This window comes from Corylus avellana, chromosome 5 (assembly GCF_965113065.1).
Source record: "Corylus avellana chromosome 5, dhCorAvel1.hap1.2, whole genome shotgun sequence".
NCBI classification, from domain to species: Eukaryota; Viridiplantae; Streptophyta; class Magnoliopsida; order Fagales; family Betulaceae; genus Corylus; species Corylus avellana.
In genome coordinates this window covers 7,158,414-7,230,502 of record NC_142494.1, presented here as the reverse complement: position 1 = coordinate 7,230,502, position 72,089 = coordinate 7,158,414, and the positions used below count along the sequence as shown (strand labels likewise).

The window sequence follows — 72,089 nt, the reverse complement described above, 5'->3', positions numbered from 1 at the left end:
TCGGGTTTAAGTTGTGCCAAAGCGTAGATATAAGATTATATAGGTCAATCTTAATCTGACCCATTTAATTAAATAGGTCAAACACACCAATCTTAACTCTCTAATTTTGTATTGAGTTCATGTCTGGTTCGCAGATTATGTGAAAAAATTTCAGCTATTATGTCGAGTGTCAAGTTTGGGTCGTGTCAAGGCATATGTATAAGACTATATAAATCAATCATAACCCAACCTATTTAACTAAACGGGTCAGAATCCTCAATCCTAACTCTTTAATTTCGTATCGGATTTGTGAGTTGTGTCAAAAATTAACAACTCTAGTCTCAACTAACTTTAAACCAGTCATTGTTAAAAAAAATCAAAAAAGTTAAAGGTTAATTAAGATTGTTATGCCAATATTATGGAATAATTGTAAAATAAAAATATGGTTTCTAGCATTCTTCTAAGATTACCTTAACAAGACCCCAAAAAGTAACATAATTGGCTAAAAATTATGACTCTTGAAACAAAAATCACTAGTTCAAATCTCGTTTCTCCTTTCCTTAGTTGGTCATATAAAAAAAGATTGCCTACTAAGATTGCTAGGACTAGGAGGGCCATTTATATAAATACATCATACCACGAGCACATTTCACATGTACTTGCATAAACTATCTATGCATACAAAGCCTTAAAAATGTGGTATACTTTTTTATGTAGTGCTTTGAATAAGACACCAATTCATGCGGGTTAAGGAATGATTCATGGTAAGCACATGGGGGTTTCTTGCTATTTTGAATAATACACCAAATCATCCTTTTCTTTGAGTCAACGTGGCAGGAAGATCTATTTGGGTTTCAGTGTAATCAACAAAGATCATTGTTTCTCATAAAGGCAAGATATCAATTTGTTTTTTTTTGTTTTTCATAGTTGGTTTTTATTTTTTGGATTCTATCTATGACTTGGCACTAGTTGGCGTGGCTTTGGATCATTGTTTCTCATAAATGAAAATCAATTTGTTTTCTATTTTTCGTAGTTGGTTTTTATTTTTTGGATTCTATCAATGACTTGGCACTAGTTGGCGTGACACTGCATCAGGGTGCTAACATGGATGCTAATGTGTCAAATGAGATACATGTGATATATGACAAACTATTAAGGTTGATGTTAAAGTGGCCAAACTTAAATAAAACCTAAGGATTTTATTATTCAAATTAGAAACCTATGGATTGAATCCAAAGAAGAAAACTTAATAGTTAAATATGATTTTTCTTTGTATAGGAAAAATATTTCCAGAACCTTCTTGTGTTTTGTTGAATTTTGTATTTTGGATCTCAATTTTCAATTTAGTCAATTTAATATTCTGAGTTTACAAAAAAAATTTATCTTAGCTCTCTGGCCATATTTTTCCTATTTTTCTATCTAATAAATAACAAAAATTGAATGAAAAAAAAAATATATTTTTTCTATCTAAAATATCACTACATTGCTTCCCTAGTGACATTGTTTTAGTAAATAAGACAAAGCAAGAACTAAGCATAAAGTAGATAAGAAACCATAAATGGGTTTTAATTTAAGAATAAAGTTAGAAAATCTTGAAATGCTATATAGTTTTTTTTTATTACAACTCATTTTATGAAAATAAGTTTCACTATTACGTAATAATCTACATTTCAATGGCTGGTGTAGTACGTACGTGTCAATTTGTAAACCCAATAAATATACCATGTGAAACACCACATAAATTTGTAAATAACTTATAATAAAAACTATAGTACCCGTAACCACACTCCAAATTTAAGAATAGGGACAAGCTACAACATAGGTTACCATCTCTACCAAGACAGACAAGTAGGCTTTTTTGATGCAATTTTTCACAGACATGTACTATTAGAATCACGCTCAAATAAAATAGTCATTTTGATCGCCACGCTCTTTCTTTTTTAATAGGAAAAGGAAAAAAAAAAAAGAAAAAAGTAAAGTTGAATGAGTAGGCGTCTAGAACCATATTCTCATCCTTTTAATATGCCGCAAAAGTTGAACAAAAAACCATTCTATTTTTTTTTTTTTTTCGTAAGATAGCTTCACAGGTAAGTATGGGGCCCCTTCATTTGAATTTGTTGATCTATGCAAGCAAGCAATACCCCGCCGGCGACCCCGTGTTAAGTGCGTGTAGACTCATGAGTTTGATTTTCAACTTTATCCTTTTCGATCTGCTTTTCTCTCTCATTCTCTCTCTCTCTCTCTCCATCTATTTTTTTTAAAAAAATATTTTCCTTTTTAATTCATAATAAATTACGAATGAGGTGTCAGTTGATAAATAAATATCTTTTTTTCTCAAATATCTTATAATATCCAGAGAATTTCCTTTTGTAATGAAATTTCCAAATTAATATCAATCTCTTTTGGAATTGTCTTATAACTTTTGTTTGTTATGTGGAAAGTTGCAAATACTTTCAAGTTTTTCAAAAAAATTCTTCAAATATTATTATTTTTAAATGCTAAGAGTTAATAAGCTCTTTATATTTGGTCATATTCTCTTATAAATTTAATAAATTAATCATTAGATTTGTAGGGTTTACCATTAACTTACTTAGAGTCCACATAATTCCACAAATCTAATGTTGATTTGTAAAATGAGATAGACAAAATATGAAGAAAATATTGTCCCCTAGCATTACTTTTTTTTTTTTTTTGGACGTGTCCACACAATGGGAGAGAAAATGGGGAGAAAGATTTCAAATTAGTGACCTCCGTTTCATGAGAAGTGATCCCTGACCAATTGAGTTATCTATTAGGAACATATTTCTCTACCCTCATAAATGAATCTTAAAACAATAATTAAATTAAAATCTAATACCGAGCTATCATAAATTTAATGGTGATTCTAAAAGTCACAAATGGGTGCCGAAAAATAGGTTCGAAGAAGTCAGAGTGTGTAGTATTATTCTTCTTAAATAAGAGTTTTTTTTTTTTTTTTTTCCCTGAGCAATTATTTTGTACCTAAGATATTTCATGTGATATTCTTTTTTAAAAAAAAAACAAAAAAGATATTTAATGTCTAATTTTTGGTGAAACCCAAGGAGTCACAAAAATCTCAATAGGCCCATGAAGTTCAAAAGACGCAAAAACCCAACCCAATAGAATTATAGAATCCAAAAATCACCTGAAAGACCATTTCCCAAAAATTCCCAAAATTACCGGTAAAACCCGCCAAACTCAACGGCTATAATACACAGCTGTTACAGTAGCTACAGGTTGCGTTTTCCTCTCTCTCCTATCCCAATTCCAGATTGGATTCTATCTATGGATCTCAAGCATTGAAATTCTTAGTCACATCATGTGGGGGCATTTCTCAATTCTCATTTTCCTATAAATTATTCGATTTATAGGGTTTTGAGTGTGAGAGGAAGCTGGAGCTGTGCACCTAGGGTTAAGGATTGTTATTGATCAATTGGTTCGTAAAGGATCTTGCATTAGAATTAATAATTTTTTACACGACTTGCAAAACTAACAATCAGATTAAATTATTGGACAATGTCAAGACAACCCCCATAATCCATATAAATTTTAATTTTGTGAGCCCACATAACCTCAAGAAACCTTGTACAAAGCCTACCACATTCTTCCTCATAATAGGCTAGTAGAACAAGCTTGGCTTCCAATCCAAGCCTGGGCCTTTGTGGAGAGCAGATACACGGTTTGAGAGTTTTCACCAAAACAACATTAATATACATATTTGAACGCCACTCTAACCCAAAAATCTTGTGTCCACTTTTATATATATATATATATATATATATATATATATATATATATATTACGCTTTTCTTTATACTTTTTTAATGTGGGACTTACGAGTGCACTCATAATAATCTCTCAATCAATTGTGAATCTCTTCTACATTAACCAAACTTTCTCTCGCTTACAAGTCTTTTTTATATTTTCAAAAGTATCCCGTGTCAAGAGTTGCGAAAACGAACTTAACTCTAAACCAGACACGTCCATACACTCATCCCAAGAAGCTAACCATAGCTCTGCTACCACTTGTTAAGGAAATTGATGCCTTGGAGAGTTTTTTTTTTTTTTTTTTTTTTTTAAGTGAGCGCATAATATAGCATGTTGAGATGCTACAAAACTCAAAAGCTTTAGCTTTTGGGTTTGGGCCCAACAATGCTATATTAATCACTCACGCTTATTACATATTTTTAATGTAAAATTCTATCATTTTACACTCATACATATATTCTCAACACTTTGTAGGCCCCATTGAGATTGAGACGGAGCCTGAAAGATTTCCTACTCAATTGGGATGGCACAAAGTATTGAATTTTCTCCTTGGGTGATGCTTGGAGCCAGCAGATTATCCAAGGTCAGAATCAAATAAAGGATTAGTACTAGTGTAGATGTTAGAGAAATGAGAGACAAGATAAGAGGCAATGTCAATTGTATTATTAAGCTTGAAACCATCATTAGTAACAAGGAAATTAATAGAATTGCTCCAAGACGAACCCCTATAGTCATGAAAAGACTTAACCCAAAGTTTTCTGCTTCCTCATCTCTTTTTCTCTATGAAGTTTTTCATCTTTTCAATACTAAAGAAGCTAGAGACCAAAGCATCACGGAAGTAGTGTGAACTTGGTCGGTGATGAGTTGTATTTATTCTCTTCTTTTATACTTCCTTTTTCTTTTCTTTATTTGAGGACACATTCTTTCCATGAGTAATTCCATGCATTAATTATCTCCCTCTCATCCTTATAGCTTATGTGGCATGATCCCAGTAGCATTTGACGCATGAGGATTAATTTTTTTGATTAGACGGACCACGAGAATGAGAGTGGGATAATGGGGTAATGCATGACATTACTTGTCTTTAATAGATACGTTTATGAGTAATGACATCCATCTATTTCTTGCACAATTTTCTTTTACAAATATTATTACAAAGCCCCCCACCCTTTTTTCTATCACTGTTCATGCACAAGCACATGAATATGAAAATTGCCATGCTATTTAGTAGTCTGCTATATAATTATCAAATAATTTGCTAATGTGAGAGTGAAACTCAATCCTTGGATCAGTAATTGTAAAAATAATATTGAATTAATAGTTTACTTTTATTGTCACATCATCTCAATTGTATGACAGTCGTACACTAATTTACTAAACAAGCGAATACAAATCAAATAAATATAGTCTACTATGTAATTACTCATATGAAAATACCCACAAAAAATGAAATACAAGAGTTGGCGTGCCAGGAAAATTTGAAGAGAATCTGGAAGGTGTAAAGTGAGAGTTTAGCAACCCCAATAAGAAAGCAATCAAAAGAATCTACAAAAGGAGTAAAGAAAGAGTCCCCAAATGGGACTTTTGGTCCAAAGGCCGAAGTGGGGTGCTTTGCTATTTCCTCACTCCAAACCAAATCTGAAAAGCCCAAAACAAAAGCTTAAGAGGGAAAGAAGAGCCCAACTGTCTTTTCTTCCCAAGGGGACATGCATTTTGCTTTACTTGGTTCAACTTTTTTATAATTCTCCTACGAAATCGATCGATATAAGGTCAATCTATATAATTTTAAACATATGTTTCGACATATAATATTTAAGTCTCATAATTTTTGACACGATGAATAAACTTAACACAAACTTATTACCAAACTAACAGATTAGAGTTAAAAAATTTGAATCATTTAGTTAAATGAATCGAAGTAAAATTAACATATAATCTTACTTCTTAGCGGCTCGGATCGATCGATGTGCGAATACGAAATATTAAACACTTATCTCAAAACCAAGACAAGACTGGTAATATCCAACGGTGTCCGGTTAGCTAAACAGAGGCCGGGTTCAAAACAGTAACACTCCACCACTTTACTATAAGGAGCGTGAATGCACGCCCACCAAAAATGAGATCATTGAACGGCGAGCTTGACCCACGAGGAATTGGCCGCGCGTGGAAATCTTTTATAATATCTACTTTCATCATCTATTCCCAGATACCGACACAGAACGGTACTAAAAACCAATGAAGTAATAAAATAGAAGAGAGAGAGAGAGAGAGAGAGCTTTTTTCCGAAGAAAAAATTGGGAGAAAATCAAGCTGTTTCAATGGCGGACAACATAAAAGATGAGCAAGAAACCACACCCACTTCACCATCACAAGCAGCATCATCATCATCATCATCATCGTACATGTTACTTCTTATGATTATGAGCAAAAGGAGAACATGGGTATGTATTTTCGTTACAGTGTACGCCATACTTTTAACATCTTCATGGAATTTCCTTAAATCCATACTTTCTTGGTACAAATTACAATCCCAGCCATCTTCGTCGGCTTCTGGGTGGCCGGCGATTTACGCCTCTGTGCTTCTAGGGGCAGTTTTCGGGCTGCTTTCAATGGTTGCAGCCCTTGCAGTGCTGGTTCCAGCCACTCTGGTGACGTGGATCACTGTTGTGGTTCTGCTTGCCTTCTTTGGGAAGCCCAGGAAGGCTTTGGTTGTGGAAGGGAGGAAGATTACGAGGGAGATTGTTGGATTTGTGCTCAAGATTTTGTTGAAGGAAGGGAATGTTGTGGCGGCTGTTTGTGCTGTTTTGGGTTACTTTGCACTTGTTAAGAGGAACAGCAGTGAGGGTGATAATTCATAGGATAAATTACAAGTGTTTGGTGTTTGATTCCGACGAGGTTGTTTGTGCTTCTGCGGATCGATTTGGGGCGGTGGGATTTTGGTCAAGTTTCTATTTTGGGCTTTCGCTTAGGAACTGGACATGGAAACCTCTTCTTGATGAGATGGTACTATATTTGGCAATTCTGATGTATGTTTTTTTTTTTTTTTTTTACTGACTAAGTAATTTCATGAGCTCTTCTTCTTCTTCTTCTTGCTTTGGTTGGTCTTGTAGGGCAAATTGTGCCTTTTTTTCCTTTTTTTTTTTTTACTGAATTAGGAGTTTTAGCTAGGGTGAAGAGTATTCTCATGAAAACTCTGTTATATGAAGATGTATTTTGTGGGAGAATGAGATGTTGTGTGAAAACCTACTCGTATGTCATAGCCAGTAGCTTCATCTACTTGATTGTGGCAGAAATGTTCTCCTAGACTCGTACATGAAGGAATATCATGCCTCACCAAAAATGGACATGATTAAACATGTTGGAGGATTGCTCCATATAAGAAAGCTTTCTTCATGTATTATTGTCCTTCTTCCAGTACTTAAAAAAGGTAAACTTCAAACTCCAAATGCTATATATTCACATGAGGACAGCAAGAAGAGCACTCTTGCCTCATTGAAATTTGGTTGGTGGCTTAAAAACTCTGAAGCGGGAAATTAAAATGATATATGCTCTACGTAACAGCTTTTAAAATCAACATTAAATTTTAAATGTATTAATAGTGAATTATGATTTATTTGTAATTTTGTAAGCTATGACAAGGAGTGTGAAAGTGACTGTAAGAGTTATAATGCATAGAGCATTACTCGGGGGCAATATGCATAACAAGAATGACCAAACCTGAGCGATGAAACGAAGGAGGTCCTTTCCACTACGGATCATTTTGAAAGTGCCTAAAGAGTATCATGAACATTCTTAAGATGGCCAAAAGATTTAACAATTTTTGTTTATTTACTTTTTCTGCAAAAAGTAAAACGAAAATTTTATACAAACCATGTTAATCGTTGAGGAGTGAATTCTTGGCGGATGATAAAGTTTTTTATTTTTTAAAATGAGTAGGAATAAGTTCAAACAAATAGCATTGTTAGAAATGTAGGACAAGAAAGTCATACTGTTGGGCCAATTGTTGACTCGTGATTGAGAGTGGAAGAGAATCCCTACTGTCGAAAAAATTGACGAAGAGACTTGCCAATGGAGCTATGGAAAGATGATAAACTTTTCCTCAGCGCTATGCCACCATACTCAAGCTTGCCCCTTAAACTTCATCTTCACAAACTGCACTTGTCGCTCATTCGTCATTCCAAACCAATCAAAGTAATCATCAAGTGCCATGAGCCATTCTTGAAGATGAAGTCAAAGCACGATTCTTGCTACCGGACTTTGAGCAGCGGATGTTTCAACAATACCAAGAGTGCCGAGAAGGGAGTCGAACAATCCAGGCATATGTAGACGATTTCTATTGACTGTCTATCGGCAATGATCTCATGGAGACAAAGGGACAACAGGTGGTGCGATTTGTCAGAGGATTGCGTGTAGCCATTCAAGACAGGGTATATGCATCTAGTCTTCACTTTGACAGAAGTTGTCATCTTGGCCATTCAGACAAAAAAGTAGTTGGAGCGGCTTAGGGCGCCAATAATGGAGCAAAACCCATTTGATCAAGTGCGAGCTGCACTGAATCAGGGAAAATAACCTGTAGTGTCGCCAGTTGCTCCAACACAGCCTGTATCTCCCACTGGTAGGGGAGCCAATAGTTGTAACAATACTGGGAGACCTTACTAGCAATACCCTCGTCCAATATTCTGTATGCACGACATAGTCCAGATAAGTGTTTTAAGTGCAATTGGTCAGGACATAGGTTACATCATTGTTCCAGGAGCCAAACAATGAATCTTATGGAGGCCAACTTAAGAGGAAATGAAAGAGATGGAGAGAATGGTGCCATCGACGTTGACCCATTCAATTGTGAGGATGAAGATTGTAGTGACCCAAATAATTAACTAGGCTAAGATAGCTTGGCTAGGGGATTAATTGGATCTTTGGGTCACTAGGGACAGCTGGAGGGTCATTTTGGAAATTTTGGACTCTCTGGCTGAACGCTCGTGTGGGGACCACGCGAACGCTCGCATGCAAACAATACACAAGCGCTCGTATAGGGACCAACCCGAGTGTAAGATGACTTTTAGTTGACCACTGGATATTGCCCGAGCATACGAGTGCAACCATAAAACCATTGGGTAAATAGTACGTGTATGCTCGACACTGTAGTACCTAGCGCTCGCTGCACTGCAAGCCTGCTCCTACGGAGCTTTTAGCTTTTTCCCCTATAAATAGGATCTCCCATTTGACCCATAAGCCTCATTTTCGCCTTATTGTCTCTAGAATTGCTGCTTGAGTATTGTTGTGAGCCTTGAGTGATTTCCTTAGTGTTCTTGGAGAGGAAGGAGGAGTTGCTTGAGAATTCTTGCTTTGGGAAGGTAATCATCTCTCTCTTGTGATAAGTGCTAGAATATTCATATTTTCAGCCCTTAACTTACATGTTTTAATCCTTTAGTTTTGGTTAATTAGGCCATTTTACTTCCTTTTTGTATTTTCTTTGTTTTATAGGCTTTTGGAAGAAAATAAAGCGTTTATGGAAAAATTCCAAGCTTAAAGGGCAAATTGGGAAGATCTAGAAGATATGGTTAAGCTTAACCAATCATGGTTAAAGTTTAATCAAATAAAGGAAATGATTAATTCGGAATTTCTCAATTTGAAGTCAAATCGGATTGGATGCAAAATTGGATTCTGAATACGTCTCGGTATTTTGGCCATAACTTTCACCTCAGATATCCGATTGAGATGATTCAAGCGGCATTGGAAAGATAACTCAAAATTGTACAATTCATTGTGAAATAGCATTTTCCCAATTCGGAGCACCACAAGGCTAAAATCACGCCGCAATATAGGACCGCAATTTTGGGCGAATCCTATTTCGATTTGGGCTTAGGTTTTCTTTATTCTAATTGGGCTTGGACTTAAATCTCCGAAATTCCTAGGATTACTAGGGCTTCTAGGACTCTCCTAAGCCCTATAAATAGACCTCTAAGCCTCACAATTGGGGATCAGACGAAGACGCGCCGGGAGCGCCGTTCTTGGTCGCTTTCCGTGTTTTCTGGGTTTTTGTAGCTTGGAACTCGAATTCTTTTGTAAGTTTTTAATTTTAATGAAGTAATTTAGTTTCTTTATGATTTCTTTTGTCATGAGAGGCTAATTCTTCAACTAAGGTTGAAGATGAAGCCTCACCATTGATTAGTTTTATATTTTTATGTTTCGTTCGTACAAATCCGTCGTTTAATGTAATGTATGTTCGTTTCAGTTCAATTGTGTGACAAAATTGTGATTGATTGTTGTTTATAAATCATGAAAATGTTGGATATTCGTTGTGTTTCATCCAACGGATACATCGAATGATTTGATTGAGACTTATATCCATTGTGATTTACGGATACAATGGATGATTTGATCTCAATTGGATATTCGTTGTGATTTGTAATAGAGATGGATTCATCGAATGATTCAATTGGTTTATAAAAAAACAATAGAACATATATAGGGTTTAATTGTTTGTCGGATGCATGAATGAAAACATAAGAATGTATGCTTTGATTTGGTGAGGTGAATTCTAAAACCTTAGTCGTTTATCTTTTGATTATTTTTATTTTATTTAGTTTATGTTAGTTTATTTTCAAGATCAAAATCATTCGGAACTAGGTTAAGATATAATTGATTTAGATAGAAATTAAATTTCACAAACACAATTCCCTGTGGATCGACCTCGCACTTGCACACACACTATATTGCACACGACTCGTGCGCTTGCGAGTACAATTAAATTTGTACATCAGTTTTCTCAAGATGTTATGCTAGCCTTATATCTTACGATAGCTTAGTTGTGAGGAATCTAGAAGTATAGGTTTTAATCTTGTTTTAAGCATTTCCTTTCCATTAGACTTATTCTTGTTGCATAAAGATGTTTTTGGTTAAGAAGTGTTAGAAGGCCTTTTGTAGCCTTAGAACATGTTAGAACTACTTAGGAAATCGTATGACCAAAATGAGGTTCTACATGAACTCTTTGGTCGAACGCTCGGCCTAGGGCATGAGCGCTCGCCCAGAAGTACTTCATAGGAACATCGTTTGGCCAGTCGTTCAATAGCTTCTATTTTCATGTTTTAGGTTTGTTTTAGTTTGGACTTAGGACTAATAGTAGGCTTTTCATAGATTTGGAGAACCCGGACCCCTTGGAGGACTTTTCAGAGGATCTATAGGACCCAAGTGAGTATGAACTCACATAATCCTAGCCATTTCTTTTCCCGCATTGTACAACTATTTTGTATACCAAACATGCATTTTACAACTCTCATGAAATACATTTTGTTGCATTATGACATCTATCATTTGTGAAAATGTGTTACTTAACAAGATAACAGAAATTAGACTTGTAATAGCATGCATGTAAAATACGAACAAGACTAATTGCATCGTATGACATAGTAAACCGGTACGTGCGGGATAATGGTTATGGTCTTACAATACATGTTAACTCTGTTGATGCATTTTTTTGACATAACAGTCTCCGATTGGTGTGATCTTCGCATTCTTTGAGGCGTTTGTGATCATCAATCTCCGGGCTCCTACAAAATAATAAGCGTCAAAGGGGTCTCGGGGAAGGCCCCGGACACCCTCTGATGCTTAAGTTAGCAGTTGAATATGGAGTCAAAATGTAGCCGGAGCTAGCAATGTATTAAGAAATAAATGATCAATCCCTTGTACCAATGTCTGGTGTTCCCTTTTATGCGGTTTTTCTATGTAACTGCTCCTTCGATCTTCTTCCTTCAAGTGATTAAGGGATAATTTGAAATAGTGGAGAGATAATGTGAGGTAGTTGAGATAATATGAGATCTTATGAGATAATTGAGGGTTGTTGAGAGATAGTAGGACCCATAGCGGATTTTATCCCCAACAAACTCTATGGTCAAAAGTGTGAGTGGATGTGATATATGGGCTTTGGATCCAATGATTATTTCATGATTGGCACAGCCTTAACGGGTGGGTCACTACAGGACGTACATCATTAGTAACGTGGGCCACCCGAGGTCGGACTCGGTCGGGATGCTAGTATTATGGACGATAGCATACAATAGTCGGGGCACCGGCATTGTATTACAGGTCCATTGGTACAGCGCCAACCCTGCTGAGAAGGAGTAATATCTCGAGTAGACCATACAATGGAACTATCATTGATTCACATGATTATAATGTGTACTATACTTATGCTGCATTCGTAGATAACTATCATACTTAAAATGTTTGATAATTTACTAAACGGAGTTCATCACTAAATGGCATGATTATTATGTGCATTATTACTCACTAAGTCTTTGGACTTACCCCTTTACTTTTCTCCCTCCATTATGTATAAATTGCGTAGTTTAGCTAGCATAGAGGATAATGCCTTTGGATAGAATAATGGTGGTGGCCCAGGACCTAATCCAGGTCATTTTTTAGGCCATGGACCCGACCTAGCTCAAGTCTATATGGGACGATGGAAGAACCCTACTGGCAGAGATGATAGAGATTGTGATCATGCTAGCACTAATTAAACTTAGGCATTTTTTTTATTATCTTATGTTCAGACAATTATCTTATGGCTTGTAATCTATTTTGACGATCAGTCTTTGACTAGTACAATTGAGGATCTAATTATGCTATGGTGGTTACCTCTACTCTAGTTATCTTGATTGTGGTATTTAGTTGTTGCTTTCTTATTCCTGTAGTTAAAGTTTTTCGTTGTATTGTCTTGTTTAAGAGAGGTTAAGATCTTTGAGTCTCGTCCTGTGAAGGATAATGCTGGGAAATGAACCATGGAATCAATTACTAGTTGATTGATTCCCACGGGGCATTACAAAGATGTAGTTGACGTAGATAAATGCGTGATTCTCTCTCATTCCTTTGTCGTTCAACTTATACGCGTGAAGCCAAGAGAAGAAGAGCAGCCACATAACACAACATCTTTCACACTTGTTGCATGGTCAACCGTAGGGTGTGTGATGTCATCCTTGATAGGGACAATTGAGAGAATATCATCTCTAAGGTGATGGTTGAGAGGTTGAGTCCGAAAACTGAGAAGCACCCACACTTCTATCTTCGAGAAAGGTAACTGGTGCAGCATGGTGTGGTGGATTCACAAAGACAAACAACTCTTTCCAAAACAAAAATTCAATCAAGGATTCAAGGTATGATATAAAGAAAACCACTTTCATAGTGTTTCTTATTGATAATCAACCAAAATACATTAACAAAAGAAAAAATTGAGGCTTTAAACAACTATAATACATACTTATAGTACCTAGACTACTAATCCTAAGAAAACAATAACATAAAGTCACTTACAAAGTTTATTTTTGCATTTCATTCGAATGAGTAAGTGACTCGTTCGAACGTGGCTAGGGTTTCATCTTATACTGACCTGAATTCACAACTTCCTCATAAAATAGAATTCGGATGAGTTATCAAACGGGTGCTTCTATCAAAAACTCCTTTGAATGTAATTGCAGACCAAAAACATTATCTAAACTTGTTTGATAGCCCGTTTGAACGCAACTACAAACGAACAACACTATCTAGATTTTCAATCTTCTATTTACAACCCGTCTTGATGTAGTAAACGTTGGTAATAGCAGTAATGAAACATGAATTTGTAAACCTTTGAATCAATTTTCCAACGCCATCAAGAATGCCCCTATCGAATATCAAAAAAAATGAGATACAACCATTTTATTAAAGGAGGTTGATTGAAAACGCCCATATAAAGTTTAATTTTTTAGGTTTTAATATAGGATCTTTGGTCTAAAGGTGTGACTAATGATTGAATACCTTGCAGACGAGGGAGTCAACCCATACTAGAGCAATTTATTAGAGGATTACTACGGGATAGGTAAGTACATTCTCACATGGACTTTAAAAGTTATATTTTCAAATATGTATATGTTGATATGAAATGTGCATTTTTATAATGTCATAAACATTTCCAATTCGATGATATGAGCCATAATTTTATAAGTATGATGACATGACTTATACAAATAAATGATTGTGTGATTATTATGTCATGATTTACATGCATGAAATAAAACTAAATCTCTAATTGTGTGCCATGAGCATCATTGTAATTTATGGAGAAAATTTGGTGAAATAAATATGTTACATGTCATACTAGTTTATATAGACTTGACCTTATAACCAATAGTTGAGTGTGTGAGTGTCTACTTTGGATCTAATGGTTATTATGACTAGTGCAACCACGAATGGGTGTGGTCAACCTTGCCTGCATTGTGGGGTGGATCACCCGGAGTCAAACTTGATCAGGCAACTAGGGGATGACTTGTAATATGCATTGTTGAGGCCTCGAGAATGTACCAAAAGTCCCACGGGACATGAAAACCCTACCATGAAGGAGTTAAAGGCATGGATAGGCCATATTTAACACAATTATGACTATATATATATCAACATGTTTTTTTTGGTCTTATTACAAATATTATAAACCGTTGCATGTGATTTTTATTTTGACTTGCATTAAAAGAGGGTTCACAACATTGTTGTGTTCCATGAGGATTTATTACTTACTAATTCGTGGATTTACCACGGTGTGTGTTTCAACTTGTAAAATATCTTTGTGTTACAAAAGATTTTGAGGATGGCGAAGCAAGACCCAAATAAGAGGATAATGATGGATGAGCTGGTTAAGCTTACCTTTGGTCAAAATCTGAAGCTTGTGGCCTATATGGAGGCACATCATAGGGAAAAGGGTTTTTTGGCATTAGTAGTTATGTGGTGGTGGTATTTAGCATTCCACAAGGAGCCTTGAGGATTTATTTTGTGGCTGTATGATGATTCTAAACCTTATTATGCATCTCTAGTTATTTCAAATTGTCTATATTATCTTGATAACTTAGCTTATCTTTTGGTTTATGATGTAGTGACACAAATAATCAATTAGGCTTAAGATAGCTTAACTAGAAGGTTAATTGGGCTTTGGGTCACTAGGGACACCTGGATAGACATTTTTGAAATTTTAGGTCTTGGAGCTATAGTAGACGAATGCTCATGTAGGGGACCACACACGAGCGCTCGCCTGGCAACCTTACACCAACACTCGTGTGGGGACCAGGTTGAGCACTCGTTGACCTTTTGTTGACCGCTCGTTTTTATCCGCACGTGTCACCTGCTACCTGACCCCTCTGAGCAACAGTACACGAGTGCTCGCTCCCTGTAGTACCACGAGCGCTCGTTCCTTTTTTGTTATTCACCATTTTGCCCTCAGACTTATCCTCTATAAATACCTCTCCACCCCCATTCAATTTTCACCACCCCAGAAGCTTAAGGAAATTCTTTCATTTTGGTTTTGTGAGAATGGTGAGATTTTGTGAGTGTTGGTAGAGTTTGCTTGGAGGACTTGCTCATTTGAGGTAATCCTTACTCTTGAGTTTCATTCTAATAACTTAGTTGTTGAAAGCTTTGTTGTTAGTTAGCGTTTCCTCTTGCTTAGATTTAATCTTACTGATATGCTTAGAATAGTGTTAGAAAGCCTTTTGATAGTATAAGAAATTGTTAGAAAGCTCGAGAAATAAGTGGGTCAAATGAGGTTTTCCACATGGAACTCATTGGACGAATGCTCATCCCTATGTCGAGCGCTTGCCCAGAAACGTTTAGGAGATGGCCTTTTTGGCTGAGCACCCAACACCCTCTGTTTTCAAGCTAGGGTTTGTTTTACCCTTCCACTATGAATAATTGCGCGGTTTAGCTAGCCTAGACGAGAATGCCTTCGGATCAAACATGAGTGATTGCGCAGGGCCTAATCCGAGCCATTTGTGAGGATATGGACTCTGAGTAGTTGAAGTTCATGTGGGATGATGGAGGAACTACTCGAGCGGACATGATCGAGATTATTATCTCTTTAGCCCTACTTAAGCTTAAGACTTGATCTGTGGATCTTTCGTAAGACAATTATGAATTGGGGATGTAATATTTTGTTCTGATGAAGGTTTGATGACTGATACATTATTGACTTATCTTTATGGTATGAGGTATTATGTTTACTCTAGTGTATGAATGTGTGGTTATTTTAGTTACTGCTCTCTATCCCTATAGTTTAAAAGTCTTCCGCTGAGGTCTCTCGTATAGAAGATGTTATGATCTCTAAGTCTTGTCCCATGAGAGATACGGCTGGGAGACGAACCGTGGGGTCAATTACTAGTTAATTGTTTTTTTATCAGGGTCGTTACAATAGTGATGGTAGGTTTGGTGATATTACTAATTTATGATTATGATGTTTTAATTTATTTATTGTTTGTTAGATGCTCTAGTTTATATTTGTGATTTAGTGTTATTTTGATGTGGTATTTTTGTGACCAAAAATATCAATTATAAAAATAACCACTCGCAATAGGACGAATCTTTGTAGGATACGGCTATAGAGAGGGTGTCGAACCTCAAGGACTGCAAGGGTTTAATTATCAAAATTAAAAGATCAAAGTTAACTTAATTAAAAGGGGTTTTGATTTGATTTGCTTAAAAACTAAAGTAGATGAAAATAAAAGAGATTTAAAATAAGAGAGAGAGAGTAGGATATTGACTTCACCTCTATCCGCACAACAATGGTTAATCATAATTAATCCCATAAATTCATTCTATGCATGTTATAAATAAACAAGAAACTACCTTATTAAAGAATAAGCATAATCTATCTTCGGTTGGCACGGATTGTCCACCTAACCACTAAGACGCGGTACGACCCGTCTTCCCTAGGGATAAATTATCAAATTCTATAACAGGATACATACAATCAATGAATAAGTGTAATCCATCTTCGGTTGGCACAGACTGTCTACCTAAATTACACTAAACTAGGGTGTAGTACAATCCGTCTTCCCTAAGCATGGCCTATCAAATCCTATTGATCATATGTCAATTAAACCCATTGTATAACCATCATCCTCATAATCACAGAAAACAAAAATGATTTGAGATCAATAAAAGTAAAATACTTTCTAAGACAAGAGAAGAATTTCACAAATATTGATTTTGGAATTTAAGAGCAATTGCATTTAATAATTAAGAACATAAATCAATTGTAGCAATCCTCATAATTATACAATCAACATGCATAAATTGAAAATCTAGAAATTAAATACAATCAAACCATTGTGCTTGGAAAGGGCTACATCAATACCCCACGAAGGGGTTTAGCCGCTCATGATCTCCTAAGCTCCAAAGACAATTTACTGAATTTTGCTCTAAGAGGCGGTGTGTTTTTTTCTCAATGCTTAGAGGCCTATTTATAGAGCTTAGGAGAGTCCTAGAAGCCCTAGGAATCCTATAAATTTCGGAGATTTAAGTCCAAGTCCAATTATGATAAAGAAAACCTAAGTCCAAATCGGAATAGGATTCGCCCAGAATTGCGTTCCTATCTTGCGGGGCAATTTTGGCAATGCGACGCTCCGAATTAGGAAAATGCTATTTCACAATGATTTGTATAAATTTTAGTTAGCTTTCCAGTGCCACTTGAATCACCTCAATCGGATATTTGAGCTGAAAGTTATGGCCAAAATACCGAGACATATGCAGAATCCAAAATTGAATCCAATCCGATTTTGACTCCAATTTGAGAAATTCCGAATTAATCTCTTCCTTTATTTGATTAAACTTAACCATGATTGGTTAAGCTTAATCATATCTTCTAGGTCTTCTCAAAGTGTGCTTTTAAGCCCAAAATGAATGAAATTAATTGCATCTTTATTTATAACCTGAAAACACAAAAACAAAACAAAATCAAATAAATAACAACGCTAAGGAATTAACATATGCAAATTAAGGGGCTTGAATGTGCAACATTCGGCGCTTATCATGTTTCTTTGTGATTCTCAAAAGAAAATAAAAAAATAAAAAGAATTTGCAGTTATTGTTTAGATTATTATTGTTAAATAATTGGAAAAAATTCACTTTACCTCCTGAAGTTTCAAGTGTTAAATGACTGACAAGTCAGCCTGGAGCAAGTTAGAAAAAAATCTTGAATGCACTGGATTATACTCCTTCATGTTGAAACTAAACTGATTTTTTTCTCATTTCTCACAGTTTTCTCATGCAAATATCATACAATTTTTATTTATTTATTTCATTTCTCATTCTTTCTCCAACATATCAGCCTACCGGCTACCGCCGCCCAGCCCACCGCCACTCAGCCACCACCATATAAATATCAACAAATTTATAGTTTGATGTATTGAATATGCCGCCACCTCAAAGTGAGAGCCCCACCCACACCGCCTAGCCCAGCCCACCCGCACAAATATTTTTCCCCCCTTTCTCACCTTGCTTTTCTCACCTAAAAATCAACAATAATTTTCAACGCTGAGATGAAACTTCATTGAAAATATTTTTCGAAAGGGCAGATTTTTCCACAAGCAGCAAGAAAATATCAGAGTTTAAAGGGGTTTATAACTAACAATGTCGAAACTTGCTATATAACCAACAATGTCCAAATTGTGGCCGGTGCGAATGAGAATCAACAATATTTTTCAATACTGAGATTAAACTTCATTGAAAATAAAAATAAGGGTAAATATATCATAAGTCTTTGGGTCAACACACTAAAATTTTTATCTCCCTAAGTTTTTTTTTTCGAAAATTTACTCCCTGCGTAAATCGAAATGCCAATAAAATCTCTACCGTCAAAATTTTTTAACAGTCGTTAGTGCAATCAAAACGCACATTTCACCTCATTAAAATATTAATTTTTTTTAATTTAATTTAAAAATTAAATTTTAAAAAAAAAAATCCAGAGAGAGAGAGAGCATTGACGCTCTCATCGAAGCTCATGGATACAGACAAGGAAGAGTTCCTCAAGGAATTCGATGCGCATTACAGGTACCCAAATGGTCCCAAGACCATCGATGAAATCCAAGCTACTGAGTTCAAAAGATTAGACGGTCAAAATTTCCCTTTTTACTCTCGTTTGGACAGAATTCAAAGTTGCTCTCTGTTTTGAATTTACTGCACTTTTGGATTTTGTTGGTGCTCTGAATTTTCCCTTGAACCTTGATTTTGAACGGTCTTGATTCAGAACAATTCGAAATTTAGCTGTTTTACATTTTTTTATGAATCTGATTTATATAATTTCTCACAACCAAAAACAAATTTAGAGCATGACACAACAACGGGACTTCAAACTAATTCTCAATGCAAATCTCAATGTTAGGTAAGCACTACCAAAAATTCATCGATGCAATAGGATGATCAACCAGGAAAAGCGTGAACTCGACCCAGTGAACCCAATTGACCCAGAGTACCCAACTGACTCATCTTTCTTTTGGTGCAAAACTGTTGCCTTTACATGTATGAATAGGGATCACTAATTAATGGGCCTATTGTGTCTGTGGAATTTTGACTGGTTTTGAAGTTTTTTTATATTTGTTTTCCGAATTATATTGGAAATAATTAAGCAATTGAGTATTGAATCTTACGCTCTGCTTACCTCTGTTTTCATGTTGTAAAGTGGAGGAAGTGTTGCCCATAATTGTAAAGCTAACCGTAGGGAAAATGATGGCATTCTGTTTTGATGAATATACAACGAATCCTTTGGCCATAAAGTGAAGGAATAAATTTCTGGTTCCAAGGGAATAAAAACTTTGTCGTTGGAAGTTTTGTTTAGTAGAAACTCGTAGTGTTCAAGAAGCTCCAAATTCGTGTATGTCCCACCCATAACATAAAAGAACCTACAAAGAATAATAACTTGTGTTAACAAAATAATAGTTCTTTTTCTAAACATAGTAGCATTTCCTTGTTTCTTAAAAGATCACAGAGAATCTTAAAAGATCCTTTTTCTACACAGAATCTTTTTCATCTTAAGAAAAAAAAATGAAGAATTCTGTGATGTTATCATTTTTTTTCTTCTTGTTGGGTAAATATGGTCTACTTCTTTCTCTCGTTTGAGTAGAAGCAGCACCAAAGTCTTGAAGATTGTGGCATGTGGGTCATCTTCAAAATACAACAAGCTTGCTACATTTGAGTTTGCTTCCATCTGGTCCAAGTATACAAGAATTAAAATTTCAAAAATTTAACCCAAAACGACCAACAAGATTCTCAGCTAAAATTTATCATTTTGTGAGAACCAAACAGAGAGCAACTTTGAAGTCTTTCCAAACGAGTGTAAAAAGGGAAATTCTGACAGTCTAATCTTTTGAACTCGGTAGCTCGGATTTCATCGATGGTCTTGGGACCGTTTTGGTATCCGTAATCCACTTCGAATTCCTTGAGGAAATCTTCATTGTTTGTATCCATAAGCTTCGATGAGAGCGTCGATGCTCTCTCTAAATTTTTTTATTTTTTTTTATTTTTTATTTTAGATTTAATTTTTAAATTAAATTAATAAAAAAATTAATATTTTAAAGAGGTGAAACGGTGCGTTTTGATTGAAACTAACTGCTGTTAAAAAATTTTGACGATAAGGATTTTAGTGGCATTTCAATTGATCCAGAGAGTAAATTTTCGAAAAAAAAAAAAACTTAAGGAGATAAAAATTTTGACGTGTTGACCCAAGAACTTATGATATATTTATCCTAATAATAAAATAAAATAAAATAAAAATAAATTAAAAAAAAAAAGAAAGAAAAGAAAAACACTCTCATCCACTTATGGGCATATTCTCTTTTTCTTCATCTTCCTTTGCTGGGCATATTCTCATCCTGCATCATCGAAAGCATTTTCCCATCTTGCATCATCGAAAGCAAACCCAAAATTATCCACTTGGTTTGAATCAAAAGTGAATCAAAAGCATCTGCAGGTTGTTAAATTGAACCAAACCCAAAATCGAAGGCATATTCTCAAGTTCCTGGCTGCTCCAAGACCTGGGTTGTCCACTTAGGTCTTAGAAGAACCAAAACCAATATTGCATAGCAAGCCTGCCTCATCTCAGGAGTTTCCTCTTTGGAGTGAAAAGGAGGAGTAGTACGTGTGTGGGTGGGGTTCAAAAGCGGGGTTGACTCATCTTAAAAAAAAAAAAAAAAAAAAAAAAAAAAAAAAAAAAAAGAAAAAAGCCTTTGGGTTTTAATGAGGGTAATAACGTAATTTTGATATATAAATTGGGTGCAAAATTGGAATGCAAAAAAATCCCACATGAGACGAACGTGGGATGATTTTCGTCCATTTAGACTGAAATTAATAACGTGCAAATTTTTAAACATTGGGGTTTAAATTGAAATACATCTGAAACTTCAAAGGGTAAAGTTAATTTTTTCCTAAATAATTTGGGGGCATCACATCCTATATGAATAATACACATTTTGGTTGATCACAAGCCTATTCGAAAGCAAAATTATCCACGGGCGGTTTTTTCTATTCCTATATTTACAACCAAGAATTACTTGATTCTCTTTAGAACAGGCTTTAAAATGATACAAAAGTTTGTAATGCCAACATATGCCTCTTATTAAAATGTTCATTCAATGATTATTCTCAATATTATGCCTTGAAGAGGACTTGAACCTCACGCTATTTAATTTAGCATGAGATTTTGAGTCTCGCGTGTTTTCCATTTTCACCATCAATGCATCTTGAAAGTAACACGTATTCCATGAATATGATATGTATCTAGTTTGATGTATTGAATCTATGGAAAATGTGGAGTGTTAAGAGTATTTATATTGATTTTTCATGTCATATAGGCTCGATTTAGACTTGCAATTGCTTCGATTTGAATTCTCCAAAGGTTCCCTTATACACTTTTTGCACTTGTACCTCAAAACTTTAAAAAGTGACATTAGGACTTCCCATACTACCATTGTGTGTCAAATTAGACACGCTTTTCTATTTTTCTTCCCAAAATAACCATTTGATAAAATTAAAATTATTAAAAAATAAAACTAAAAACACCAAAAAGGGGCAACCCTATTCATATTAAACCCTTAATATACTGTTTTAATGGTTTTTTTTTTTATATATATTTTTTAATTTTTATTTAATAATAACTCAGGTTATTTTGGGGATAAAAATGCAAAAAGTGTCTAATTTGACACACTGTGGTAATATGTGGGGGCATCAATGTTATTTTTTAAAGTTTGGAGTTATAATTGCCAAAATAAGTGATAGTTGGAGAGGTTAAAGTATATTTTCCTCTTATACTAGAAAGATAGACAATCAAACATATTTCTCAATTCAATAGAAGGCCAAAGAGATGAATAAGGTCCCAAATAACGAAAAATATGTAAAACATAGGTCTTATTATGCTTATTCCTATTCCTAATCCTAAATGGAATATAATAACAAAGGTATCCATCTGTAAACATTGTATTTATTTAGATATGCTCGAATAACCATTTCTCACAGTTAGAGTTTATATCATCTAACCCTATTCAGATTTGTCACGACATGAAATTATCTTATAATTATGGAATTGACTTGATCATCATATTAGACATTATAAGTTCGTAACAATAGCCCATTCCCACTTTGAGTGGAACAAATTTACTAATTCTTTAATTCCAATTTAGGTAAAAAGGATTTTGAACTAAGAAATAGACTCTAGAATAATAAAGGGTATCCTAGGCAATATCAATAGTGGGGTTCATTGATAGTCGTGGTGTAGTAGATGCTTCACAAATACAATCATACTCAGTTCAATGAAATTGTTTGATCTTAAACTTAAAGGGGATCTTCTATAACCACACACGTGAGGGGTTATTTTTTGGTTTCATCCGATCATTAATAAATTGATTATTTTTACATAATAGTATATAGAAACAATGCTCATGAGGAGTACTATTGAAACCAAGAAATATATATTTGTCTACCATCCACACCAGAATAAATAAAGTTTTCCTAAATAACCTTCTAGTGGAGGAAGACCTCCCAAGGATAAAAGACAAAGCAAAAGAGAGCTAAACCAAATGATACAAGCAAAAGTTTCTAAATTTTTGGAGATATAGAATAACAAATAAATTATCGTCCTTGCATATCCACCATTTGAGCTTCCAATAACTATTCTAATAATTACATATCCGATTTGACCTATAGACGAATACGCAATCATACTTTTAATGTTGTTTGAGTAATAGCAATGAGATTCCCAAATATCATGCTATGTAAGAATAGGTGCGATTATTTCATCTCTTCAACAAGTTTGACAATGAGCATAACGATCCTATTGTTTTGATTGAGATAAGAACCTATGATTAGATTTTTTTCGAAAAATTTCCAAATGAGCAATTTCAACGAAATCTTTCAAATTCTTATTTTATTATGTTCCACTTTGTATATTCAATTCAATTTGTAAAGTACATTGAATGTACAAAGATGGTTATAACAAAGTTTAAAGATTATTAAAAATAGAATTAAAAATGAAAATAAAAAAAATTTATTACAAAACCTTGTTTATTAAGGATAGTGTGGTCGAATTTCTGTGCCCATTGACCTCGGAATCGACAATCAACCAATGGGTAGAGAATTGGGATTTTCTGGGGTAATTCTAGAGGGTGATGCTTTCCAAGTGGTGCAAGCATTGAATAAAGTGGGGGAGAATTGGAGCTGGTACGGACATCTAATTGATGAGGCTAAAGGAGTTTTGAATTCTTTAAGTCAATGAAAGGTAAAGCATGTCAACGCGATATGAATATTGTTGCCCATGGGCTTGCAAAGAAAGCTTTAGCCAGCAATGAGGAATATGTTCTTTTAGAGGACTGTCCGCTATGTATTTCTGATATTAGCTTTGTTGAGCGCTGTACTTAAGTGGTTCTTCATATATTTTATGTCACTCGACTTTTAAAATAAAAAAATTAAAAATTAAAAATTAAAAAAATCAACCAATGGGCAATGATTTCGTGACATCAAAATCGCTCTGTATCACTGACCAATTAATGTTCAATTTGAGTCGATTGTCGTGTTAGTTTTTTTGATTGGTTTCATAGACTCATGGTCCATTATTTAATATTTATCTCTCGCATGGGTTAGTTTGATTGTGTTGTAGTACACATGCGTGACTCACGACTGTTCTCATCCAATTAATATATCATATAATATTTATTGATTCATTAATATAAAATAAGTGTATTCAAATATAATTAGAAACTATATTGTACTATAGTTCATTAGTGATACATAATATACTATATTTATAACTTGCTAACATTATACATATACTATAGTTTCTATTATCTAGTTATATATAAGGGAAAAAAAATGTAAAATTAGTCCTTGTGGCTTACCTAATTTACAATTAGCTCTATGTGCCAAAAAAAAAATTTATTCCATACAATCAAATTCCGTCCACTAATTTAACATATTCCATTAGTGTGACACTGATTTAAATAGGATAGGTATCACAATTTTATTGACTTTGACGTTTCACTCTATCAGAATCTATTAAGTCAGTGAACAAATTAAAATTTGATTGTAGGGACTAAATTGTTTTTTTGGTATACCTCAGGGACCTTTGAGTTCATTTTGATACCACAATGAGTTAATTGCAAATCAGGTAAACCACATGGACTGATTTTTCATTTTTCCCTATATATAATAATATATTGTTAATTTGCTACCTATAAATTACAGTTATATGCTATATTATATAATATGTCTTATATAGTTATGTATTATATATTTATACTATAGATAAATATCTAGAGGTTATTTTAAAATTCAGGCTTGAATTCTGCTACGATCATACGTTAAAACATTTAATAGCCTAGCTCGAGCTCAAGTTGAGCCCGGCTCGGCTCGAATAGCATTTTCAACGAGGTCGAGCTTAGACTCGAGCTCATCGGAGCTTTCAACGAGCCAATCTTGAACATGCATTTCATAACTTGGCTCGAATAACCACCTTTGTAAATGACCCAATCTTAAAATTCAAAAGTTCGACTCGATAATAGTCAACCATGCATGCATGAGTATAGCTTTTACTTTGATATTAAATTTCAATAACAATGACATATAAGGAAAGTCAATGGATTTTATTATTATTATTTCATTTTTCAAATTTCTTTCAAAACTACTACTACTAGTTAAATATTCTTATACATAGAAAGTTTATAGGAGTGTTAAGCCCGTGTGATTGTCCTTCTTCCAGCATTCACCTCCCTCGTTCTACACCTCCTTGTGTTCATTTTCCCTTATAAAATCCCAGAACTCAGTCACACCAACGTACAAATCTCTGTGTTTCAAAGTTACAAGCTTTAGCTGCATTTCGAAAGAGGTATGTGAAACTTTTTTGAGTTTTATTGACTGGAGTTTTGGTGTCTTTCAAGATTATTTAGTTGATTTTTCACTGTCCATTTCCCTCTGTCTCATCTGGGTGTCAGTGATTATGTGATTTTCTTAAAATAAGACAAAAGAAAAGGGTACCCAAGAATCTTTCTCATCTTTGCAAATTTTGGTTGATTGTCATTTTTCAGGTCCTATATACTAGACAGTAAACAGTCAAAGAATGGTGTCAGGACAAAGGTTGTTTTCCTCATTTTTTGGTTTGGCATCATGTGTGACTTTCATTTACCTGTCCTTTGGTGAGTTGTTGCTGGGGCTTGAGTTGGTGCACATGAGTCATCATCGTGAAGAGCCAAATTTGGGGTTTGTGGAGAGGAATGGGAGTCAGTTCATGCTTGATGGAAGAGCCTTTTACATCAATGGCTGGAATTCTTTCTGGTTAATGGACCAAGCTGTGGATGAATATAGCAGACCAAGGGTAAGGGAAATCCTCCAAGCTGGTGCAAAGATGGGTCTCACTGTGTGCAGAATTTGGGCATTCAATGATCGTGGTTTCAATGCCCTCCAGCTTTCCCCCGGTCATTTTGACGAGCGGGTTTTTCAGGTATTAGAACACTCACATTAGTTTATCTAAATTTTTATGTAAAATGGCTAACTGAAATTTACTTTATCTAGTATGACTAATGGGTTTTGAATATTTATTCTTTCTCTATATCAGTTAAAATTTTATTTTTTTTACCCTTTTTTATCTTTCTCTGTTTCTTTTCTAAGGATTGTTTTTTTTCGACTGTATTTCTTCTGAATTGTCTTTTTTTTTTTTAATGGTTATTTTTTTTAAAAAAAAATTATATATTTTTCTAACGCAATAAACTCTTAATACAAACTGCATAGTTATGTAATGTAACCTAGACAAATGACAAAAACTGATAATAACAAATACGTATGCAGCCATAGTGAAGGACTTACTCTCTAGTTCTTTCTTTAGCTAATATATTCAGGTGCACTGTCCAATGATGTGTATCTGCACACAAGTATGTTAATAATCAGTGACATAAATGGTGTTGAAAGAAGGCGAGAGAGGCAAAAACAGTTGGAAGGAAAGAAGAAACAAAAATCCGTTAATTTATGCACAAGTTAACATTGAAAGCAAAATAATAGTCTTTCTTTAGACTTGTGGATGCTCTAAGAATACCATGAATAAAGGCATAAATAGTAGTTGAGTCAAAATAATATCTAAAAGTTGGACGAACACTCTAAAAAGTTTTTAGGAAAAATTTCACTTAACCCCTTGAACTATAGTGGTTTTACAATTATAATCTCAAACTTTTAATTTTTACAATATTCGTATCCTAAGAATTTTCTCCTTTTAATTAATTTCACTTTTTTTTTTTTGGTTAAAATACCCAAAATGTCCTATGTGGCATGAGCAAATCGAGTCGTAAAAAACTAAGAGCTTGCTTGAGATTACGTTAGAGAGCTTAAAAAAAATACTTTTAATACTTAAAAGATTGTGCCCAAAAAAAAGTTAGTATATTTGGTTAAAAATTACAAAAATATGACATAAGAATAACTTCTAACATTACACAAGTCAACTACTTATGGTTTATTTCAGCTTTCAACAAATATTTTGGGACCATAAACCAAGCCCATGACTTATTTCATGGACGAATTGAATTGAAAAAGTGATTTGGTCGGTAAGGATGTAATCCAAGGAACCTGTTGTTAGACCCATATTGACCGTTCATTGTGTCACTTGGCATAGTCGACGGGTCTAAAGAAAGTGACAGCAAATTTTTGTCACTCTACAAAGTATTTTCGGCCATTAATGATCCATATAGAGTCTGAATCACCATTTTTGCAGTATTTCAAAAGTTTGGGACGAAGACCAAACAGGAGTAATTACCAAGTATTGTCATTCCAAACGAAATGTCTCTTTTCTTTTCTCACGTACCTATCATGTTGTGCGCTGCCTAAAAAGAAAGGGTTGAAAGTACATGACCTCTGTTTCTACCGCCATAAGGCTGGTTTGGTTTGGTCCCCTATGTAAGGAGAGCCTGCTTGGGCCTTTGGCAGAGCATGCAAAACAAGCCTAAAAGAACAACATGAACGACAGAGTATTGGAGAACTAACTTGGAAAAAAGATCAAATTCTGAAGCCGCAACCCCCAATACAGCCACGTACAATGAGCCCCACTCATTCAAAATAAGGAAAAAACATCCCTACAAGAGAGAGAATACACTTCCACGAGTGCAAATATACGGCGGTTTGAGAGTTTTTACTTAGAATATATTAATATATATATATATTTGAATATTACTCTACTCTAAAAGCCTAAACTAATGAGTTTGAGTCCACTTATGTACATTAATTACAATTTTTCTTTATATTTTCTCAATCTGGGACTTAACACAAACAAGTTCACTCACAACAATCTCCCCCCACTTGTGAGTCTCTTTACATTGATCCAACTCTCCAGCACTTGTGAGTCTCTTTACATTTTCAAGAGTGTCTCGCGTCAATAGTTGCTGAAGCGGACACAACTCCAAATCAGACACGTTCAAACATCCGTCCCAAAAAGCTAACCATGGCTCTAATACCACTTGTTGGGGAGATAATCGGCAGTTTGAGACTTTTTACCCATAATACATTAATATACATATTTGAACACCACTCTAACCAAAAAGCTTTATATTTTCTTAATGTGAGATTCAACACTCACAAGTGTATTCACAACAGCAAGTAACTGATTTTGAAAATAATGAATTTTTTTGTGAAGTTTTTAGTAACTTTTAACAGTTCATAGTAAGGCCCATGGATTATCAAAATGGTGGTACTAATTAATCCAATGAAAGATGCCAGCTGAATGCTTTCTACATGTTACATTTTTGCTAGTCCTTCTAGATTATGTTAATAGCATTTTTGTTTTCATTTGACAACCGGGTTGGGTTGTCTGCAGGCACTGGATTATGTAATTGCAGAAGCAAGACAACATGGGATCAGGTTGCTTCTTAGCTTAGTGAATAACTGGCATGATTTTGGTGGGAAGGCTCAATATGTCAAGTGGGCAATGGAAGAAGGCAGAGTAGGTTTGAGTGCCTCTAATGATTCCTTCTTCTTTAATCCATCCATCCGCAGAAACTTCAAGAATTACATCAAGGTATACATATATCATCTTTTCCACTTCTATTTCCTTATAGAATGGTCTTTTGTGCCCTTTGTAGCTGGTTTGAGCACCTTTAAAATGGCCCTTCCAATGATAATTTAAAAGCATATTAATTTTTAGAATTTTTAATTTTTATTTATACTGAGAGTATTTTTGTTATTGGGATGGGTCATTGACGGTTTTTAGTAGTTTGTAAAGAAATTGTCACAATTTAAAGTTTGGAAAGATATTGTCAATTATTTAATAATTTGAGGGAAGGTATGTCGACTTTCTCTAAAATATTTGGGAAAACTTATAAAACTATCAATTAAATGTATCAATCTTTCAATTTTTTTTAATTTCACCCCCTCTGTTAGGATTTAAGGTTTAGGGTTTACTTTAAATCCTAACTGAGTGATGTCAAAATTCCTAAAATATCCCTCTTTTTTTTTATTAAAAAAAAAAATTGCAATGATTTAAACATTGGTCAACATTTAACGGTGTTTGCAAAAACAGCCACGCCTAAATGTTTGAAATATATATATATATATTTGAAAAAAAAAAAAGTATTTTGGAATTTTGATAAGATTTAACAGAAAATCTTAATGAATTGGTGAAATTGAAAAAAAATAATAAAATAATAAAATAAAATAAAAATTGAAAGATGTATACACTAAATTGAGAGTCTTTGAAGTTTATGGGAATAATTGTAAAAATGACAATAATTTAGAAGAGTTAAGTGAAGTTTTCTCAAATATTTAGAATGACGGAACTTTCTTTTTATAAAATCTCTTTTGTTTCCCTTCTTTTGTTTTTTTTCCTTTTCTCCTAATTCAAAAGACAACCTGAAATTAATTATTTTTTTCGTAAACATAAAGCATCAATACTCTTTCTCTTTAACCAATGCTAATAAAAAAATATATATATATATCTTCATTAACCAATATATCACAGTTTTCAATTTGCAAGAGTCATGAATTTGCTGTTGTATTTTCGGCAGTTATATTTCTTAATTTTTTTTTTTTTTTTTTTAATTTTAGTTTTGTTAATTCTGTGATATGTCATTTGGCAGAGTATCCTAACAAGGAGGAACTCCATTAGTGGAATAGAATATAGAAATGATCCGACCATCTTTGCCTGGGAATTGATAAACGAACCCCAATGCATCTCTGATGCTTCTGGCGACACTCTTCATGTGAGTTGTTAATTCTTGATCATTTTGCTCTTAATTGGTAATTCAAACGGGTTGATTCTAATGGATTCATGTTGTTAAAAATATGCGGAAAGTCCATATACCCCCTCAAACTACCACCCAATTGGCAATGTTCCCCTCCAAACTATCAAAAATTGTCAATGTTCTCCCCAATGACGAAACTACCATTAGTAAAATAAAAATAAAAAATACTAAAACTTCTAGAAAAAAACCTAAAACTAAAATAAATAAATAAATCCAAAGGGTGGCAAATTTAAAATTAAAAAAAAAAATCCATTGTATAAGAAAAAAATTAAAAAATTTATTTTATTTTATTTTTTTGTTATGAATAATATTTAACTTTTTAAAATAAAATTTTCTGTTTAAAAAAAAATAATTAACAATTTTCGTTTAAGAAAATAAAAATTTCTGTTTTAAGAAAAAATCGTTTTAAAAAAATTAAAAAAAATCGTTTAAAAAAAATAAAAATTTTCGTTTAAAAAATTATTATTATTTTTTTTAAAAAAAAAAAAATCTCTCTTTTTAAATTAAAATTTTCGTTTTTTTTTAAATATTAAAATTTTATTTATTTAATTTATTTTTTGAATTTACAGTGGTATTTTTGTCTTATTGACAAATACATAGGGGCATTTTTATCTTTTTGTTAGCCTTAGGGGGGACATTGACAATGTTTTGGTAGTTTTTGGGGGGGACATTGTTACAATTAAAAGTTTAGGGGGTACATTATTAATTGGGTAGTAGTTTGAGGAGAGTATATGGACTTTACCCTAAAAATATTATGTTAGGGTTATTTATATCCTTATGTATTCTAGATCTACTAGGTTTACCTTTCCTTAGTCTATTAAAAGTCTCTGTAGTCCTTCATATAAATTCATATTAATACAATGTAGTCCATTATGTGCTTCCGCTCTTCCTATTATTCTTCCGCTCTTCTATATCTTCTCATTATTCTAACACAAGTATTTAAGGTTATTTATACACAAAATCACGACTACACTTACATATGAAACAACATAAATGATAAAAATTATTCTTCATCTCATTATTTACCAATTTTCATATAATAAACGAGTGAATTTGATATTAAATTTGTAAAAGATCCACATGATCAGTCTATAAATTTAATGGTGAATTCATTATATTTGCAAATAAAAATTATTGAAAAAATGATATGTAATATGTCAAGTTGAAGAGTAAGCCAGTCTGTTATTTAGAGGGTGTTTTTTTTAGTAGGAAGTGATTAAATGGCATAGAATTGCAGGAATGGATAGAAGACATGTCATGTTTTGTGAAATCAATTGACAAGAAACATCTAGTGAGTGTTGGGCTGGAAGGATTTTATGGTCCCAGAAACCCAAAAAGCTTGACCATAAACCCTGGAAAGTGGGCGTCCGAGCTTGGCTCTGACTTTATTCGCAACTCCAACATCTCTTCCATTGATTTTGCCTCTGTTCACATCTACCCAGATCTTTGGTAAGTGCTGCTGCATCATAATTAGCTCTTTATTTAATTAATCATTTCAAAATAATAATAATAAGGAAGTAGAAAGTGTTTAGAATGATAGCATTAGCATACTAAACAAATATTATGTTAAAAGACGGAGCCAAAAGGATTCAGAAGTACCTCCAATCATGTTTGTTCAGCAACATATAAATCTGAACGTTGGGACCTAAACAAGGGCGGACCCACAGATATACCAATTTTTTCCCAAAATTTTACAATTTTTCATAAATTTCCTTCAAATATATCAATTTTATAAATTTGTCCCTTCAAAAATGATATATTTGTCCCCCAAAATATTATTTGTGTCCCTTTTTATTTTTTATTTTTTCGTTTTGCCCTCCAAAATAATATTTGTGTCCCTTTTTTATTTTTTCATTTTGCCCTCCAAAATAATATTTGTGTCCCTTTTAATTATTATTTTTTAGTTTTGCCCCCCTCCCAAAAAAAAATTTACTTGTATCCCCTTTTAATTTTTATTTATTTATTTAACTTTGCCCCCTCTTTCAATAAAAAAGTAAAAATTAAAAATTAAAAAAAAAAAAAAAAAAAAACTTAAAATATCCAATTCATTTAGTTTTCCTCTATATTTTAGTTCATTAGTACTAATCAAAAACTTAATTTGATTTGGGACTCTCATTGAATATGTGAAAGAAAAAGTTAAATGGTTTGGCTTCTTTGAGTAATTTCTAACTAACAATCAGTTTTTGGAGGAGTTATTTTGGCGTCATTTAGATTTACAATATTTGTTTTGACATCACAAGTTAAATGGTTTAATCATTTATGATTGCAAAATTGTTTGGCGCGACTCTTAGTATTGTTGCTATTTGGGGCTCCGAGTGATTGTTAGGAAAAAAAGTTCACTCTTAAAGATACATTTCTCTTAGACTTTATAGATTGTGTTGAGTCTATTTTGCTAGTTTTTTTTTTTTTCCTAATCTATTTTACTTGTTGTTTATACTATTGATGATATGAGATTAAATGTTAGACTTCTATGCTTTATTTTATATAAACACGCACAAATACATATAAAGAGATTATATGTATGTATCTATGTGGTTTTGTATTTATATAAGTCGGTCCATCTCCCCAACTTTACAAATCCTAGTTAAGCCCCCGAACGTACACACATTCTTACTCTCATAATCTTTAATCAAATGATAATTTTAAAAGTCACGCCAGAGAGCGTTGGAATGTAGCATTACTTTCTTATACTTCTGAAAACGCTTTTTCTTGGTTGTACCTCTAATCTATGTCCAAATCATAAACACAAATTTTGGTAGGCTTAAAGACGAGAAAGAAGTAGAAGAAAAACTTAAATATGTCTCCATGTGGATGCTTTCACACATTGAAGATGGAGATAAAGAACTGAGGAAGCCTGTCATGTTCACTGAATTTGGATCCTCAAACCTTAGTGAAAACTTCCACCCATCTCAGAGAGATAGGATGTACAAAACTGTTCTAGACATCATCTATGAATCTGCAAAGGAATCTCGGTCTGGGGCAGGTGGTCTGTTCTGGCAGTTTTTGGCTGGAGGAATGGAAGAGGTTGGTGATGCATTTTCTATTGTTCCATGGTCGAGGCCATCAACATACAGGTTGATAAAAGAACAATCATGCAAGTTGGCCACAACTTCCCTTGCTAGCTTTCCTTGATTCACTAAAATTCTCATTTACCACAAATAAAAAAAATAAAAAAAATAATAAAAACAAAAAAGTAAAAAGGAAGAACTAGTATTGAACAGTCTTAAATAAGGTATAATGATCAGAGAAATGCTACAATTTTTCTTGGTGTTATCTTGATCTTATGTGGATATTATTTTCTAAAACAATTATGAGGAATTAGTGTGATAAGTTTTTTTTCTTCTATTTTTTTTTTAAAAAAATAATATCCGCATAAGATTAGGAGAACTGTAGCATACTATTAAGATTATGTAATTTACATAAGCATTAGTCTTTAGCCTTGTACCATATATAAGCTATTAGTTTTCCTTTATATATATATATATATATATATATCTGTTTATCTCCCTGAGTGTATATGGGCACACACACCTATGTAATACTAATATGTACAACAAGTTATTTTAGACCAATCTGATTTCTGTCCTGGTATTAGAGGGTGGTTGTCTTTTGCCTCGTTGGCTTCAACTCATTTTATCCTAATCGATGTGGAGTGTTTTAATTGGCTTTATTTTTTATTATGTAATTAAGTGGTTGATAAGGAAAATCATTTAAAACACATAAGGTGGGTTAATGTGAAATTGGTGTTATAAATGAATGTGAAGAGTAGTATTACTCTTTACAAATTAGATAGGGTTAAGTTATTCAATCAAAATGCTACATAGATTTTACCTAGTTTGCAAGCATAATGTTTTAACCTAAAGGTTAATAACCTTTTTAATATTTAGGTTTTCACTTTTTCATTTTTTTTTTTCATCTATGTTTCAAATCATATCATAGATGGGACCGACTTATAGGTAAAGACCAATTTAGTGCCTTCGTCATATTCCGTGAGCCGAACTCTTTTTGACTAATTGCCCAAAAATTCTTTTTGACGTAAAAACCTATTTTTCAAACGCAATTTCAGACAAACTTTTAAATAATTTGTTAGTTCTTGTGTTGGCTTAATTCAGTTCCAAAATGCAGATGCTACTGTTTACGGGCTCAAACACTGATATAGAATACTCAGAATCCAATCTCCACAGTTCATAATGTAGATTCATGTATTATGAACGTCCCTGCAAAATTTCAGCTCAATCGGACCACAAACGCCCATCGATCAGAGCTGTTGATCAAGACTGGACAGGCCGGGTCCGGACCGCAATTCCCCGGGTCCGGATCTCATTTCCAGAAACTAAAATCTTGCTCCGCAAAGCCGTGTCCGGACCGCCCATTAACATGTCCGGACACCCCGTAAGTTTTAAGCCCAAAAACGTGATTTTAAGTGGGTTAGGTCTAGGGTTTTGTCGGGGGTATATATACATCATTATAGAAGAGAGAAGTACGAATTTTCTTCCCCAGAGAGTTAGTGTGAGGCTGTGCTTGAGTGATTATTTTGCTGTGAGCCAAATTGATTCCTTTTAGAAGATTTTTGTTAGTATTGATTGTGTGCTTAATTGAAGTCTATCGGAAGGGTCCGATAAAGGAGAATCACGTTGAAGAAGATTGTGAGCAAGGAGACAAGTTGGAGGCTTGTCGATCTTATAGAGTCAAGGTCTTGCAAAGGGTTGTAAATGTTCCTAGTGTCTGTAATCTCTGGATAATCTTTTGATAGTGATTTCCTGGGTTTGGCTGCCCCGGAGAGGTTATACTTTTAGAACGTTTTCTAAAAGGTTTCCTCTTCGTCACCAAAATCTTTGTGTGTGATTGTTCATATTTTGGTGAATGTTTGTTTTGATAAATATCTGTTAATTCCGCCTAAAATTGTGATATTTATCTGTTTAAAAATTTTCAATAAATTGAAAAACGCTATGCCGACTCCAAAAACTTGTTTATCACAATTTATGCGGAATTAATATTATGAAGTAATAAACAATTCAATCACCCAAAATATATAAAGCAATAAGGAGGCATACACAAATATTTTGGTTACGAAGAGGAAACCTTTTAGAAACCGATCTAAAAGTAAAACCTCTCCGGGGCAGCCAAACCCAGGAAATCACTATCAAAAGATTATCCAAAGATTACAGACACTAGGAACACTTACAACCCTTTGCAAGACCTTGGCTCTGTAAGATCGACAAGCTTACAACTCGTCTCCTTGCTCACAATCTTCTTCAACGTGATTCTCCTTTACCGGACCCTTCCGATAGACTTCTCAACCGTAGATTTATCAAAGGAATAACTAAAATTCTAAGAGATTCAATTTAACGCTCACCACATATGATCTCTCTTAGAACAGCCTCCGACAAACTCTCTAGGGGTGAAAATTCGTACTTCTCTCTTTTATAATGATGTATATATACCCCCGACAAAACCCTAGACCTAACCCACTTAAAATCATGTTTTTGGGCCTAAAACTTACGGGGTGTCCGGACAGGTTAATGGGCTGTCCGGACAGGGCTTTATGGAGCAGAAATTTAGTTTCTGGAAATGCGGTCCGGACTTGGGAAATTGCGGTCCGGACCCGGCCTGTCCAGTCTTGATCAACAGCCCCGATCGATGGGCGTTTGTGGTCCGATTGAGCTGAAATTTTGCAGGGATGTTCATAACATATGAATCTACATTATGAACGGTGGAGATTGGATTCTAAGTATTTTATATCAGTGTTTGAGCACATAAACAGTAATATTTGCATTTTGAAACTGAATTAAGCCAACATAAGAACTAACATCTTCCTTACAAGAAATATCATCCCTACGGACTGGCAAAAACGACATATGTATGTACGGTTTGTCCCCAACAACATTCATAGAAACATACAAACAGCTAGGTAATTGTAGTGTATTGATTATTTTTCATATCAGATTGTGTCTTGGACTATAGTGAAGAAGAGGGTTACAGGCCATTTAAACGAAACCCGTGTAATCTTTTTCATGTTTTTTTCCGAATACAGCCAAAAGAGAGGAAAAGCTAAAGCCAAATTTCCAGTGTAATGCAAGTGGACAGCATTGGGGCCATTCCATGTCTCTGTCAAACGTTAAAAAAGTTTTTTTTTTTTTTTTTTTTTGTCAAAAAAAATTAATATGATATGTGAGATTTTTTTCTAATATGATATGTGAGATTGAGTTGGATGGGTTTGGATATCTTCAAAGACGAGAGTACTACATTAGAAAAAGATAAATTAAAGGAGATATTTATTTTGTTCAAGTTCAATACATACAAAGTTATTACTTTAAAGTAAACAATACTTGAACATCAACAAGGAACAATACCCCAACTTGGGTAGTTGGGGTGAGTTTTGGACTCGACTCCCTTTTCTAATGAACCCGGTCCAAAAGGGAGCTGTTCTCCCAATTTTCTAACACTTGAACATCAACTAGAAAAGTGTTCCGACAAAAAGATTATATATGTTCTTTTGTTTAGAATCTGAATTGGTAAGAAACAAAATAAACCTAGCTCGTCTTGGGCTCGAGTTCAAGCCGAGAGAGTACTCGATAGGGGCTCAGTTTGGTTTCCTTGCAAAGTTTGAGCCAAACTCGACCTCAACAAGGAAATCCTGAGCCAAGTTCTAAGCAAAGTTCAAAGCTCAGTTAGAGTTCAAGCCAAATTTGAACACTTGTATTAATTTGTTGAGTGAGTCTAAAAATATAAAACTCGGTTCGACTCGAATACAGCCTGAATTACTCTTAAGCTTTGCCATTCGCAACCCAATAGTATACAGCTTTCAATACCATATGTTTTAACTAATGCCTTGACTATTTAAAATACTTCACTTACTCTGACATGGTTTTGCTTAAATGGAAAAAAGAGAGACATTCAATGAGATTATGAAGATGTTGAAGATTATTGTACTATTATCAAATTAAATTTTCTTTTCAAAGGAATATATATACAACAAACTTATCATTAATTTCCATTATCATAAGCTTGAATGGTTGGCATTCTAATACAACAATATTTAATGCAATTAGAGCTTGGAAGGTATACTTCAACGAACCAAACTGTATCTCATTATTGTTCTGTTTTTGCTATTTGTTTTTTTGTTTAGTTTAGTACTTTGGACCATATACCATGCAACCTAATGTCATTATTATTCTTTAATCATTATGGTTGAACCAAAAAAAAAAACACAGATCGTTTGTTTGCTTGCAGTTGCTAGCTAGCACTATGCCTCTGTCGGTGGCTGTCCAATTTAAGTTATCAAACAAGATTATTTTCCATTGCGTAAAAAAAGAAAATGCTTAAAATTAGATGGTTTAATTCATGCAAGGCCACTCTAAGAGCATCCTCATATGGTTCAAATTATTTTCCATTGTGAAGCATTATGACACATTATGTGAAGATTCAATTTGTGAGAAAATTGTCTTTGAGTTTTTGGACCTTTTTGGAGCTTATTGCACATTTTTACATCCTATATGTGATTAGACGATTGAGCTATCAAGGGGTTATTGTAAGTGTGCATAAGATGTGAAAGGGTGAGTACACGTTGGTGTACAATTTAGGGGGAGAAAAATTAAAGGGGAAAATACACTTTACTCTCTGACTATCCACTTATTTGTACTTTTAACCACAATGTTTAAAAAGTAACATTTTACCCCCATCAAAGTATCTGACATTAACACTTGACCCCCATGAAGTACATTTGACCTCCTAAGTTGACACTACCAACCCCCCCCCCCCCCCCCCCCGACGGCGAAAACTTAGTTGCTTCGGGGGGTAAAGTGTCATCTCAAAATACTTCAGGGATAAAATGTATTTCATGGGAGTCAAGTGTCAATATCAGATACTATGGGAGATAAAATGTCACTTTTTAAACATTTGAGTTAAAAATGCAAATGAGTTGATAGTTCAGGAATAAAGTGTATTTTTCCCAAAATTAAATTTTGTGCTTTGAAATTACATTATAAGGCAATGCATGTTTGAGATAGACATACTAGTAACTGAGATAAACTTCAATTTAGAGTGAGTAAACCTAGGGTTTGTATACTTACCAAAAAAAAAAAACTAGGGTTTGTGTTGCATATTTGCATACTAGTTGCCATTGCACTTCCATTACATCTTTTTAAACTTAGGCATATGTTTGGTTGTGTTATTATTATTGTACTTCCCCTTTGTCATTTTATGACAAAAAAACGGAGACTAGTTTTGGATTGAGAGTCAAGGGGAGTATATATATATATATATATATAAACTGAAAGAAACTATACATACGCCATTGCTAAAGGTTGAATTATAATTATTTCGGAAGAACAATGTTGTAGAAGTGAAAAAAAAAAAAAAAAAAAAAAAAAGAAACAGGAAATTTGTAGCAATTTATGTATGATTATAGTCCATATCATCAATTATTTATGATTAGTGTGACGATGGGTGCCTAGGAAAAGGAGCAAAGTTTAAAACCTTAAAAGAATTATTCTATTGAACCCATATAGAGTTGTAGGTTGAGCAAAAAGGCCGCAAAGTATCTATTGACTTTTCTCCTTTAAAAAGTAATATGCCCCATGGCCTTTAGCATTTTCCATTATATAAAGAGAAATAGACACCTCCATTCAAAATCCCCCTCTCCCCTTTTCAAGGAGAGCATAAAATTATTTCTTTTTTTTCCCCCTTTTAAGGGTCATTTTGTTGTTGATTGGTATTATAAGCATAAAATTTTATATCCATATCTTATAAATTGGGTTATAGAAATTCTTACAATTCATAACTCAATTTATAAGATATCGATATAAACTTATGAAATTACGTAATTACCATCATCAAAACTTATAAAATTGAAGATGATTACGTAATTTTATAGGTTTTAATGAGGGCAAAATTAGAATAGATGACATCAAAATCTCACATGAAATGCAAGTGGGATGATTTCCGTCTAATTAGACGGAAATTAGTAACAGAGAATCTGAATTGAAATTTTTTGAAAAATTAGAGGATACATTGCTAATTTTTAAACATTGGGGTTCGAATTGAAAAACCCTTGAAATTTCATAGAGTAAAGTAAATTTAACCCTTATTATCTCATACATTTTCAATAGAGCATGTAATCCCCAATATATTTTTAACATGCTTTAAGAATATATGTCAATTAATTAATAAATAAAAATTAATTAATTTTTTCAACTTAATTTGAAAAAGAACTTTGTCCCTCGCATATAAACTTAAAAGTTTGATCTTAATTTCAAAACTAAATTTTAAATTTACAATTGTAAATCATCTTTTCTTTTTTTTTTCAAGTAGCATATCACTGTTTAACGATAGGACATAAATAATTATTTGACCATATTAATATAATTTCCTTTCAGGTAAGACAGGGACTTGGGAACCTTCCATTTCTGATACTCAAAGCAGTGCCATTTAGGAAGGGAAAGGAAAAGATATTTATTTTCAATTTTATTTATTGATAAATTAGGGCTCTTTTTGTTTTTCTGTTTGCTAATGCTAATGTTAGCAAAATCATTGAGTTTGCACCAGTAGGAATTTTTTTTTTTTTATTTTTATTTTTTTCAGAAAAGCAGACTAATTATTGTGGGATTCAAAAATATATATATAAAAAAAATTATTGTGTGATAGTGCTAAAGGTTGCCAGCATTGTTTACCTGGCCATTTTACTGAGCCAACCTGAGTTCGGAATTAAGAAACCGACAAAAATTAGTTACAAATCAGTTTATTAAGGTGACAAGTGTTTATAAAGCATGTGAGAAATATATGTTTTATTATTAATGATATTAAAAAAATATGTGAGAAACGCATGTTATTAAAAAAATATGTGATTTTCGCGTGTTAAATAACACATGACAATTTATTAGATTGGTTTGTACTAATTTGTAGCTAATTTTTGTCCTTAAAAAACTATTAACCTTGATTTTTAAGTTCACAAAGTTGACTAAACGCTCCTTTTGCTCCCAATTTGGAGAATATTCACTTTATGGTTCAAATTAAATTTTATAAATTTAAGATCGTATACAGTGTTATATTACTGTTTATCATATAATAATATCTACATTTTTAATTTTTATGACGAGACACGACAGTTACATACAATAAAACAAAAGAGGAAAATATCATTTGCCCCTATGAACTACAACGCATTTTCACTTTACTCTCATGAACTACCAACTGTGACACCCGACCTTCATGAACTACTATTTTGTACCCAAAACCCCTATTCTGTTAGTTAAAGGCGTTAACTCAAACGGTTAAAGTGACAATGCATTGTAGCTCATGAGGACAAAGTAACAATGCGTTTGTAGTTCATAGGGGCAAAATGACAATGAATTGTAGTTCATAGGGATAAAGTGATGGGTAAACCGTCTAAGTTAACCCATTTAACTGACGAAATAGAAGTTTTGAGCACAAAATGATAATTCATGGGGTCGGATGTCATAGTTGGTAGTTCAAAGATAAAAGTGTCAAGGCGTTATAGTTCATAGAGCAAAATGTAGTTTTCCCAAAATAAAATGTTGACCGTGAAATGGAGAATGTAACATTGTAATTGCAACTTATTATGAATTTAAATATATGGTAAGTTGCCTTGTTTAGGTTTACTTGTTTTAGCCAACTTAATTGGGTGACAGTTTGGAATCTGTAATTTTAAAGCCACATATGCATGAAATAAGTGGCTGAAAAATGGTAAAACAAGTCAGTTTTGTTTTTGTTTTTTTCCCCCCTTTTTAGCCTTTAATTCCAAATATTCCAGTTGCTGTGATTAAATCCAGCTCTTTTAAAGAAAAAATAAAAAAGAAATATCACTAAAGTAATAGCTTTGGATTTTTCAGTAAAAGTCTAATGTTTGTAACCAAGACAATGACACCCATGTGCCAGGTGATGGGTTTCAACATCTCTAGTTTCTCAAGAAAATAAGAAATAAAGTTAACATAGTAAAGATGCTAACTACTTTCACCAACTTATTTCAATACCATCTCTTCATTTCACGTAAAATGATAAAAAAAAATTAAAATTAAAATTAAATAAATTAAATAAATAAACTGTTTTACTGTTTAAATTTTATTTTATGAATAATACTAAACATCCCAATACTTTTCCCCAAATGATTTGGTTCATTTAATAAATAAATAGATTTATATTGTTTATTTTTTTAAATGAATGTGGGATCCAGATCATTTGAGAAATAAAATTTGAGAAAAAATGTTAGAATGTCTAACAGCCCTTTTATTTTATTATATTTAAAGATGTATATAATGTCACATTATTTAAAATTTTAAGAGAAATATTATGGTTTCTCATGGTGTTCTTGATGGTACATGGATATTATTTTTTTAAAAAGCAGAAAAAAAAAAAAAACTTATTTTACCGGTCCTCATATTTTTTTTAAAAATAATATTCATATTTTTTTGTCTTATTAAAAATTTTATAGGGATGAGTCCCCGCCGCAATGAGCTTCCAACGCCCCTTCGGTTTTTGGTTCCCGGCGTGTGCGTGATCGGAGTGTGATGTTTATTTTCTTGTTTTATTTTCCTATTCTGTTGCTTCTTTAAGATGTATTTATGTTTTGGCGTGTATTTTTTCCCTGTATTGTTTAATTTCCCTATGTTCGGATTGTAATAAGGTTCTTTCCTCTCTCACTCGATCTATGTTGCCTTCGGGTTAATTAGTTTTGGTCCAAACCTTTGGGTTGTGGATGTGATCATTATCCTAGCCTTTGGGTCGAGGAGGAAGAGTTTCGACATGAGAGTCTTTATGCTCTCAAGGTCGAGGAATAATTGTTATCCATGCATTTGGTCGAGTCTGTCTGTCACAGATCTAGTATTAAATCTGATTATAATAATGGGTTAGCATATTGGTCTCGAATCTTGTACTAAACCTAGTAATCTTGTAACTTTATACTATGGTTGCTTCAAAGCTTTGCTCTGTGATGTAAGAGCTTTATGCTTGTGGTATTATTGAATGAAATGTTAAGTTTTTCTAAAAAAATAAAAGGTGATACATTATCATTGTTTTGGTAGTTTTGAGGGTTAATTGTCGCAATTGATAATTTGAGGAGAAGATTATGATTGGGGTGATAGTTTGAGTGGTTAAGTAGACTTTATCCAACAAAAAAAAAAAAAAATCAAGAAAAACGGTAATATTTATCAAATTTTAAAGACATTTATTGTGCACCGTAAAATAATTCTTCTTGACTTTTACTTTGAAATGCAAAATCCTCATCCCAACTTAATAACCTCTATGCCGACACATGAAAATTTTGCATTAATTTGTTACCGCAGTATACTCTAGAATATATATATATATATATATATATATATATATATATATATATTTTTTTTTGAAAAAAGGAAGATTCTCAATGTTTTCTGGTCTTCACGTGGGAGTAGTTTTAAGATCTACCAAACCTTTGAAATTAAATTCTTTTTCTTTGTTTTTTTCTAAGCCAAAGCTTAAAATCTTTGTCTGAGAAGTAATGGTGCTCAAGCATCTGATAATATGCCAGAAAGGCTAATCACCCTGATTAACGGCAGAATCTAAGAATGTGTAGCAATGACACATGAATGATGATGATATATTCTCTTCCGCTTTTTCATTTGTCTCTTTAATTCAGAAATTCACTATCATTTTCCAGTCTAATTTCTTTGAATGCAAGTTTGGTTCAGAGAGAGACATCACCCATGGGGCCATGGGTGTTGAACAGGCTTCTTCAGTAGAATATTAAAATTCAAGGAAACTTGGAAAAGCTGTGGAATCAGGTTCTTTAGATCTAATTACCCAACAGGCTGAAACCAACACTCCACCACACACCCACCACAGCAATCCTCAGACTTTCACCTTCACACCCTTTTCCTTGTCTCCTGGTTTTTGACTGGTTTCATATGACTCATTGTTAGCTGTGCTTTCTTTTGCTTTCTCTCTCATATGGGCTTGACCCCCCCTTCATTTATTGCATACGCTTCCTTTTCCTCATTTTCCCTTATAAAATCCCATAACTTTCTCGCACCGACATACAAATCCCTCTCTCCCTCCCTTAGTTACCGACAGTTTTACATGGGTATCTGAAGCTTTTGAGTTTCATTAAGGATTCTGGGAGTTTGGTTGTCTAGCAAGGCAACTTCTGGTTAACCCTTTACAAAGGGGGATCTGGGTGTCATAGAGATTAGGTTTTTTGTACATTTCTGTTCAAATCTAGGTCTGAGGTGCTATAATCACATCTGGGTGTTTCTTGAAATAAAGCCGAAAGGGTATCCAAAAATCTTTCCAATTTGTGCAAATTTCGGTTTTTTTTTTAGTCATTTTCCAGCTCCGATACTAGAGAAATTGGCAGAATGGTGGCAGGAAACGGGCTGTATTACCCAATTCTTGGTTTTGCCTCATTTGTGGCTTTCATTTACATGTCGTTTGGGGACTTCATCCTCAGTTACCATAAAGAAGCAAAGTTTGGTTTTGTGGGGAGGAATGGGACTCATTTCGTGTTGGATGGAGGAGCCTTTTACATTAATGGGTGGAACTCTTACTGGTTAATGGACCATGCCGTGGATGAATATAGCAGACCAAGGATTCGGGCAATGCTGAAAGCTGGTGCAAATATGGGTCTCACCGTGTGCAGAACTTGGGCATTCAATGATGGTGCTTACAATTCCCTTCAGATTTCCCCTGGTCAGTTCGATGAGCGAGTTTTCCAGGTATTATAAGTTCGTAATTGATCCTATATCTCTCTTATAATTAGTTCTTTTTTTTTGGTGGGGGGTTGCTGAATTCTGATTCTGACTATGCATTTGTTTGGGCACTTGGATTTCTTAGCGTATTTGAATCTAATCATGCTTTGCAGTTGGTATTGATAGACAGCAATCTAACGAGGTTACTGACAAAAATGCCTGTTTGTAACATCCAAGGTTTTTGACATGAAAAGTTTTGATACAACATTAGCCATGGCATGCATGCCGGTTGCTCTACTAAATTTCCGTGTCCTTGTTAACATAAACCTTGGCTCAATGCATTTAGGAATTCAGAATTATAGATATTGGTCCAATGCATTTAAGAATTCAGTACGGTTGAGTTGAAGATCCTACAGATAAACTCTGGTTCAGCAAAACAAATTGCTTTGAAGTCCTTAGGGATTATTGTGTTACATTTTTGTCTTCCTTCAAAATTTTCAATTATATTCTTAAACTGTACTTGTCTTCTGTGAAGTGGTTAGAAATGTTTGGCTAGTGACTATTCAATTAACCGTAAGAGGTCCCATAGAAACCAAATCTTTTTGTTGCAAATGAACATTTTGGAAGAAACTAAATTTGAACATTAAAAATAAATAAATAAATAAAAGAAAAATAAAAAAGATTTCATTATCATCCAGGAAACGCCTATGTACCTTGCCAAGCTTTTTCTTACTATAACAGTTCATAGTTAAGGCCTATGGATTATGCAAATGTTGGTACTAACCCGATGAAAGATGCCAGAATGCTTTCTATTATGCTAATCATATTTGTTTTTCATTTTGACAACCGGGTTGGTGGCAGGCACTGGATCATGTCATTGCAGAAGCAAGACAACATGGGGTCAGGTTGCTTCTTAGCTTAGTAAATAACTTGCAGGCATATGGTGGGAAGACTCAGTATGTTCAGTGGGCATGGGAAGAAGGCATAGGTTTAAGTTCCTCAAATGATTCCTTCTTCTTTGATCCATCCATCCGCATTTATTTCAAGAATTACATCAAGGTATCTTCATATCTACTTTCCATAGAATGGTTTAATGCCTCACAAGAAGTTGGTATTTTCAATAAGAACTTGCAAGAAGTTGGTTTAAGCACCTTGAAAGTGGCTCTTTCATGCTAATCTAAACCATATAATGCCAAAAATTTGAACCCACTTGGATTTTCTTGTTAAACAACTCAATGAATGGTTTCAGCATATCAATGAAATCTATAAATCTCTTTCTACAGTTTCTTCTTAAAGGAAAATTTTATCCTCTTGCACAATTGAGCTAAGAACTTTTGGGATGTTATGATGATCTAATGATGTCTCCAGTTCAGAAGAAAGTTTGTTAATTCTTTGGGCTATATTTAGCCCTTTCTGGCCCGGGTCCTGGAAGGTAGGCAGTATTCAAACATCTAATTGTGGATGTGACACTCCAGGGTATGGGAACTATATTTTGTTGTATCGAATGTCAAGAATAGCCTAGATGATTGGCACGTGCATGTTAGAGACGTCTTTCAGTTTGCTATTTGAACTAGTAGAGACCCCCTTTTTTTTTCCCCCAAGAGGAGACCCTGATAACTTGATACTAATAATTTATCTTTATTCAGAAAGCTCTTCAAACTGAGTATGACAGACCCTGTATCATAAACAACTTGCTTGTAAAAGAAGCACTGAACAAGGTATTATAATCCAGAAAATGAGAAATATCTACTATCATACTAGTAAGAAATCAATTTATGATCCAGAAAAAGCACTGACCAACAGCCTCATAATTTTTTAAGGTCATATTTGCATTGTAGAACAGAATTTTGAATTATGATGCTTCTAGCATAGGTTGTCATTATAATGGAAAGTTCAGCATCATGCTGGTAACGGCTTGATATTTTGGAGACCAATACAGTAAACAATTAGTAAACATCAAGAAGGTGGTCACCCGGTAGAGCTGGCCAATATTACAGAACCCTTCCATAAAAGAAGATCAAGATAATGAAATCAATAGATGTTGACATTTTTGGATGTCACTGGATGGGCATGTATTTTAGTTGCTGTTCGTGGAATACAACAAAGGTAGGTAGAGTATTTTAATGTTTTGAAAATAATGAAACTCGTGTTTCACCTGACACCATACCTCATAGTATATAGAAATGAAGTTTCTTTTTTGATGAATAATAATTTATTAGTAGAAGAGGAAAGTTCACTGTTATGGAAGTAATGTGGAGATAAGGAAGAAATTGTATTAGAGTATAATTCTATTAAATTTTATTTAAGATTACTTTAGATTATTAGATTTATAGATGGTGTTTAGAGTCAAATAGGAAAATAATATAAACCTTGGTTAGAACTTACCCTTGAAAACTGGCTTGCAAGGGGAGAGTGTCCACGAGCTTATATATATATGGTTAAGATTATAGTTAGGATCGTAACACTCATGTACACGAAAAGTATACAAGAGAAGCAACCACCCCACTGGGGTCGAAAATCTAAAAGTTAACAAAATCTACAAGATTTGAAGAAGAGAAATTAGGAACAAAAGTAACAACCCTATCTAAGGCACTCAAAAAGGAGGATTTTACTTGAAGCACTAGTGCCTCTAGGTCCTTGAAAAGATGTTGATTTCATTCTCTCCGAATGCTCTACATAAGTAACGTAGGGATGACTTTTCATATGGCCTCTTTGGATTTTCCCTGTCCTTGTGTCTTCCAACACTGAAGTAGCTCTACAATATTGCTAGGCACGACCCACAAGACTCCGAATAAAATAAGAACCAAATGTCATATCTTGCTAGTAAACTCGTAATAGATGAAGCGGTGGTTTACGGTCTCCTAGCTCTTCTTGCAGGGGCAACACAAATTGAAAAGGTTTTTTTTGTCACACTCTTGTAGACTTTTCTGTTTCCTTTTTTTTTTTTTTTTTTTTCCTCCTTTCTCCTTATTGAGAATGCACCCCAAAACTTTTTTTTTCAAAAACACAAATTATCGAAATTTAGTCAATGGTCTTTAAAGTTATTTCTTTTAAGCAATATATCACATACCTTTCACTGTGAGGGCATCATAAATTTGCTACTGTATATCCAGTATTGATGCTTCTTTAATAATTTTTGTTAATTCTGACATATGTGTCCTGCCAGACTGTCCTGACAAGGAGGAACACCATTACTGGAATTGAATATAGAAATGATCCCACCATCTTTGCCTGGGAATTGATAAACGAACCCCGTTGCATGTCTGATGCTTCTGGCGATACTCTTCAAGTAAGTTGTGACTCTTGATTTTGCTCCCTTATACCAACTAAAGAAACACCCTCTAACACTGATTCAAACTTCTGAAATACCTTTAAAATTGCTAAGTTGGTACAATTTGTGACTACCTAAATCAAATTGAACAATAATTAATATCTATTGTTATAGATCTGATACAAATGCGCCCCCCGCCCCCCCCCCCCCCCCCCCTTTTTAAGGATATACAAAAAACCGCACCTGGACTTGTGTGTGGAAGTATGCGTGTCAGAGGGGACGGGGAGAGGGATTCTGGTACCTATTATTGATAGATTTTTCAATTTGGATTAATTAAATGGCCTATAATTGCAGGATTGGATAGAAGAAATGTCTGCTTTTGTGAAATCAATTGACAAGAACCATCTACTGACTGTTGGCCTCGAAGGGTTTTACGGTCCTAAAAGCCCCAAAAGCTTGACTGTGAACCCAGAAGCGTGGGCATCCAGGCTTGGATCGGATTTTATTCGCAACTCCAAGGTCCCTTACATTGATTTTGCCTCTGTTCACATCTACCCAGACCATTGGTAAGTGCTGCATGATAATGAAGTCTTTCATGTGATTAATCCAGTCAAAATATTACAAAAGGGAGTTAAATTTTATAAAGTTTTTTACAAACCAAAATAATTAAGCCTGGAATAAATAAACTTGGCTTAAATTATAGTCTTTAGTGTTTAGTTATTATTGCTCATTTATTGATGCAAACCCAAAGAACTGTCCCTATCCTTTTGGGGTTGGTTTTTCGATTGAGCTTCAAGGTGGCTTTCAATGTTCTCAAACCTTTCTTCTATTCCCAAAAGGCATCCTGTATTTTATTGGTGGACATCTGACCTCTATCCAATTCATCTTTAAATTTTTGGTAGGTTTCACAATCAAGAATTTGAAGACAAACTCAAATATGTCTCCAAGTGGATGCTTTCCCACATTGAGGATGGAGACAAAGAGCTAAAGAAGCCTGTCATGTTCACTGAATTTGGATTGTCAAACCTGAATAAGGACTTCCAACCATCTCAGAGAGATAGGTTTTCCAAAACTGTTCTAGATATCATCTATAAATCTGCAAAGAGAAATCGGTCTGGGGCAGGTGCTTTAATCTGGCAGTTCTTTGTTGGAGGAATGGAGGAGTATAATGATGACTTTGGTATTGTTCCGTGGCAAAGGCCATCCACGTATAGGTTGATAACAGACCAATCATGCAGGTTGGCTAGAATCAAGGGACTGAGTCAACCAAAGGAAGATTTAAAAGAATTGTGTTTACAGAAACAGTGAAGGCGTGATTCTTTCATCCTGAGATTTGATTTGTTCGTGGGGGAATCTGAGTTCTTATTTATGGCTTGGTGATGCTTTAAAGGAGGGAAGCAGGTCACTGTTTTTGTGCCTTTTTCTTCTCATGTCCATACATATTATATACATATTAGATGAGGATAGAGTGTTCTTGAATCACAGTTTACAGGTACTATTGTAACTTGTATTAATTTTTTGAAGCTTGTTTCCAGAAAGAAAAATGCAGTTAGAGCAGAGAAACTCTTTGAAGTTCTAATCAAACATTGTCCAAGGAAAGATTTGAGAAGCCTCTAAACCCAAGGTTCAAAACAATAGCATTTAAAAAATAAATAAATAAAAACAGATCTCAAGGTTTATTTTCAAGCTTTCCAACAACTTGTGGAGAGTTACCATTGTCATGACTCATTTATAGCTGCTTTATTTATTTATTTTTGGGGTGAGTTTAGTAGTACAATATTAGTAAAGCAACAATTTGCTTTTTGCCATCTATGATGCCTTGTAGAACCTTGTAGCTAACTTAGCCGAGTAATTTTAAAAGTCTTTTTCGTGTCTTTCCAAGAATGATTTGGCTATTAAATTTACTATTTGATTAAAATTTAATAATGATTAATCACAAGTCTAATAGTAATTTTAATAGCTACATCATTCTTGCAAAGACACGAGAGATTTATAACATTATTCCAAATTCATCACTTCCTTCTCGTAAAAGTTGTCCGAATTTGAAGATGAAATAAAAAATTCGAGAAAATGGGAGAGTGAAAAGTTATCTCAGTGATGTCTGATATGTAAAAATAAGAACATTTTTAAAGATTAAAAATGGATATGATAATAACATACATTTTTAAGAAAATTTTCTCCAACAAGAAAAACTTTAAAAATAAATGACCGAAAGTAAATCGTTGGCCGGAATGAGATAAGACTTTTACTTTCTTTTTTTCTAAGCAAGTGGAGAAAATGGTTACAAGGAAACAAAAAAGGTAAATCGAGGAGTGAACTCTCCAATAACATTCCCAAACGAAAACACGGTGTTAAAATTAAGAATAACAAATAGTAATGCACGAAATAGTTTCTGAAACAGAAACCTATTTGAGATTGTGTTTAGAGAACTTTAAAAGTATTTTTACAAATTGTGCCAAACAAAAATCGGCATGTTTGGTAAAAAAATTTTAAAGTATTTCTTTGACTTGTTTATTTAAAAAAAAAAACATTTTTTAACTTAAAAGCATCATAACGCAATTTCAAACATATTCTAATAGTTGGACATGCTAAAAGCTATTACAACAAGTCAAACAACCAATAGGATGCTGTTGAAGGAGGAACATTGCTGAGGAGCACTGGTGAGTGGTGACTTCCAAACAGGAACCGTCTTAGAAAAAGTTCGATCTCCGGTTGAAAAAGTGTCCACAACAATATGAAACAGGAGATTATAACCCACTTGACAAAAACAACACCACCAGCAAAGCAAAAGGTTTTTCTGTTTTGCTTGCTTTTGCTGTTTTGCATCAGTGTTACCTTTTGTTCTTCAGAAGGTTAATTTTCCTCTGTTGGGCTCACCCACCAAATGGAACAAAAAATATCAAGGAAAAAGAGAAAAGCCACCAAATGCAAAAATGCTCAAAATATGCAAGACTCCTTGGTGGATGGTGAGGAGGTTGATCATTTCTATAACAGTACAGCGATTGGGAAAAGAACAGTAGCAAAGTTTCCTCCAAGTAAATTGATCCAAAAATGAAAACAGCATTCAAACTAATTTGAAGACCCAAATGACCAAAATGACTCCTGGTAAGAATGAAATCATTTCTTTGCTCCTCACAGAAGAATATAAATTCTCTGGTGCATAAATCAGGTGACTCAAAACCCTATATAACTAGAATCATGATGCATTTTCACCATGATCCAAATATTTACACAACAAAGTCAACAGCCAACATAATTCATATTTAGAGGGAAGCAGATTGTGATGCATTTCAAATCAAAGATAATAAGAGCAGCAAGCTTTGATTTGACTATATTTCCAAACTAATCAAAGCCCCCCATGTCCAGTACATTAGGAAATCAACAACTTCACTCAAGAAAAATACACTTTTTTTCAAGACAAATCAGATAATGTATTTTCATCAAACACAAATTTCCATTCAAACTTACATTTCCCAACCTAAAAGCCTAGAAACAAATTAAAATAAAAACTTAAAAAAAAAGGGGGGGCACTATATTATCAGCTTAAATAAGAGTAAATGTAATCCATTAGATCAAGCCAAACACAAACATCAATCTAACTAGACCCACGCTTTGCCAGTCTTGGAGAAGTCCTAACACTACTCACTCTACCAGAACCGCCCTTCAACTTCTTGTCCTTGAAATCCAAGTCATGTAATTGCTCATCCACCTCCTCCACTCCCCGGCTCCGAGTCCTCGTTCCCACCATGTCGGAACCCGATCCATTACCCAAATCCTTCACAGGGTCACCTTTTCTCTTCTCGCTCTCCATGGCCACCCTATCAAAATCATCCCCAAGTTTTTTAACCAGCCTCCTCTTGACTACAACAACCTGCTCTTCCGCTTCTTCGTCATCATCAACCAGAGCCAGAAATCTCCGCCTCTTCGTCGCGATCGGAGCCGGCGGTGGAGATTCCGAATCAGGAAGTGAAACCACCCTCTTTGGCCCATTTGGGCGCGGCCCATTTGGCGAATCGAGCTTCTTGGCTTGCTTCGTTATGAACTTCTCGCGTTGGGCGCGGAGCTTGGTGACGCTGCCCTCGATGTGGCCCTGAAGTCGGAGGCGCTTGAAACTGAGTCCGCCCATGGACCAGTGGGCCTCGGTGGCCCAGGAAAGAAACGGATCGGACACGGAGACCGGCGGATCGATCCGCTCCTCGCTGTACTTGACGTCCGTATATATCCGCGGGCGGGGGAGGCTGGAACCATAGAACTTCCCGGGACCCAAGGGCACTACCATGGCTAAAAATAGTCAGAGACTCGGAGCTTTTAGGATATGGGATTGTGAGAGAGAGAGCGAGAAAGAGAGAGTGTTGGGGGGAATTTCGTCGAACGGAAAGAGGGCAATGTTGGGGTTGGTTTTGTTTAGGGATATATAGAGAGGGTGGCGTAGAGGGCGGGGATTGGCGGGAATTGAACTTTTTAGCGGGAGTTGTTGGCGCCATGGCATTTTGAGGGAAACATTTGTTACTTGTAATTGGTGTGTTTGAGATTAGGGTTAGAATGAATTTTTTTCACGCGAATCTAACCTGACTAAACATGAAATTAAGAGTTACAATTGAATGGTTTAACTTATTTAATTAAAATGGTAAGATTATGACAGACCTATATAATCTTATATAAAAATATCATTTGAACTCGGCATATAACATTTAGAACTGACTATTTTTAACACAACCCGCAAATTTGAAACGAATTCAATATAAAATTAATTAATTATAATTAAAATGTTTTATTCATTTAATTAAATGTGTTAAATTATAATTGACTTATATAATTTTATTCTTACATTTCAATACAATCAAATCCAACGTATAAATACAAATGAAAAATGTTATGGGTCAATAAATTTCTTATATTTAATCCATATTTTTTTATAAATTTAATACATCAATAAATTTATAAAGTTCACCGTTAATTTATTTAGAGTTGACGTAAATTCAAAAATCTAAAGATCGACCATTTCTCAATTTGGTTATTGAAGTGTGGCCGTGTGGGGTGGTTCGGTGAGTGTCATATGGCCCACTTGGTTGGGCGGTTCAGATACATCCTATATCTCCATGTGGCTCACTTTGGTGCTACTTAAGAAAAGCCACATTAGTATTAGTGAATTGGACCCACCTTTTCTTTTCTGTTTTTCTTTTTCTTTTTCTTTTGGTTTTTGGAACAGATGTTTTCTTGGTATTCCCCGACGTGAGCATGCAATACTCAAGTAAGAGAAGTGCTATGTTTTCTAAATTTTTTCTTTAAAAGTTAGTTTTAAATGACATGTTACTAACACATGAGATTTATTATTTTAAAAAATGTCACAAATTTATAAGATAGTGACACATTATTTAAAAATTAACTTTTAGAAAGAAAATTTGAAAAGAATGCCTTGTTTGGGAAGCAAGATTTTCCAACTCAATCTCAAATTTTTTCTAAATTCAAGTTTGGCAATTTTTTAAACTCAATTCAACTCAACTCAAAAAATTTCAACTTAACTCAAAAATTTTCAACCCAATTAATAAAAATTATAAATAAAGTTTGAAAAAATAAATAAATAAAATAAATAAATAAATTTAGGGTAGCCGAAACACCCCAGGTGGTGGCTGGGCCACCCTAAGCCCAATTGGGGTGGTCCGACCACCCCTTAATATTTTATTATTTTTTAAAACTTCTTATTATTATTTTTTTAATTAAATTTAAAATATATGTAATACTTTATTATTATTTCTATTAATGGGACATATGTTTCATTTATGACCTTAGGATCTCTCTAGAGAGATCCTAATTATTAATTGGATATTCTTCAATCCAAAATGGATCAGAGAAAATCCTCTACCGTGTTTGACCCACATTCTTTCGTGAGCCATAGGTCGAATAATGAAGGTTGTTGATAGAGGACAATTTTCAATCATATTTGCTTTAACAAAAGGGACATATATAGTGATTCTGACATCATATGGGGACATAATTAATGGCGTTGGAAAGCTCATTTAGAGGGTTACAAAGTCATATTTCATTAAATTTTTCTAATTTAAATGTTTACTAAGTTAAAATAGACCGTAAAAAGAAAATTGAAAAGCCGTACAAAATTGCTCGTATGTTGTTTATGTTTGAACAAGCTTTAAAACGAGTTGACAAAATAGCTCGTTCAATAACTCATATGATGTTGGGTTCGAATGAGTTATTCATAGATGCACTCGTTTAAAGTTGGGTTAGAACGAGCTGCTGTGTGAATTGAGAATTCATGTAAGAATACGAGGAAACCATAGTTAGGTTCGAAAGAGCCTCTTACACGTTCAGAAAAGCTCCAATAAATTTTTGTAAACAAACTTTTATTTGAGCGTTTTCTTAGGCTCAGGAGTCTAGGTAGTATAAATATATGTAATGGCTATCTATAGCCTTAATTTATTATGTTATTTTGACCAGTGATCAATGAAAAACACTTTTAAGAGTGGTTTTATTTTCTATCCACATTAAATCCTTGATTGAGTATTAGTTTTAAGAAGAGTTGTGATTCTTATCTTGTTTGTCTTGGCAAACTAATCACTACACGCTGCATTAATTGATATCAAAGTCAAGTTGCACTGCATCAATTATTTAATTGTTGATGGAGATCTTGTGGGCTAAACAACAAAAAAATTCGTCCAAAGCGCGTTAACTAGCAGAGCAGGAACGCTAGTAATTACTACTCTTAACTATCGGCAAATATATCAAGGATTTAATGTGGATAGAAAAGAAAACCACTCTTAAAAGTGTTTTTCATTGATAACTGGTCAAAATAACATAATAAATTAAGGCTATAGATAGCCATTACATATATTTATACTACCTAGACTCCTGAACCTAAGAAAACGCTCAAATAAAAATTTGTTTACAAAAATTTATTGGAGCTTGTCTGAACGTATAATAGGCTCTTTTGAACCTAACTATGGTTTCCTCGTATTCTTACATGAATTCTCAATTCACACAGCAGCTCGTTCTAACCCAACTTTAAACGAGTGCATCTATGAATAACTCATTCGAACCCAACTTCATATGAGTTATTGAACGAGCTATTTTGTCAACTCGTTTTAAAGCTTGTTCAAACATAAACAACAGACGAGCAATTTTGTACGGCTTTTCAATTTTCTTTTTACGGTCTATTTTAACTTAGTAAACATTTGAATTAGAAAAACTTAATGAAATATGACTTTGTAACCCTCTAAATGAGCTTTCCAACGCCATTAATTATGTCCCCATATGATGTCAGAATCGCTATATATGTCCCTTTTGTTAAAGCAAATATGATTGAAAATTGTCCTCTATCAACAACCTTCATTATTCGACCTATGGCCGACGAAGGAATGTGGGTCAAACACGGTAGAGGATTTTCTCCCGTCTATTTTGGATTGGAGAATATCCAATTAATAATTAGGATCTCTCGAGAGAGATCCTAAGGCCATAAATGAAACATATGTCCCATTGATAGAAATAATAATAAAATATTCTATATATTTTAAATTTAATTAAAAATAATAATAATAAGAAGTTTAAAAAAATAATAAAATATTAAGGGGTGGTCGGACCACCCCAGTTGGGCTTGGGGTGGCCCAGCCACCACCTGGGGTGTTTCGGCTACCCTAAATTTATTTATTTATTTTTTCAATCTTTATTTATAATTTTTATTAATTGGGATGAAAATTTTTGAGTTAAGTTGAAATTTTTTGAGTTGAGTTGAATTGAGTTTAAAAAATTGCTAAACATGAATTTACAAAAAATTTCAGTTTGAGTTGGAAAATCTTGCTTCCCAAACAAGGAGCATGCAATACTCAAGTAAGAGAAGTGCTATGTTTTCTAAATTTTTTCTTTAAAAGTTAGTTTTAAATGACATGTTACTAACACATGAGATTTATTATTTTAAAAAATGTCACAAATTTATAAGATAGTGACACATTATTTAAAAATTAACTTTTAGAAAGAAAATTTGAAAAGAATAGCATTTTCCCTCAAATAATAGACCTAGTCGCATTGATATTAGATTTTAAACTTTGGGCTACTTCCGGTGCAAAAATTGTTGGAGAATTTTTGTGAAAAAAAAAATATAGAATATTACTATTCATCACATCAATGTATCACAATTATTTATATTAATTGATGTGACGTGTTTTAATTGACTTTTTACATCAATCATTTCAAAAAAGTTGAATGCTACACTTACCTCTATTTTTTTATACAATTTTTCACACTCATAGATGACTTTTAAAATTGCCATTAGATTAGATTAAAATTCAATAAAAATCTATCTCATATTCAATTGTGGTGTTAAAAAACACTGTGTGAAAAAATTGTGTAAAGAAATAGAAGTGTAGCATTATAAAAAAAAAATAAGAGGCATGCTACACATCATTCTCCACCTCATCTCCCAAACTCTTTTGTGAATCCACTATTAGGTCACATGGGTCTCACAAATTCAATGGTAAATTTATCTATCCATTATGGATCCCATAAATTTAACAATAGATTCACTCATTTACTGTTCGGAGATTGGTGAAATTGGCATAGATAATGATTTTTATCATTTTTACGATTGACTATTTATTTGTCACAAATGTTCTATAAGGTTTGATTGGAGTTGAGAATGTGTTTCTCGGTCCACAAGTTCAACTATATGCTCGTACGATGATGGTTCAAGTGAAATGTCATTCATTTGCTCATAATCAAATTCATTTGTTCCAAGATATAAATGTTGCTCGTCATCAACGATCATGTTATGCAATATTATGCATGTCATCATAATCTCTTCAAGTGTTTCTGGTTCGTATAATCATGTAGGTCCACACACGCTTGCAAATCATGCTTGAACCACTCCAAATGTCCGCTCTACGTCCTTTTTTGTCGACTCTTGAGTTATAGCAATTTTTTTTTTTCTTATTTCCTTATGGAGTATGAATTTCTTTTACGAATGTTGCTCACGAATCATATATACCATCAATGAGATAGTATCTCATTGTATAATCATGGTCATTAACTGAGTAGTTGATCAAAGGAGAACGCCCTTCAGATAGATTTACAAATACATCAAAATGTTCTAACATATTGATATCATTATGAGACTCTAGTAACCCAAAAAATGCATAGCATATCCAAAGATTGTTGGACGCCATGTCTTCTAAAATAATTGTTGGTTCACGGATATGGCCAAAATACGTACATCTCCAAGCATTTGGACAATTCTTTCACTTCCAATGCATACAATCGATGCTTCCCAACATCCTTAGAAATCCATGGTTTTTGCAAACTGTTAGCAATCTAACGATGTCTTTTGGGTTTGGACCTCAAGTGCTAGGTAGAAAAAATCGAACTATTGCTTTAACAAAATGTATAAAACTATCAATTGTAGTCTTTTCTCCAATTCGTAAGTATTTGTCCTTAAAATTTGTTATTACTCCATAAGTGAGCATTCTAATTGCAGTAGTCATCTTATATAGGGAAGAAAATTCGAGCCTTTCAGCAGCATTTCTTCATTGGACAAAATATGTGTCATGAACTATTATTGCATCGTAAATGTGGATAAAAAGGTCATGGCCCATTTGAAACCTCTTCCGAAATTTTTTGGGAGGATATATAGGCCATTTTTTAGCAAAATAGTAGGGCAAAAAATATTTTCTTGGCCTTGCAAAGAATTACGTTAAATAGTATTGTGGCATCGAGTAGAATCATGGCATGATCTTGATCATCTTTCACTATCCAATCATTCTTTTACCATAGCAAAAGTTGAAATTATTTCCAACTCATCATCGGAGGAATAATCATATAAAAGCTATCGAGTTCAAGAATATGATCCATAGAGGGAAAGGGTATTGAAATGGATGAAAATCAATGAGGAAATTGGTCTAGTTAAATTGAAAGAACGCAAAATGTTCGATGGTAAAATAGAGAGGCAATGGGTCTATTTAAATTAAAAGAACACGAAATGTTCGGTTGTGAAAGCAACACATAAGTTTTTAATGTAAACATAAATTCATTTTTGTTGCAACTAGAAATCATAAATGCAATTTCTATTTATAGCCGTTTCCAAGCAGATTTTTTAATGCGATTGATTCATGGTTGGCAATTGACTTGTGTTTTTAATGCCAATGATAAATTCATATTTGTAGCCATTCACTTTTATAAATGCAATTAACGACACAAATTCATATATTGTTGTCGAGGAGTGTTAAACATCTCAATTTTTTTTTTTAAAAAAGTTAGTTCTCAAATGATGTGTCACCATCTCATGAGATTTATTATTTTGGGAAGTGCATCATCAACTAATGGGATGGTGCCATATCATTTGGAAACCAACTTTTGAGAAAAAAAATTGGGATGTGTAGCATTTCTCATTATTGTCATCCACTCTTGTTTTTAATGCCAACAATTTATTCATGGGCATTTAATCGCATTTCATCTGCTATATATTCAAGCTTTAGAAGTAGGAAAACAAAAAAAACCTAACAAAAAAACAAAACAAAACTAAGCTAACCAAACATTGTTTAAAGAAAAATTGCTAATAAAATCAAAGACTGGTAAAAGAACGTGTATAGCAGATGTAAAGGAATAGCAAGGTTGTGTCACCTTTCGACAAAGACTAGTACATTCAATCCCTCTATATAGAACTTTATTCTCCTAACCCCCTTTACTTAAGACTAAAGATCGATGAGACCATACCCAAACTAATGATGTGTTGAATTTCCTCCATAGTTATTAAATTACACACAGTACCGATTTCATCAATAGGAGTGGGCAAAACCCGTCCAAACTTGACCCATCCGCCCGGGCCCGCATAGACCGATTCCCAGTGTTAAAATTGTGGTACTAGGTTGGATTTTTAACTAGCCGTCTCGGGACGGGGCAGGTTACTGTTAGGATTTTTTAAAAAAACATGAGAGTACTCACCCCGCTCCGCAATATCACAAAAACCCTAAGTCAATCTACGCTCCACGGCAAAGGCTCAGCCTCAGAGTTCCGACTTCTCACCAAATCAAGTTGTGTCTCAGTCTCCCCCTTGGCCTCAGGCAACGAAATCGCGCTTCCATTTGATTTCGCTTCATTGTTAATTTGTTATGGGTGTCATTATTTGATTTATAGCATGAAATTGGTGGTGTTGCATTGCTACTAAATAAGCCAATTTTTGGGTTTTAGTCTAATATAATCTACCAGTGTTTTAGTCTGATTGTGTTTGTGTGGTTTTGACTCTCTCTCTCTACCGTTTTAATTGGCTGTATTTGACTGTTGTATACTAGAACTTATTAGGGTTTTATGTATAGGTTAGCTTAAACGGTTGCTGAAAATAAAAGAATGACAATGAAGAATTAAGAAGAAGAAAATTGAATGGGGAATGAAAAATGAATGGCTGAAAATGGAGGCTATTTTCTTCAATTGGAATTTGGAATGAAAGCCCCTGATAATGTATTTAACTTAATTTTTGTTGGCCTACATAAGTAGCCTAAGGGAATTGGGAACTACTAGAATGAAAGTATGGGGCTCAGCCCGCCAGGCTCACAAGTTCATCCTACAGCCTGCTAGGGCAACAAGCTCGTTCGACATCTCGCCAGGCCCACACACTCGTTCGATAGCCCGCTAGGCCCCCAAGCTCATCCGACATCCCACTTGGCCCACACACTCGCCCGACATCTCGTCAAGCCCATAAGCTCATCCGACAACCTGCCAAGCCCATAGGAGAGCCAACCCAAACTTTGCCCCAAAGGAGCAGCAAGCTCACCAAAACCAAACCTTGTGTGAAGCACACGTCCAAAAGAGAAATATCATATTTGTCAACCATTTTTTGTGGAAAGCAATGAATGCACATGCTTATGAAAGATAATTCATTAAAGGATGGCAGCTAAAAATGGGAACAGAATCATCTTCAGTTCAAATCAGCTTGATATTCTCTAGTTAGTTATAATAGATGGGTATTTTTGTCTTTTCACTTTTTGATCGGCAAAAATACCCCTATACTATATAGTTAATTGGATATTCTTTAGTTCAAATAAAATGAAGAGAATCCTAATTCATCAAAATCACCCACACAATCGAAGACCAAATTTTTTTTTTTTTGAAACAATTTCTCTTGCATTTCATCACAAAAACAGAGTACTTGACTCTACATAGAAAGAGCAAAAAGCTCTTGGGATACAATATCAGCTATACAACTGGGTGCTTCGTTTCTCCAGATGCGGTCGATGGGCCCATTAATTGCAAATTTCGCCAGTCCATGAGCCGCTGCATTTGCCTCCCTATTGACGTGCCTCACCTCCCATCTTCTAAAATCCCCCAGAAGTGTCTTTGCGTCCTCAACCACTTGTCCATATCGGCTCCACTGGTATGCCTTACAGTTTATTGCTTGGACAACCGTTTTGCAATCTCCTTCAAAAATGACTTCTTGAATCCCCATTTCACGGCTAAGTTCAATGGCCCTAAGTGCTCCCATTGCCTCTGCTATAACCGGTTCTGGGTAAGCCTCCACATTTTTGCACAGGGCGGCAGTGATCTTGCCCAAGTGATCTCGGACCAGCACGCCTATCCCCATACTCTTGCTCGTATTATCCAGGGCCACGTCCCAATTTGCTTTAAAAATTCCCACAGGAGGACTCTGCCACTTGATCTCCCGTCTCTCCTCAACAGCAATATTTGTTCCTCTTTCCTTAGCCTGGGCTGTTTTATATTCCTGCAACCGCCTCTCTGCAATATGGACAACCTGGACTGGGTGAGTAAATAGGCCCCCATGCAACACTGAATTTCGACGGGACCAAATCCCCCAAGCTATTTGCACACACAGCTCAATCTCCTCCTTATTACATTTGCTCCGGAGAAGTTCCATAAACTCCATAGCTTCTGTGTCTAAGCTGTGGCACTTTTGGATTTTCCGTGGACCCACCCCCCAGACATCTTGAGCCGCTGGGCATTGCCATATAACGTGCTTGCCTGTTTCTATTTCTCTCTCACAGAGCATGCATATAGCATCCTTCACCACCCCTTTTCGGAGGAGGTTAGCTTTTGTGGGTAATATATTGTTGCACAGTTTCCATATGAACACACGCACATTGTTAGGAACTTCTAACGCCCATATAAGTTTCCACATCTCTGTCCCTCTTTCCGCTGTTGATACCTCTCCCAATGTCTTCCTAGCCTTCTCCTGCTCCAAATAATATGCGCTTTTTACTGTAAAATCCCCCGTCGGTGAGGCTCTCCATATTTCCTTATCGGGCTGCTGGTATTTACTAACCGGCAGACTACATATTAGCTCCGCTTCTTCCTCCACGAAAATGTCACGGATTAAATGAACATTCCATCCAGTCCCACCAGGTCCCATCAGCTCACTCACCGTAGCATCTGCTTCCAATCTAATCACCGGGGATTGTATTGTAAAAGTAGTGGGTCTAGGTAGCCACCGATCTCCCCAGATGCGTACATTTCGTCCATCTCCTATACGCCAAATAAGCCCCTCAAGAAGAAGATCCCTGGCTGACAAGATACTTCTCCAGACTAGAGAAGGTCTGCTGCCAATAGTTGCCTCTTTAAATGACCCTTTAGCAAAATATTTTGCTTTTAGAATCTCTGCCGCCGGACTTTTGGGATTTTTTATGAGTCTCCAACCTTGTTTTGCAAGCAAGGCTTTAACGACAATTTTCTTATGAAAGCACACGACATAAATGATATTTAACCTATATAAGGAGGCTAGACCCAAGTATGCTCTTATGCCGTAATTTCCATATATCTCTTTCATTTTCACCTTTATACTTTACTAACTTAAGTATCAGAGGTAGCGCCACCGCTCTCCTCCCCCTTCACAGCGCTCCACTCTAACTTTGGTTAAATGTGGATAGCCACTCGTTGATTTTATCCATCAACACATATCTTTTTGTTTAAACGAAGTTTAATAACATATCTTAACTAACTTGGTGATATAAGTAGAGATACTATTACTCAACTTTCTAATTATTGGATCAATGGATGGTTACCATGAACTTAGTTAACATCGGAAATGGGAAGATTTAATGGGACCAGAATGCAGAAAAATGAAAGATAATAAGATATTAAGAAAGAATAATTCAACGAAAGAAGATGCCTGGTGGGCCAGATTTCATACCTTTAAGATTACTTTTTGATAAAAATATGTAAAAATGGCCATGTGAAGGGTCATATTCCAACAATACTTATGCTAAAAATAGTATGACATAAATGATGAAGAAAATGCTTCCTTCCAACCTATGAAAGTGGATATAATGATGTTTAACATTAATTGTCCTTGGATGGTTAGGAGAAAAGATAATAAAGTCTTTTCATCACGAGACACATCACTATGGCTTATACTTTGTCTTCTGAATTTAATGAATAGTGTTGACAACTTTATAACGAGAAATGATATGTGTGCGCTGTAATTTGTTTTGGGTAAATTTTATTTAACCTCTCAAATTATTACTTTAATGATTACCCCATAAATTATTAATTGCGACAATGTACCCTTAATTTAAAAAAATGACAAAATTACCCTTACTAAAATAAGAACAAAAATACTAAAAATCATTTTTTTTTCAAAATTTTGAGGGTATTTTTGTCTTATTAAAAATTTTATATAAGTAATTTCGTTATTTTACTAGCATTGAGGGGGTACACTGTCATTGTTTTAGTAGTTTGGAGGGGTAAATTGTCGTAATTGATAGTTTGTGAAGTAGATTATCATTATGGTGGTAGTTTGAGAGGGTTAAGTTAACCGTTCAAATTTAATTTTAAATGTTTTTTATTAAAAAAAAAATGAAAGTAAATATACACATGCTGTAGTTTTTTTACAAACCCAAGTCGAATCCTATATATCTATATATATATATATATATATATAAGGAATGTTCACAATTTTTTTGCAGTCGAATCCTACTCCCAACCCTGGTTACACTTACGATTTTTTTTTTTTTTTTTTGTTGCTCGTAAAATTCAAAGTATATTAGAGAACCTTCTGCTATTAAAAAGTTTGTATATTAGAGAGATATACAAACTATAAATTTCCCAAGAGGTAGCTTAATCTGTTGGGACCACACTTAATGAAGTAGAGGTCACTAGTTCGAATCCTCCTCCCCCCTCTGACGAGGTCATGCATAATTTTAGGGGTTAAGCCTAAATTTTAGGCTCAAATATATATATTTTTAAGAAAAAAAAAATCTAAAATCAGGGATTCCAAGTTAGGGGTATCAATTTGTATTTATGTATCGAGTTTGGATCGTATCAAGACTTGAGTATAAATATTTGAGTTAACTACAACCCTTTAATTTTGTATTGCGTTCGTGTTGAGTTTGCGGATCATGGTAAAATTTTTTTGCCATTATGTCATGTAACAGGTTCGAGTCGTATTGACTCGTGTATAAACCTATATAGGTCAAGTTTATCTCGACCCATTTAATTAAGCCGGTCACACTGCTCAACTCTAATCCTATAATTTCGTGTCGAATTTGCAGATCATGTCAAAAATTGCCAGTCTTACTCCCCACCCTGGTTACACTTATGATTTTTGTTTTTTTGTTTTTTTTTTTGTTGGTCGTAAAATTCAAAGTATATTAAAGAACCCTCTGCTATTAAAAAGTTTGTATATTAGAGAGATATTAAAGCTGTAATGATAAATTACACAAAGAGGGTATGTTAATTTAACCAAAATAATAGTTAAATACACGTAAATTCGAAGAAAGAAAGATTACCAAAAAAAGGTTATGCAAATTTGACGTTTTCTTTTTCCTGATTTTTCAAATGATCTCATTCCTGTCGGCAAATTCAACCAAACTAATAATGGGACAAATAAATTAGTTCAGTGAACAGGTGGAAATCAGTTGAATATTTAAAGATGAAGCAAAATTAAAACGTTTTTTCTTTTTTCTTTTTACTAGCAGCAATTTCCGACCTTTCCATAAAATAAAATGTTTTTATTAAAAGTTTTTTTTTTAAAAAAAAACCAATCTTACGTGTATAATTTTTTTTTTTTTTTTGACATGTCCTCACAAGAGGGGGAAGGGAATTTGAACTAGTGACCTCCGCTTCATTAGGCATAGTCCCAGCCGAATGAACTACTTCTTGGAAACTTTTAGGTTTATAATTACTTGGGAATATAAGTACTATTTTTAATGAGAAGTGCTAAATAGCCAAAGAATAGGAGCAAAAATTCTTTCTAAACTGACGTGGCAAGAATTTTAAACACCCTAAACCAGCTGTTTAGAATTTTTTTTTTTTTTTTTTTTCATTTTAAAATTCTTTTCCATCAATTTGAAAAATAATTTTGGCTCCTACTCTTTAGTTCTCTAACCCTTCTCATTTTTAATTGCATGCATAGGTCATTTGGCACTAAGGTCTAATGTGTCCAATTGAATCCCACCAACAATATTTTCAGTATTTTTATTTATTTTTTTTATTTTATATTTTTTATTGTGAGTGGAGGTGGATTCCATTCGAAATATATATTTTATAATCCTAATTCTACCTCTATTCATCTATAAAGGTAAGCTTAACTACTTCCATCAATTATTAACTCATTGAAATGTGAATATTCTTTTATTCCATCACTTCAAGGAGAGGATAAAAAAGAAGATAAAAACTACTAATAAGCTATTAATTAAGGAGGATAAATCTGTGTAAATGTTATTAGGATAAGATAATGACTCCTAGTTATGTCTACAATCTTCCACAAGTGTAACGAAGCTTAAAACCATTTAATTGGAAGCTTGACAAAGACAATTAGATGATTGTTATTTGTATTTTCTGTTTAATCAAATAAAAATAGAGAACCATTTGCGACTTGCATTAAAAATAAAAAAACTTCAATTTATAGTAAAACTTTCACAAAAAACTTCATTTCAGCTTAAAAAGAGATGTTGCAACCGCCTAAAGGGGGTTCGGGTTAGGTTGAGGGATTTTTCAAGATTCTTTTATCCCTCCGTGTGCTCCTTTGCTTAAAGGGGCTTTGGGTAGGATTGAGAGACATTTTGAGGTTGTGCCCTTTCCTGTGCCCATTTTTTACCGTTTTGTGTGGCCCATATCTTGGTTTTAGACTAAGATATAGAGGATTTAATCTTTTTATTTTTTGCCAATTTCCTATTATTTGATTGTATTTTTAGCATTGTTTTTCAATTTTGGGTTTGTTGTCAAAAAAACTTAGCCATTTTTTGGTTTTTTTTTTTTTTTTTTTAATCCCATATAACCATTCCTTATTTGCTTACAAAAAAGAAAAAAAAAAAGAAGACAAGTTGCAAGTACAAATCACAAATGATCGGAATCACAAATCACAACCTCATATAAAACGCTATTTAGATCCCATTGCTTGAGCAGCCTTCCCAGCAACCCGAACAAGCAGAGCAAAAGCTGCTAAAAGACTAAGGTGAGGCCGAACCATTTCTCAAATAGAGGGTGGCTATTTGTGTTCAAGTGTTAAGTTTGAGTTGTTTTGAGGTATAAATATAAGACTATATAAGTCAACTCTAACTCAATCCATTTAATTAAAAGGATTAGACATCTCAACTATAATCCGCTAATTTCATTTTTGATTCATTTTGGGTTCATATGTTGTGTCAAAAATTGTCAACCTTAAATGTAATGTGTCAAGTTCGAGTTATTTCGAAATATGAGTATAAGACTATATAGGTTAACCATAACCCAATCAATTTAAATAAACGAATCAAATTCCTCTACACTAACTTGATAGTTTTGTGCTGGGTTCATATTGAATTTACATATCATATTAAAAATTGTCAGCCCTAATCTAACATGAGGCACCTCTTAAAGTGGATTGCATTGATGTAAATCCTATCACAAAGTATCTCATATTGTCAAAAATTCATCAATTTTGATAGTAATAATTAGGGTTGTGGTCAAGTTGAGTAGTACTAAATGTTCAAGTTTTATTAATTTAATTTTATTTCGAACACGAGCTATGCTCAAACTTATTATTGAGCTAGATAATTTTTCAAATTTGGCTTATTTATTTTTTTAGTGAACTTGAGCTTGTTCACGAGTTGTTCAATTAACTTATTCATTCCTTATATAAAGTAAATAATGTCGATTTTTATTTTCTTATAAATCCATACTAATTAATAGTTAATTAACTATTGTTAAGATTTTATCATTTTATTTAATTAAACAAAGTAACTTCAATCTTAAATAATCTAATCTTTAGTTTATATGTATTTTTTTTTATAGCGAATATCTAAATTTATTATGCACACACATATATTTTTACATACGCACACTCATGTACATATCTATATCAAGTATCAAGACTCACAATAACTATAATTCAAATTATATCCAATATATTAGGAAAACATTTACTCTTTACTTAAGGTGTTGTTCTTAAAAAAATAAAATAATACTATAAAAAATAATAAAAATGAAGTTATCAAGTTTATACGAGTTGAGTCGAGTTTATACAAGTTCAGCTCATTTAATAATAAAGCATAATTTTGTATTGACAATCGACTCATTTATTAAACCAACTAAATTTGAGTCGAGTTTATACGAGCAGGTATCGAAAATTGTTGAATAAAATTGTCCATTTTAAACCCTAATCCTAATCTAATAAATAGAGTGAGGTCATTTACTCGAAAAAGAGCACACAAAAAAAGGGGGGAAAAATCATATTTAGTTCTTAGGTTTTCATTTGATTTGAATTTTGTTCTTAAGTTTTTAATTTCAAGAATATAATCCTTAAATTTTGTCCAAGTTTAAATAGTCTCTTTGTCACTTCACCGTTTGTTGTCTGCTATATATGTCTCATTTGACACGTCAATGTCCATCTCAACATCCCAATGCAATGCCATGCCATGCCAACAAAACTGAAGTATTTGATATCGTAGATTTGTTCTTTAGGTCCTTAGGTTTTGTGTTTATCTAAGTTCTATGTGCAAGATTTATAGTTTTTCTTGGATAAATCTTACTCTTGGTGTTCTCCTAATCCTTTGTAAATGTTGTTTTCTAAAAAAAAAAAAATATGAGGGACTACCGAGGTAATATATATAAAATAATATCCGCATAGGATTAGGAAAATAGTAAAATAAACCATAATAGTTTTTTTTTTTTAATGAATGACTAAACACTTGTTAGTGTGACATTGCATTTGAGTATTTATGATATGTTAAATGAGACATGTGGTAGATAACGAACCATTAACTTTGACGGTGAAGTGACAGAGGGACTTGCTTTGAAGTTTAGTAAAAGCTAAGGATTGTATTCTTGAAATTAAAAATTCAAGAACTAAATTCAAATCATAAAAAAACTTCGGGGCTAAATATAATTTTTCGAGAAAGAAAGCGCAAAAAAAAAAAACAAGAGGTTTTATATTACTTCAAAGTCACCGGTATTCTTCACACATAAAAGGCTTAAAAGCCAAAAAATTTCCACGAACTTTTATAAATAATCAGCCACACTCAATTTTACCATAACCTAAAACTTCCACTACTCTCGTGAGTCCACGTAGCAAGTCAAACAATGTTTCTCCCAGAACTTTACACAAGGAATGAATGGCTGCCACGTAGCATTTTTAGAAAGAGTTTACTCCACAAAACAAAAACGAAATAGTTCCCTTGCCTAGTACGGTAGCAGACTTGCCTACCCAGCGCCAACTGAACTCTGTCTCTCTCTCTCTCTCTGACTTTGATCTCGCTCTTCTTGTTTTGCTTTGTCTACAATTGTTGCACCGGAATTGTGTTATAAGGGAAATGGATCTGGACGTGGAGGGTAACGTCGCTGGAACTCCCCAGACTTTGATCTCCAAGAAACTTCAACACAGCGAGGTAGTCTTTTTGTTTTCGTTTCTTGGTTAATTTTGAGTTTTTAATTGATGGGTTTTTGGTAATTCGATGGAATTTGATTGTTTGGTTGACATATAATTTTTTCTTTGGTGCTTTCGAATAGTGGGTGTGGGTTAATTTTCTTTGTTGGGTTCGTTAAGATTGTTAATTTTGGTTGTTGGGGCTGCTGATTTTGGTTTGGTTGATGGGTATGATCTGTAATTGTTTGAAATCTTATGGTTTTTTGTCGTTAATTTGCTTGGGTGATTCTGATAATTCACATGCATTTCTAAGGTTTTGTTTGGTTCCTGAGAAAGTTAAGGGGAAACTAGGAGTAAGTTTTGCTGCTTGGTTTGCAAGAGAAGGGCGATTCTAATAGATTTTCTGGATAGTTGTAAAAAGTGTTACTTTAGTTGGGTTTACTACTCACCCACTCCAACCTTTTTCCCTTTTCTCAACCCTCAAACAGTGCTTTTGTTATTTTATCATGGAGCCATATTGAAGATGAGTTGAGAGCAGGAGAGACTCAGTAAGCATGCTTAATTTCAACATGTATTCTGAGAAGTACATAGACAACAATGTGTGACTTTAGGCGTTGTGTTATAATCTTAGGTTTAGCTTATATGGATAGAAACAGCGTTATTTGAAATGTTTTATGTGTTAGGTGCAAGAAGGCATTCAATAAATATTCTAGAGCAAGTTGATTATCCTTTTAGTGGTCTACAAGACTGTTTAATATCACTCCTGTGCCAGCACGAATGTTCATGCTTGAGTACATGGTGTTTTGACCTGCTGTTTTGCACAGAATGGCTAATTTCTTTACCTTTTTGATTCAAAGAAATGAAAGAGTGAATGTTAATGAACCCACTCTAAGGTGTGTTTCCTTTGAAGGATGAGTTCTAAGCATTCAAATGCCCTTTGCTACTCCAAAACCCTTTTTTCTAAAGTTAATTGATTTTTTCCCCCATAATAAGGGTAGTGATAAGGAATTTGATAAACCAAAACAGCTTGTTTTCCACTTATCATTTTGCTTCCTGTTTTTTTAAAAATATATATTTATTATGTTGGAACTCTCCCCACTCACGCACACACAGACATGCATGGGCACATCATCGTGTATGCTTTTACACATACTCATGTTCTTGCAGAATACAATTTTGCCGTTGGTATATTTCCCTCTCCTGAGTTGATAACTGCAGAGGACTTTCAGATTCGTTGTTTAAATTCTGTGGACATGCTTAGTTTCTTTGCTTATTTGATGCAAAAGTTGATCAACTACATGCTCATGGACCAATCTTATTGTTTAGGTTGACAACAGCAAAGGGAAAACAAAAATAAGCTATGAAGGGACATGGCAAGACCAAGTCAAGGTATATTGTCAGAATTAACTCTGTGCTTTGCTGATAGGTTTCCTTTTGCTTAGTGTTACTTGTGCTGTTTTGTAATTTTGTTCTTTCTACAGGATGCTTCAGCCAGTGATCCTGGAAATTCTACTGTTGTAGGATCACTGGACAGTGTTGATCCCCTCAAGAGCACCACGTCAGGATCAATCAATTCAAACAATCTTAACAGTTCTACTTCTGATATAACATATAATGGGTATGATGAGAATGCCAATGGTGGTGGTGGTGATGATGATGGTGGTTCCTATGAAGATGATGACTATGTTTCTGATTACGATGACAATGATGATTTCTTGTACGATGATGGTTATATAGGGATGCAATCCCAATTTGATAATGTGGATTTGCCTCCAGGAATAGAGGTGTCACTTCCTTGGTTGAACGACTCGGATTCAAGTGTAAACATACCAGTTTCAACAAGGACTTTAATTGTTTCAGATCTTCCAGAAAGCAAAATGCAGGCAGCTGCTGCAAGCAGTTCAATCATCCCTACAGAGTTAAGTTCAAAGGAGAAAGAAGAAGAAAACAGGGATACAGTAATGGGAGACGTTCTGCAGTTCAAGCAATTTAATATTGGGGATGATTTTTCAGATCATCATTATAGCCGCATGGGCTTTTCAGATGGGAAGGTGACTTAATTTGATATGGTTTATGATTGTACTTTAAAGAGAAAAAAAGATGTAAATTTACGCTTTGCACCGGGTCTCTCTATATGCTGTGTGTGTGTGTCCCTTTCTAACGCCAACACCAGCACAAACACAAACACAAACACAAACAATTACACAGACATTTATGTATGTAAGTAATTTCTCTGTGTTTCCGATATGAATTGCTATGTGTCTCTTTGTTGATAGGCACCCAAGAATTGGGCAAAGAGAATTCAGGATGAGTGGAAAATGTTAGAGACGAATTTACCAGGTGAGTTCTTACTCTTTCTATTCGGAAATATTGTGCCATTATAGCATTTACATGTCAGGATTATCTTGGGACCATTATCACTGATCAAGCTTTTCTATGTGATGTGGCCTGTAATATCTGTAAAGCATTAAACATGGTCCTTATTTGGGATAGAATTAACGTCTTAAGCCCTTTAATGTTAATGTTTAGTGTATGATACCAGAATATGAATGGTTTTCTTCATTTTGCAAGTTGTCGTTCCCTGGACTACCTTTCTTTTACCTCCCCTGCCTCTCACTGCTTCTTCTGCTGCAGACACAATATTTGTTAGAGTTTATGAAGCAAGGATGGAACTTTTGAGGGCTGTTATGATTGGACCTGCGGGCACTCCTTATCATGATGGCCTTTTTGTCTTTGATTGCCTCTTTCCCGATACTTATCCCAGCTCACCACCGGTATGTATTTGGTGGAAATGCCTGTACTTTCATCTTAATATCTTGTATTGTATCGAATAGAAATTGGGAGTTAATATCCTGTACTTTCTTTCAGATGGTGTACTACTATTCAGGTGGCCTTCGACTGAACCCAAATTTGTATGATTGTGGGAAAGTCTGCCTGAGTCTTTTGGGCACCTGGACTGGTAAACCGAATGAGATGTGGATCCCAGATAAATCAACCATGCTACAAGTTTTGGTCTCTATACAAGCTCTGATTCTGAACGCAAAGCCCTTCTTTAATGAGCCTGGTTATGAAAAAACATACATTGGGCCCGAAGGGGAAAGAAGATCGCTTGCGTACAATGAGAATGCTTTTATTCTATCCTTGAAGACAATGATATACACATTGAGGCGGCCACCAAAGGTATGATTATTCCTACCATCTTTGTCTGGATGGTAGTTTCATTTATCAAGGTTATCCATCAACTGCTTTGCTTGCACATGCAGTTGAACCATTAGAGTTGAAGCGTAGTACTTACATAAATTTGGAGCTCCTTTGCCCTTCCTTGGTTGCTTTCTTGTAGGTCACTTGGGCTTAGAGCCTGTTTGAGATTGTGTTAAGGAGCTAAAAAAGTGTTTTTAGTACATAAAAGGTTGTGCCAAGCAAAAATTGGTCCGTTTGGTAAAAAACTTCAAAGAGCACCTTTTGGTTTTTGCTCCAAAAAAAAAAGTCTGAAACTGCGTTTTGGGAGAAGTTTAAAAATTAGGTTTTTTTTCTTTCTAAAAAGCTCTTTCAAGCTTTTTCTATATCCAAATGTGTGTGTGTAATGAAAGTCTTGAACAATAACCTCACCCTCTGCCTAGATCTTAAGGGGTGTGAGACCCAATGAAATCTTGAACCATAACCTCACCCTCTCCCTAGATCTTAAGGGGTGAGCTGCATTTATCATCCTGATAATACCATTAGGTTTTCTATCATACATATGCGTACGTGGAGGAACTGATGGACTAAATTTTCTATATCTGGCTCTGATTTGCAGCAATTTGAGGACTTTGTTGCCAGTCATTTTCGCAGGAGAGCACGTGATATTTTGGCTGCGTGCAAAGCATACATGGAGGGTGCTCCTGTAGGGTTTGTTGATAATGAAGGAGCTCAGGATAATGCTGGAGGAGACCCCAAATCAATTGAGTTCAAGTCAAAAGTAGATAAGATGATGAATATGATGCCTGGAGGAGACCCCAAATCAATTGAGTTCAAGTCGAAATTAGGTAAGATGATGAATATGCTGGTAACAAGCTTCGCCAAGAATGGTTCGACAGACATTGAGCAGTTTCGCCTTCCGGCCTAAAATCACACTAGAGGAACCTGGGGTAGCGTGGGGAAGGCTGGTAAGATCTAAATATGTACAGGGGAGTTGAAATCAAACATATATAGCTGGTGGCCTTTCTCATTGCAATTTTGATGGAATTGGACCATTGGTCTATCATATATTTTCCATTCCAAGTAGTTGTAGATATAATTCGATGATTTTGGGATGATGGGAAGAATTTCTATTGGATTAAGATGATTCATCCATGCATCTCTCTAAACTAGTGATCGAATGCGGTTTTTATGTTATGGGAGGACTTAGCACACTGCATTTTGGGGGACTCGTGTACTTAATTATGAACATCTATTTACTATTGAGGGTGTTAAACATAATTGGAAAAAATTGGAAAAATTGGTCATCGTGGTTTGTATTTTTATATATATAAACATAAAAAGAGAGTGTTTCGATGGAGCTCCCTTACATAAGTAGGTGTCTAGGCAGTTCGAGGTGCGAAACTCACCTATTCGGGCAAGTGAGTTTCATTAATGCCTTCTCTCAATTATATAACCACATTAGCTGATTAAGACAACCAATTACAAAAGATCCTTATCCATTTATTCCTGCACTCTCTTTTACAAGATTGGTTTATTTTATCTACTAATCCAATCATGGTCAATGTAGAGGGTTTAATAGAGATCTTAGGTTGCGACCAACAATAATCAAAGAATATTACTTCTAAAACTCAATCCCTACCATCCATCTTGTGAAATGTGACCCTTAGAGTCATATAGATCACCATCCTCATTCCTTAGTGATATATAGTCAGCCATCTTCAAATGATCGTGTATACCTTGTCATCAGGGCAGAACCGTGTATTTGCTCGCGGGACTATTGTCCCCTCAAAATTTTGAAATTGTCCCTCAAATTTATGATTTTTTATGAAATGTTCTCCCAAAATTAAATTTTTATCCCCAACTTTTTTATTTTTTTAAATTTCGTCCCTTCACCTTTAAATGTCTGGTTCCGCCCCTGCTTGTCATAATCAATCACCTTGCCACGCAGCATAAGACGAGCTAAAAAATGATTACTTCTCATGGTATTCCCATTACTATTAATTATGATTGGACAACTAAATTAGTTAATTTAATTCCACACAAACTTTTGGTTCATAAGTATTTATAATTGAGTTTGATACAAAAGATTGGGCTTTTATATTTAGTGTTAAATTGAAAGTTGATTCATTGTGTATTTTTCTCAATTGCTTGACCCAATTTATCATCTATTTAATGAATGCTTTGTTGTAGTCTTCAATTGAATATTAATTGAAATTTCAAGTGAATGTGTTGAGTACTGTAGCAGCTAGTTAAATCCTTAGCCAAAAATGGCTAGCCTGATGTGAAGCTTTTTTTTAGTATTTTTTGCTACAAAGTTAGCCAAAATAACCTAGTTGTTGCACTAATGAACAAGCAACAGACAAGCGTGCTAGCGCGAAAGCTGTTGTGCTTACCCAATGTGAGAGCTCTAAGTAGAGGAATAGCTACTCATGGAGGAATAGATGGTATTTTCCCAAAAAAAAAAAACCTACTATATTTTATTTTTTAAAACCAAATGAAAAAAAAAAAACTTTTGAATGAATTCTGTGGGTGGTTACCCATGGAATTTTCATATATATTTTTTTAAAAATTTTTTATAAATCTTGGATATTTTAGTAATTTTGATTCAATTCTAATGAACGTCTATGTTTTGTCACCAAACAAAATAGTAGGAATAATCATTACATTCTAACTTCTTATATTTTTAATAAGACTCATTTTGTTCCAAAAAGAATGACCATTTCGTATACCAACAAACGTGCCCTTAAAGTCATATAGATCACCATCCTCATTGGTATATACTTGGAGCAAGTTCTGACATTTTAATTTAAAAACGTGAGTACTTGAGAAAAAAAAAAAAGGGGGAAAACATGAGTGCATTT

General features: G+C 34.2%; 5 protein-coding genes and 1 pseudogene across 5 annotated transcripts; 4 read left to right on the top strand and 2 right to left on the bottom strand.

Annotated features, from left to right (window-relative positions):
* Positions 1 to 5,999: 5,999 nt before the first annotated feature.
* On the top strand, positions 6,000 to 7,139 carry LOC132182537 (uncharacterized). The gene has a single exon (XM_059595813.2). The coding sequence runs from the start codon at positions 6,084 to 6,086 to the stop codon at positions 6,621 to 6,623; it is 540 nt and encodes a 179-aa protein (XP_059451796.2). The 5' UTR covers positions 6,000 to 6,083; the 3' UTR covers positions 6,624 to 7,139.
* An 18,017-nt stretch (positions 7,140 to 25,156) lies between these two features.
* On the top strand, positions 25,157 to 32,444 carry LOC132181739 (mannan endo-1,4-beta-mannosidase 2-like). Its single transcript, XM_059594977.2, has 5 exons — positions 25,157 to 25,537; positions 27,890 to 28,090; positions 29,148 to 29,270; positions 30,550 to 30,761; positions 32,072 to 32,444. Exons 1-5 carry the CDS (start codon positions 25,157 to 25,159, stop codon positions 32,442 to 32,444), a joined length of 1,290 nt encoding a protein of 429 aa, XP_059450960.2.
* A 9,333-nt stretch (positions 32,445 to 41,777) lies between these two features.
* On the top strand, positions 41,778 to 47,948 carry LOC132181024 (mannan endo-1,4-beta-mannosidase 2). Its single transcript, XM_059594066.2, has 5 exons — positions 41,778 to 43,018; positions 43,853 to 44,050; positions 46,158 to 46,280; positions 46,617 to 46,828; positions 47,165 to 47,948. The coding sequence occupies exons 1-5, from the start codon at positions 42,662 to 42,664 to the stop codon at positions 47,568 to 47,570; spliced, it is 1,296 nt and encodes a 431-aa protein (XP_059450049.1). The 5' UTR covers positions 41,778 to 42,661; the 3' UTR covers positions 47,571 to 47,948.
* Positions 47,949 to 49,567: 1,619 nt separating this feature from the next.
* Positions 49,568 to 50,681, bottom strand: LOC132182585 (microtubule-associated protein). Its single transcript, XM_059595869.2, has one exon. The coding sequence runs from the start codon at positions 50,539 to 50,541 to the stop codon at positions 49,858 to 49,860; it is 684 nt and encodes a 227-aa protein (XP_059451852.2). The 5' UTR covers positions 50,542 to 50,681; the 3' UTR covers positions 49,568 to 49,857.
* Positions 50,682 to 54,870: 4,189 nt separating this feature from the next.
* On the bottom strand, positions 54,871 to 55,747 carry LOC148585322 (uncharacterized; annotated as a pseudogene).
* A 10,112-nt stretch (positions 55,748 to 65,859) lies between these two features.
* Positions 65,860 to 70,454, top strand: LOC132181101 (putative ubiquitin-conjugating enzyme E2 25). Its single transcript, XM_059594167.2, has 7 exons — positions 65,860 to 66,070; positions 67,375 to 67,437; positions 67,530 to 68,099; positions 68,325 to 68,388; positions 68,683 to 68,822; positions 68,917 to 69,228; positions 69,845 to 70,454. Exons 1-7 carry the CDS (start codon positions 65,996 to 65,998, stop codon positions 70,151 to 70,153), a joined length of 1,533 nt encoding a protein of 510 aa, XP_059450150.1. The 5' UTR covers positions 65,860 to 65,995; the 3' UTR covers positions 70,154 to 70,454.
* The last annotated feature ends 1,635 nt before the right edge of the window (positions 70,455 to 72,089 follow it).

Excerpts from the sequence above, each read along its gene's own strand:
- LOC132181739 (XM_059594977.2), top strand. The coding sequence starts at position 25,157 with ATGGTGTCAGGACAAAGGTTGTTTTCCTCATTTTTTGGTTTGGCATCA. Across the intron at positions 25,538-27,889 it reads TTGACGAGCGGGTTTTTCAG|GCACTGGATTATGTAATTGC; the intron begins GTATTAGAACAC and ends GGTTGTCTGCAG. Across the intron at positions 30,762-32,071 it reads CACATCTACCCAGATCTTTG|GCTTAAAGACGAGAAAGAAG; the intron begins GTAAGTGCTGCT and ends AAATTTTGGTAG.
- LOC132182585 (XM_059595869.2), bottom strand. The coding sequence starts at position 50,541 with ATGGTAGTGCCCTTGGGTCCCGGGAAGTTCTATGGTTCCAGCCTCCCC.
- LOC132181024 (XM_059594066.2), top strand. The coding sequence starts at position 42,662 with ATGGTGGCAGGAAACGGGCTGTATTACCCAATTCTTGGTTTTGCCTCA. Across the intron at positions 44,051-46,157 it reads ATTTCAAGAATTACATCAAG|ACTGTCCTGACAAGGAGGAA; the intron begins GTATCTTCATAT and ends GTGTCCTGCCAG. Across the intron at positions 46,829-47,164 it reads CACATCTACCCAGACCATTG|GTTTCACAATCAAGAATTTG; the intron begins GTAAGTGCTGCA and ends AATTTTTGGTAG.
- LOC132181101 (XM_059594167.2), top strand. The coding sequence starts at position 65,996 with ATGGATCTGGACGTGGAGGGTAACGTCGCTGGAACTCCCCAGACTTTG. Across the intron at positions 67,438-67,529 it reads CATGGCAAGACCAAGTCAAG|GATGCTTCAGCCAGTGATCC; the intron begins GTATATTGTCAG and ends TTCTTTCTACAG. Across the intron at positions 68,823-68,916 it reads CTTATCCCAGCTCACCACCG|ATGGTGTACTACTATTCAGG; the intron begins GTATGTATTTGG and ends ACTTTCTTTCAG.
- LOC132182537 (XM_059595813.2), top strand. The coding sequence starts at position 6,084 with ATGGCGGACAACATAAAAGATGAGCAAGAAACCACACCCACTTCACCA.